Here is a 72089-nt window from a genome sequence, read left to right as displayed (position 1 = left end):
ATCATTTAACATTTCAATCATTAATGCCAGCTTGATGACCGTTAATTATAATGTAGCAGATCTACATTTGATGACCATTAATTATATTTGTCTAAGTTAATGTGAATTGTTCGATCATGGAAGGGCCATCTGGAATCATATAGGATTGTAGGCAGGATCGGCTTCGACCTATTTGAGGCTTTAGGTAAAAAAAATAATAAAATTAGGCTTTACGTTGTTTTAAAAAAAATTTCTCACTCGTTTTTTATTTGGGACCAACAAATATTCAAATTTATGATCGAAAATGGTGGTTTAAATTTTTTAATAAATTAAAATATTAATTTTGAAAAAATATATACATAATTTAATTTTCTCACTTTTAAATATAAAATTATTAATTAAATTTTTATATTTAAATTTTGATAGGCTAATTAAAGAAGTATAAGTTTTGCTATATTAAATATTATTATTAAATATAATTATGTATTTCAAGACGATAATAAATGTATAATTTACTTAGTTGAAAATAAATGTACACAGAATTACTTAAAAATGAAAAAAGTAAAAATAAAAATAAAAATAGATAGAAGTAGGTTTTCAAGAAATGACAGATCTATTAACCCTATCAATAATCGAGCCGGATCTGATGTATCATAGGAAATTTATCTTTTCTATTGATTCCTACAGGTTGGATCAAAAAAAATTCTTAAATCAAGTATTCAACTCCATAGATGAATCGAAAAAGAAATCTTTATTGATTCTACCTCCTCTTTTTTATAAAAAGAATGAATCTTTTTATCGAAGGATCAGAAAAAAACGGCCCGGATCTACTGTGAGAATTATTTGGAAGATCCAAAACGAAAAACAATAGTATTTGCTAGCAACAACATAATAGAAACAGTCAATCAATATAGATTGATCTGAAATCTGATTCAAATCTATGGGTACATAAGAAATGTATTTAATCAAATTTTTTTAATGAATAGATCCGATCACAACTTCTAATTATTTAAATAAAAGATACATAAAACAATCCTTATAAAAAGAAATAAAATTAAGAAAATAAAAATAATGAAATAGGACAATAATAAAAAAAATTATGCTCTCTGTGCTCTAACTCATCATTATGCATGAAACAAAAAATAAATAACTTAGGTATAAAAAAGATAAAACTCAATGTAATCTTTAGATAATAAAGATTGCAAAGATCAAATTAATCATTATCATTTATCAAAAAATTAAATGAGCCTTTTTAGGCATAAATTAAAAGAAAATATAAATTATATTTTTCATCACCTAAATCAAAACAGTTGGAAATGATAAAATAAAAATAAAGAAGAAATCGAACAATTTATGATCATAAATATATCTAAATAAAGTTCAACCTAATATCTATCAAGAAAATGAAAGGATAGAAGTATCTAACTCATTATTATTTACAAATAATAAAATATTTCATTTCGATCCAACACAATACGAATGAATGTATCAACATTTGAATGTAGTAAGGAGCATAATAGCTAGCATCAACCGGATCAACATGATAATATTAGGTGTAATTTTTCTTTCCCAATCTCAATGAGTGAGTAAAGTACAGAAAGGGCGGTTGGAAAAGGAGAAGTGGGGAAATTGAAAAAAAAAAATAGTATTCTTATTTTGCATTGCATGCATAAGATAAGAATTTCTATTTCATTTTCTTATTGATAGAAGGATAAAACATCCCAACCAAAAAGAAATAGAGAAACATAACAAGAGTCACATTGAAAAGAAATAGGTTAAATCTTATAAAATTACATATATAATTAAAATTAAATTTTAAATGTTAAAAAACGAGCTCCACACTATCCATTGAAACCATAATTAATAAGATCGTTGTAAAATCCAAAATTTTATTAGAGAACAAAATTATGTAAATCTTTAATCACATGAGTCATATTATTTTTCATCCTCTTAAATAATATATATTTAATATATTAAAAATAATGACCCCAATATTTATAGAATTATATCATATACATAACTTATTTTTTATTCTATTAAAAAATATATATATAAATATATTAGTATATTAAAAATAAAAGGCTCCAACAAAAATTAGTTCAAGGCATAAAACCGGATTTATAGGCCACGTCTGATGGGAGCTAATGTCACGGACATGGTAGAAGAAACTTGAGAAGTTCATGAGCATGTGACAAAAGACAATTTGCACATCCTCAGTGCCCCCGTCAATCCATCCTTAGGCCAACACGGAGGAAATAAATCATTGGTGACTACTAGCCATTAGTGCAAATGACCAAGACATAGGTTATGCTCGGTCACGTCGAGTTTTGACCCCAAGACCTCATGTGACAACACCCCATGTTTTAATCATCGTACCGCCCCGAGGGGACAAACTGTATGGGTAAACTTTTTATAGTGATCGACACCACCGCCGAAACGATCCCTTATCATAAACCCCCGAAGGGATTTTTAAGTGAACGGTACCACTTAATTGATAAGAGTTTATATAAGGGATGCTCGAACCTGGCACCTCAGTCAAAGAATATAACGTCATAATCAAATCACCTCTGATTCAATTGTGAGAAGTTCATAAGCATAATCCTTGAGAAATTAGATATCATTCACTCATTTCACCTGTTGATCTAGGCCATTTATTATAATTGCCTATATTAATGTTATATTAATGTTGAAGTTTGCCTTTTTGCCAATCTATTATTGTTGACCATCATTATATATTAATTTTCAAAATGAATATATAATTTCCAAAATGAAGATAGTAGAGAGATCATGTAGGTAGACATCTTAATTATCTTTTAATTATTTAACGGTGATTATAAATTAATCATATAATTAATCTTCTTTTACATAATCTGAGGATGACTAAATGAGCATAATTATTTTTTACCAAAAAAAAAATAATAATAGACGCCTACTTGTGGGGAATAATAATCACATGAGTAGAAGTGCCTGTGTCTTAAGAAGATTCCTGTAGCAAGAGATAGATCCATTTAAGAATTGAGTTTGGAGTTGAAAGTTCAAGGATGTATCCAATTTTTTGAATAGATTAATTTTAGGAAAAATTAATATGATCCTATAATTTTTTTTTTAACTACTAGAATAAATCAGTACTTATGAAATTTATTCAAATGACCAACTAAGCTCTTCCTTATTATAGTTAATGGTGTTCACTTGTAAAAAAAAAACAAAAACAAAAACGGTGTCCCCATGTCGACCTAGCTTGAAACTTGAAAGGTCGTTTAATATGTAAATTTAGTTTGTAGTATTGAATGAGAAATGATCCGGTGATAAGGACGGGGATCTTCGTTGACGGAAGGTTAATGGCATGTGGAGGTCAAAGGTCAAGATATTCAACCCTGGGACGCCCGATCGGACGAAGCGGGCCGATCGGCCGGGCGATGCAGGCCGACCGGCCGTGAACCCCCCGAACCGAATGAAGACAACCCGACTGGGGGTCGGGTTTCCGATGCTCAAAGGTAAAAAGGTTTCAAGGCCGAGCGGATGTCCGTTCGGCCGGGGCACCAGGCAACAGAGGCAGGAGCAATCTCATGCTCGGCCGGGAGTCCTCCCGGTCGGGCAAATACCTACAACCGGCGACAGAAGTGATACGTCTGCCGAGCGGCCGATCCGCTCAGCCCTGGAACAGATAGGGAACGCAAGAGGACAAAGGAGACAGGGGATAACATCATCCTCGAGACACCTGCCGTCGACAAGCAGCAGAGTTGGCGGTCGAGCTGTACACAGGATCATACGGCGGAAGCTTCCACCGTCACATCCGGGATATGCTCGGACGATTGCGGAATGGCGCCAGAGGTACTTTTCTGACAGAGACTTGTTAAGGTATGTTTGGGGAAGCGTGCACGCATAAAGAAGCGTGCCCGCGCCTCCCCGGGGTCCTATATAAGGACCCTCAGACGTCGACGAAGGTATGCGCAAATCTTTACTGTAGCCACATTATGCTGCCTCTCTCGTTGCCTGGCTTGAGCGTCGAAGCGCCGTCGCCGGGAAACCCCTCCCGGCTCGGCTTCTTTGCAGATTCGCCGGAGATCTACGCCACCAGTCGGAGACAACGGAGCGTGCCACATCCCCAGCGTCTGTCGACTCAGCGCTCGGACAGGATCAAATTGGCGCCGTCTGTGGGAACACACCTGAATCCGAGCCAAGAAGATGGAAGAAGCTGGACGTCAACTTCTGGTAACGCTCTCTCCCGAGGAGCTCGAAGCACTCGTTCAAGCGCGAGCAGCAAAAATCGTGGAGCGGCAGCAAAAAGCTCAGGCCGAGCGGGCAGCGCAGCAGGCGACATCAGCCTCGGGGGGCCGAGCACCACCCGAAGAAAGGCAGGAGCAGCTCTCAATATGGAGGCAAAATAAGGGATCGACCGTCACCCAGATGGGGGCGGCGCCCGCCCCAATACCTTTTCATCGGGCTCTGTTCCAGACGCCCTCGGAGGTAGCGCAAGCTAATCAAGACAAGGGATCTTCATCGGACGAAGCACCCATCCGGGACGTCAGAAAAGGAAAGGCGCCCCGAACGGATGCGTCGCCTTAGCAGATCAACCGGAAGTTCTCAGAGGCCAATCTTCGCGATCCACTACCGAGGCATTATGTACCCCCTGCGAGCGGGGAGTACAACGGGACAACCGACCCAGACGACCACCTGGGTAAGTTCGACAACACCGCCACTCTGCATCAATACACAGATGGTGTGAAATGCCGAGTGTTCCTCACCACGTTTTCGGGATCGGCGCATCGGTGGTTTCGGAGACTGCCGGACGGATCCATCACAAGTTTTAAGGAATTTCGAATGACGTTCCTCCATCATTTTGCAAGCAGCAGACGCCACCAGAAGACAAGCGTCAATCTGTTTGTCATCAAGCAAGGCGCGAGGGAGCCGCTCCGAGCGTACATCCAGCGCTTCAACTAGGTGCCCATAGACATTCCAACGGTTACCTCGGAAACAATGATGAACGCGTTCACGCAAGGGCTCGTGGACGGTGACTTCTTCCGCTCGCTCATCCGGAAGCCTCCCCGGGACTACGACCACATGCTGCATAAAGCCAACGAATACATCAATGTGGAGGAAGCCCAGGCGACGAGAAGAAAAGAAGCCCTGAGTGACCAATCAACTTCCGCTGAGCGGAAGCAGCCCATCAGTCACCAGCCACCCAGAGGACCGAGAGTCGAAGCCGCCCATCCTCATCAGTACACTCGATCGCACGCCGTCCAGCAAGTCGTGGCTGATTGGCCCAAGCCTAGGGGAAGGTATTGTAGGACCGTTAGATTCGATAGAGGGGGGGTGAATATCGATTCGAAAATATCGAGTATAAGCGCAGCGAAAAAGTAAAGTAGACACAGGGTTTTTTACTTCGTTCGGAGCCTGTGACGACTCCTACTCGAAGGCCCGTACTCCTTGAGTACTTTCGTTGGGCAATTCACTAGCAATTCGGATAATTACAATTTAAGTACAAAAAAGATGCTAATGAAAAGAAAACCAAAGCTGTACCGACAGACAAGGAATTAAAAAGAGCAAGAACGTGTCGTCGGAGCTTTGTGATCGTCGTTGGAGCGCAGAGCAGCAGAGCGAGTAATCTCAGAGTTCTCAGATTTGAAAGATGATTCTGAAGCTCCTGCCTGGGGCTTCTTTTATATGTTGCTCCGGGCGCCTGGATTCCTTCCGGGCGCCTGGAATGTGACGTAGCTGCTCAAACCGAGATGCTCCACGTGGTGACGATTTGGCCTGGATATAATTTGCTTTCCGGGCGCCCGGATCCCCTCCGGGCACCCGGACCACCTTGTTCCAGAAAACTCACTTTTCCTGCAAAACAAAGTTAGTCCAAGGCAATATATATCCTGCAAAATAGATTGTTAGCACATTTATGAGTTAGCACAAATAGTATGACTTAGATTCCGTCTTTCCGAGATCGGAATCTAGTCACCATCTCGACTTAGACATCCGAAATGGATCTAAGCCGGATCGACGCCTAATGTTCCCTTCCCGGGAACGCGTCCTCGCAGTCACTCCCCTCTAGTGACTTACCTCACTTACCTGCCAGACGTCCGGTCAGCCCTTCGACCCGTCTGGACTTCTCGCCAGCTATCCGGTCAGCCCGTCGACTTCCAAGCGTCCGGTCAGCCCGTCGACCTAGCTGGACTTCGTGCCAGACATCCGGTCAGCCCGTCGACCTGTCTGGACTTATCCTGCACACTCGATCAAAGTGTCAGACAACACCAAAACTAACTTAACCTATTTGTCATTCATCAAAACCTAGGTTAGACCGTTAGTGCTAACCGCACCAACAATCTCCCCCTTTTTGATGGAATGACAACCTGGTTAAGTTAGTGAAATGAATAAAACAGGTACATGGTAGTTAGTTTTAGTGTTTTTAATTTGGTTTAGCTAACTTAACCACCTAACCCTCTCCCTTTGGCATTCATTAAAAATAGGCAAGGATAAACAAGCATAGTGTAGAGTTACTGTAAACATTTAAGAAACAGCTAATTTTCTGATTCAAAATTCAAAGATACTGATAAGCGCACAATTTAAAACAAAAAAAAATAGTCAAGTTGACTTGGGGGAGTCAAGTTTAAATTTTAAAAAGTATAAGTTTAAAATTTGATTTTTCAAAACAAAGCAAGAATTAAACAAGTAAAATTTTAGCCAAAATAATTTTGTTAAGGCTAATTTGATAAAAGCTAAGTTTGGAAAGTTTAACTGAATAAGTTTAAATTTGCAATATTCAATTTTTTTTTTTAAATCAGGTTTAAAAATTAGGTGGTATTAAACTTCCAAGTTTTTCAAACACTTAGTTAATTTTAACTTTTTGAAAACTGGTGTTGAAAACTAAGTTAGTTTTAAAATAAATGTCCAAAAGCATTTTTAAACACACAAAATTTTAATTAATTTCTCCCCCTGAACTTGATACTTAAAATAAACAGCTGTCTAACCAATTAGGTACTAACTAACTATCAGAAGATAGTAGCTTTCACTTGGTTAGTCAGATTAAGGTGATTATAAGCAGTCAGTGTTTGACTTGACTGATGATCTTAATCTGATTACTGTCTGACTTGTATTTAACGTCCAGACTTATGCTGATGCACTGAAATAAGCATCTTAAGTCCAGACAGTTGGCCTACGCATCTCACCCCTTTCTATGTTTGTCAAACACAAGCAAGGTAAGCCTAAGGTGTTGGTGAGATGCTCAAAAACTAGTCCTATGAGTACATGCTTTCTAAGGATTCAAACTAGTCTAAGGCCAAAACTATTTTTTTAAAATCTAAAAATGGAAGGTTTTGAAAACAAATAAGTTTAACTTATAATTTGATAAAACATGTTTGAAAATATTTTTGAAAAATCCTAGTCTACCAAGATTGAACATAATCAATGCAAATCTGAAATATCACTAGATAGATCCAAAATATTTTACAGGTAGTGTAGCTATAGAAGTCAGTCATAACTAGAGCTACTGAGATGATGAAGGGGTGGTCCAGATCCCAAGGATCGGAGAAGCGTCATCAGCTCAGTGTGTCGGGTCTCCCCGGCAGCTCGTAACTCAGCAACCTCTCGCCGTATGTCCCGATGAAAACCAGAGTTCTCCTGCTGGAGACTCGCCATAGCTCTCTCTAGTCCGGTCATACAGTCGGCTAGAGTGCGGGGAGCGTGACGTGGTGCACTGTGGTGGTGGATGGGGCTGCCTCCTCTGGGAACAGTGCAAGCATGAACTCGTCCCCCTCTGCATCTGGATCGGGCTGGTGCTGTGCCCCCCTCCGCCAAGACATAGTCCCGTCATCCCTATCTACGTGGATACCCGCTAAGGAGAAGTTCCTAGCTGCTATAACATCGAACTCGGTCATATAGGCAATGTCTCCTCTAGTGACATCAATGTGCAACGAGGACATATATGCTGTCGAATGTGACAGAATGGCATCAGTCACATATCCAGCCGAGTAGATAATGGTGGAGAAGATATGTAGGCTGATGTCAATATCTAACCTATGACTCAGAGCATAGAGTAAAAATGAATGGAATGAGCGCATCACGGCGATGTCTCGAGTAGTCAGTGGTAAAATGCAACAGACTAAGACATTATAAAGAGCGTAGTCCTGGACTCGAAGTTCTACTGACCTAAACTGGGTCACAGTGGGGTCTCGCTCTCCCCCAAAAAAATATGAATAAATCGTATCGAGAGTAATATGTGAGTAGGGATCTCCGAATGGTAGATCCTTGGGAGGATAACACAAGAAAGGACAATCAGACGGACGTAACTCTAAAAACTCTCGGATGGTCGTAGGGGAAAACGTGATATCAGTACCCGCTGCCCTAGTGGTATAGGTGAGATCGTCTACTTTCACTAGGTTATTGCAGAATTCAGCACATAGACTTATGTTTACTGGACTGGTGCATTCCACTAGGTTCCTTAAGTTATAATGGTTCTATAACGGAGGCACACGAATTTAGAAAGAACGATCTATCTATACATTTAGTCCTAATGGCTTTATAAATGGTTGACTCAAACTTAAACCTTAATTCTTCTGTGGGAAACCTAGGGTCAGTGCTAGCATTAGAGGGCCCAACACCAGCATTTGTTCGTTTCCTACTGTATATAAAACAATATTCTAAGAAAGAATTAAAGGACAAATTCAAATAAATTTTCAGATAGGTGAAGAAGATTTACCGAGGAGCCATCGACAAATATAGATCTGACGCCCTCGGTTAAATCGCAACAGCGTCTTCACCGCAAGAAAATTTTGATTTAAAATACTTTCGCACTGAGGTTCGGAGTGAACTTTGGCAAAAGTGAAGGAGTTTGTGGCAAGTGTTGGGGGCGCCTGCTGCCCCCCTATTTATAGGGAGCTCCAGGCGCCCGGAGGGGAATACCAGGGGCGCCCGCCCCTGGTTTTTTTTTTTTTTTTTAATTTTAAAATTAAAGTTTTTAAAATTAAAGTTTTGAAATAATTTTTTTTAAAAAAAAATTAAAATTTTGAAATTAATTTTTTAAGTTTAAAATTAAAGTTTTGAAATTAATTTTTAAGTTTTAAAATTAAAGTTTTGAAATTAATTTTTAAGTTTTAAAATTAAAGTTTTGGAGTTAATTTTTAAGTTTTAAAAAAATTTAAGCCTTATTCATCTCACCCGATCTATATTATCAATCAGGGAATCCTATGATTTTGTGAGATGACATTAGATTTTTAATTATGGAGTTTTGGTTTAACTTGTGTTAGATTTAGATTTAGCTTTGGTCTCCACAAATAGGCAATCTTGGGATAAACTTCTAAGCTTGGTGAGTCACATGGACGTCATTAGAAGTAACCAACCTTTCGAGGTTTTCCGAATAGTCCTATCCACGGAGCTTAGTACTAAATATTGGTCTAACTAGTTAGGATTCATTTAAGGGTAGCTTCGGTCAGTTCCACTTGGCCAAATGCACCAGATCGAAACCATATCTTTCTAGACATGCGATGCCCAAGTTTCCCTAACGTACTATCATCCAAAAATTTCACCAGTACCATGATTCAAGTTAAACTTGGTCTCTAATCCTAATTACCCTGCCGGGTTAGTTTGTTTTATGTTACCCTGTCGGGTAAATTAGTTTTGGAGGTGCCAGCTATTCTGGAGCCTCCCCCTGAATTATTGGCCATTAATTTAAATTTTGGATTTAGGTTTGTGTCGATTCCTTTTATGGTTAACTTGATGATAATTTTGTTGATTTTTAAAGTGTTTAAATTTTGAATTTGATTTAGGTTTGTATTTTGGATTTTGGTTTGGTTTATTCGATTTTATATAATGTATTTTTTTCTTTAGGTATATAATATTGATTAATTCCTATTTGCGTGGTTAAGCACGCTTTCGGAACCCAAGCTAGATTGGTTGATTTGTATTGGGTTATTAATGATTTGAAGGTTTTATTTGAATTCGACTTATATCCTAGTCCGGTTTTATTATAGCATGCTTTTTGATTATTTAGGATTAAGTCTAGATTTTTTGATCTTGTTGTGAATTTTTCTAACATTTATTTTAAATTGTTAATCTCATTTTTTAATGATAAATTCTCCTCCTCAAGTGTTAGATCTTGAGTTGGATTTGTATTTTCTTTTTGTTCCTTGAGGTTTTGATTTTCCTCAAGAAGTGATTTGTTTTCATTTTCTAGTTTAATCAATTTACTATTTAAACATGAAATAATTCTAAAAATTTTTTGGTTTAAATTAAAATCTACCTCATTCGGGCCTTCGGAAACGAGTACGGACTCGTGACTTGTTTGGTTGCACTGCCTTCATCTTCCGACTGCCTTCCTGCTTCACCGGCCATCGCGAGGTGGCTCGATGTTTCGCCTTCTTCCTCCGATTCGTCCGAGGAGTCGCCCCACGCTGCTTTAAGGGCCTTCTTTTGGTTGACTTCGGTTTGTCGAACTTCGCCGCATTCGCTCGTAGTGTCCTTTTGTTGCACCGTAGCAAGTCACGCTCTTTTATTCCGAGGGAGAACCGATCTTTGAAGATCCTTTTTGCTTCTTTCTCCCGGTGAACATTTTCTTACCAAGTTCACTGTGTTCTTCGCCTTCGTAGTCTTGGTCAATCTTCTTCCAATTCAGCTTTCTTTTCTTTTGAACCTGCAAATAAAGGTATACCTTTCTCTCAAGATTAGTTTGTTCATGTAATTCTAATTCACGAAGAGCTCGTCTAATTTTAACTTAGAAAGATTTTTAGAGATTTTGTAGGCATCTACGATTGATGCCCACAAACTATTACGTGGAAAAGCATTTAACGCTGCACCTTATTAAGTCTCTATTTTCCATCCGGTGGCCTATCGCATGAAGCCCGCTGAGGATGTCCTTGATCCTCGCGTGGAGCTGGCCGTTTCACCTTCCCGCATTTTTATATTAAAAATTTTGTTTAAAAGGTGTCTCGCTTTGTTACCTTAAGGCCGCTTCCTCGCACTTCGATCAATTTGTCCCACGCTTTAGCGTTTTGTGTGGACCGACTGCTTAGTTCTTCTCTTGTTAATACGCACTGAGAGTGTTGATCGCTTTATTTTCTTGACGCTTTTTTCTTCAAATCTGTTGATCCAGTATATTCCCAGAGTTGTCCGCTGGAATTTTATAGGGTCTCGTGATGCTCATCCACTGGTCGAAGTCTGTTTTGAGGTAAACCTCCATGCGCTTCTTCCAGTACGGAAAATCGTCCCCGTTGAAGAGTGGAGGTTGTACTGTGCTGAAGCCTTCTTGTTGGGGCATCCTGTACACAAGTAAATAGCCAAACAAAATATCCTAAGACTTGGTCTTGGATTAGTAGTGCGGGAAAAGTAGAAAAATCTAGATTGGTGTTGCACCAATTTAATTAAAAAAAATATTAAAAAAAATAAACCAGTTTGGAATAAAGTGTAAAAGTGAAGACCAAATAAAAGGTTTCACCCCCAGTCTGATTAGTGGTTGCACCAAATCAGAGCGGTACCTGCTCTGATACCACTTGTAGGACCGTTAGATTCGATAGAGGGGGGGGGGGGGTGAATATCGATTCAAAAATATCGAGTATAAGTGCAGCGGAAAAGTAAAGTAGACACAGGGTTTTTTACTTCGTTCGGAGCCTGTGACGACTCCTACTCGAAGGCCCGTACTCCTTGAGTACTTTCGTTGGGCAATTCACTAGCAATTCGGATAATTACAATTTAAGTACAAAAAAGATGCTAATGAAAAGAAAACCAAAGTTGTACCGACAGACAAGGAATTAAAAAGAGCAGGAACGTGTCGTCGGAGCTTTGTGATCGTTGTTGGAGCGCAGAGCAGCAGAGCGAGTAATCTCAGATTTGAAAGATGATTCTGAAGCTCCTGCCTGGGGCTTCTTTTATATGTTGCTTCGGGCGCCTGGATTCCTTCCGGGTGCCTGGAATGTGACGTAGCTGCTCAAACCGAGATGCTCCACGTGGTGACAACTTGGCCTGGATATAATTTGCTTTCCGGGCGCCCGGATCCCCTCCGGGCGCTCGGACCACCTTGTTCCAGAAAACTCACTTTTCCTGTAAAACAAAGTTAATCCAATGCAATATATATCCTGCAAAATAGATTGTTAGCACATTTATGAGTTAGCACAAATAGTATAACTTAGATTCCGTCTTTCCGAGACCGGAATCTAGTCACGATCTCGACTTAGACATCCGAAATGGATCTAAGCCGGATCGACGCCTAATGTTCCCTTCCCGGGAACGCGTCCTCGCAGTCACTCCCCTTTAGTGACTTACCTCACTTACCTGCCAGACGTCCGGTCAGCCCTTCGACCCATCTGGACTTCTCGCCAGCTATCCGGTCAGCCCGTCGACCTAGCTGGACTTCTTGCCAAGCGTCCGGTCAGCCCGTCGACCCGCTTGGACTTCTTGTCAACTATTCGGTCAGCCCGTCGACCTAGCTGGACTTCGTGCCAGACATCCGGTCAGCCCGTCGACCTGTCTGGACTTATCCTGCACACTCGATCAAAGTGTCAGACAACACCAAAACTAACTTAACCTATTTGTCATTCATCAAAACCTAGGTTAGACCGTTAGTGCTAACCGCACCAACAGGTATGAACCCCGATGTTTTGTTCACTCCATCAGTCGGCTACTCACAACACCCGCGACTGTCGGAGCCTCCCCCCCCATCGCTCATCCCGCGCCAAGGAGCTACCATCGCCGATCGCCTTCACCAGACCGGCAACATCGACAACGGAGCCCCGTTCAAAGGATAGAAAGGAGATCCCCCAAGCAGCAGCACCGTCAGTAGCCCGGAGTCCACCATCGGGCGTCACATGAGCGACCAAGACCTTCCGCTCGGGAGGATGAAAATAGGGGCAACGCATCTCGGGGCGAGATCAACATCATCGCCAGAGGCCTCGACCGACAGAGATTCCAATAGAGCCAGAAAGGCGCACACAAGGCAGCTGAGGATCCACGCGGTCGGCTGCAGCCAGGAAAGGGCGAGCGGACCCGAGATTAGCTTCGGGCCTAAGGACCTCGAAGGAGTTGAAGTCCTACACGATAACGCCCTGATCATTCGAGCGGTAATAGCCAACTATACTATTCACCGTATTTTCATTGACACAGGTAGCTCAGTCAATATAATATTCAAGAAGGCCTTCGACCAACTACAAATAGACCGAGTTTAACTACTGCCAATGATGACCCCCCTCTACGGGTTCACTGGGAACGAAGTCTTGCCGGTCGGCCAAGTCCGGTTAGCTATATCGTTGGGCGAGGAGCCGCTCAGAAGGACAAGGGCCACCACCTTCATCGTGGTTGATGCTCCTTCTGCATATAACGTTAGCTTGGGACGACCGGCGCTCAACGAGTTCTGGGCGGTCGTCTCTACCTTCTGCCAGAAGATCAAGTTCCCAGTGAAAGATCAAGTAGGGGAGGTGCGGGGAGACCAACTGGCGACTCGGAGATGCTATGTGGAGATGGTCCGAGCCGAATCCAAGTCCGCTCGGAAAGTGCCGCGAGTCGAGGTAAATACTATAACCGAGAAACCACTTTATTTGGTTTATGAAGAAAAAGAGGAGGTGCAGATTGACTCTTCCCGACCGGAGGTCACCACCTTCATAGCATCCGATCTGGAGGAGAAGCAGAAGGAGAAGTTGATCAAATGCCTACGGCGAAATTGCGACGTCTTCGCTTGGTCGACCCATGAGCTGCCAGGGGTCTCGCCAAGCGTAGCGCAGCATGAACTTCACGTCCGGCCGGACGCTCGGCCGGTGAAGCAAATGAAGAGGGTCTTCAGCGCGGAGCAGAATGTAATAATCCAGGCGAAGGTAGAAAAGCTTCTGGAGGCCGGCCACATAAGGGAAGTACAATTCCCGAGTTGGCTTGCAAATGTGGTTCTGGTCTCCAAGCCGGGCAACAAGTGGAGACTCTGCATCGATTTCCGGGACTTGAACAAGGCATGCCCGAAAGACTTCTACCCCTTGCCCCGGATCGATCAACTGATAGACTCCACGGCCGGGTGTGAGTTGATATACATGCTGGATGCATACCAAGGCTACCATCAAGTGCCGCTCGCCCGAGAAGATCAGGAGAAGGTCAGCTTCGTCACGGCGGACGACACCTACTGCTACAATGTAATGTCGTTCGGGCTGAAGAATGCGGGAGCCACCTACCAGCGTCTAATGAACAAGGTATTTAGGGAGCAGATCGGATGCAACTTGGAAGTGTACGTGGACGGCATACTTATCAAGTCCTTCCGGGCGACCGATCTCTATGCGGATATGGAGGAGATCTTCCAAACATTAAGAAGATACGGAGTCAAGCTTAATCCTCAGAAGTGCCTGTTCGGAGCAAAAGGTGGGCGTTTCCTGGGTTACATTGTGACCGAGCGGGGCATAGAGGCGAACCCCAGCAAGATAAAGACATTACAAGACATGCCGCCTCCCAGAAATCTTCGAGAGGTACAGCGTCTCACCGGTCAGATAACAGCGCTGTCAAGGTTTATCTCTAAGACCGCTGACCGGAGCCTTCCATTCTTCAAGATTTTTCGTAAAGCTACCAAGTTTCAATGGGACGAGGAGTGCGATCGGGCATTCGAGGAACTGAAGACTTACCTGAATTCCTTGCCCGTGTTGGCGAAAGCCGGCCGTAGGTGAGCCATTCCGCATTTATTTATCTTCAACTGAGCATGCTGTGGGCTAAGCATTAGTAAGGCCGAGCGGCGAAGAACAACTAGTGTACTTTTTAAGTCATATCTTAAAGGATGCTGAGTCTCGCTACACCGGTCTCGAGAAGTTGGCTTTTGCCTTGGTCCTTGCCGCTCAGAGGTTGCACCCTTACTTTTTGGCGCACACCATTATTGTGATGACGAACAGCCCGTTGGCAAGGGTACTTCTGAACCCTGAAGCATCCGGACGGCTCATCAAATGGACAACGGAACTTAGCGAATTCAACATCCAATATCAACCCCGTTCGGCGATCAAGGCACAGTCCTTAGCAAATTTTGTGACTGAGGTACAAAAGTTTGAGCTCGAAGCTACATGGAAAATATATGTGGACGGATCGTCCACTCGGCTCGGGAGCGGAATTGGGATCCTGCTACTTTCGCCTCAGGGAGAGCGGATGCATTTGTCTGTCCGGCTGGACTATCGGGCAACAAATAATGAGGCAGAGTACGAAGCCCTCATAGCCGGACTGTAGGCCGCACGACATGTTGGAGCCGGCCGGGTGGTGATTCACTCAGATTCCCAACTAGCCGCTCAACAACTCATGGGTGCCTTCGAGATAAACAATGCAAGACTCAGGTTGTACGCGGAGGCTTTTGAAAAACTCAAGACTAGCTTCACCGAGGTGATGGTCCAGAAAATACCCCGAGCGGAGAACCAGGCGGCAGATGAATTAGCCAAGCTCGCAAGCTCGATATCGCCGGTCGTCATCCAGCAACCAATCGAGCAAGTATCCTTGGTAGCGCACATAGACCGGATGGAATGCCTCACATTCCCGAGCGATTGGAGAACAACCATCATGGAGTTTCTGCGCTCAGGGGCCACGCCGTCCGATCGGGACGAAGCTCGGCTACTAAGGAGGAGAGCCGGCCGGTTTACGCTCATCGGAGATCAACTTTACAAAAAGGCATTCTCCCGACCTCTGCTGAAGTGTGTCAGTTCGGAAGACGCCGAGTACATTCTCCAGGAGGTACACCAAGGATCTTGCGGAGGTCATCCGGGCGGCTGGTCTCTGGCTAGAAAGATCCTGCTGGCCGGATACTTCTGGCCAACTCTGCATGAGGACGCCGCTCGGACCGTCGCAACATGCATTTCTTGTCAGAAGTACCATAGTTGTTCTCATAGGCCGATGGAGGAAATGAAAGCGTCCACAGTGTCCTGCCCGTTCGACCAGTGGGGCATGGACATCGTGGGACCCTTTCCTATGGCGACCAGACAACGAAAGTTCCTATTGGTGGCAGTCGATTACTTCTCCAAGTGGGTGGAGGCTAAGCCATTGGCCAAGATAACCGAGCAGATGGTCAAGAAATTCATCTGGCAACACATCATCTGTCGGTTCGACATTCCGCGTCGGCTCGTGTCGGACAACGGGCGCCAGTTCGTCGGAAAGCAGCTCGAGAAATGGTGCAAGGGATATGGCATTGAGCAGCACTTCACGTCTGTGGTGTATCCCCAAAGGAATGGTCAAGCCGAATTAGCCAACCGGGAGATACTCCGAATTCTTAGGGCTCGGCTCGACCACATGGGAGGAAGCTGGGTGCACGAGCTGCCGGGAGTCCTATGGGCCATCCACACGACCCCTAAGGAGGGAACGAGAGTAACACCGTTCCACCTGGTGTATGGAGGCGAGGCGGTCATCCCAGTCGAAGTCGGCGTAGAGTCCATCCGCATCCAGAACTACGACGAAGATAATTCCGAACGGAGGCAGCTAGAATTGGACTTGATCGACGAGGAGCGAGCCAAAGCGTCCATCCTGCTCATGGCCTACAGGCAGAGGATGAAGCAGAACTACAACCGCCACGTGATTCCCCGAGCATTCTAGGTGGGTGACTTGGTTTGGAAGAAAGTGAAGCCGGTTGGGGACGTAGGCAAGCTGGAGGCTCCCTGGGCAGGACCCTTCAAAGTCGTCGAGAAGCTTCGATCGGGAGCCTACTACTTGGAGGATGAGGATGGACGACGGCTAGAGAGACCATAGAGCGCAAACCACCTCCAGCCCTATCGGGCTGGATGAAAGGTGCACTGATGTAATATATTTCATGAATATTCTGTGTGGATGTATCGTTTGGTTGTAGAAATGAAAGCGATAAGAACAAAGCAAAGGCATGATCATGGTGCACCAAGCGGGTAGCTGCATGATGTCGTAGCCAAGCCCCCGTGCTGTTCGGCCGGGCTTATATTATCCGAGACATATGCTCGATGGCGAAGACCCCGTGTCATTTGGCCGGGCGTATATTATCCGAGCCATATGCTCGATGGCGAAGACCCTGTGTCGTTCGACCGGACGTATATTATCCGAGCCATATGCTTGATGGCGAAGATCTCGTGCCGTTCGGTCGGACGTATATTATCCGAGCCATAGGCTCGATGGCGAAGATCCCGTGCCGTTCGGCCGAGCGTATATTATCTAAGACATATGTTCGATGGCGAAGACCCCGTGTAGTTCGGCCGGGCGTAGATTATCAGACCATAGGCTCGATGGCGAAGACCCCGTGTCGTTCGGTCGGGCGTAGATTATCAGACCATAGGCTCGATGGCGAAGACCCCGTGTCGTTCGGCCGAGCGTAGATTATCCGAGACATAGGCTCATTATTGAAGATCGTCGAGCAGCGACGTTAAATCTTAGAGTCGAACCGGCGACTATAAACCCACCGGCTTGAAGACCGTCGAGCGGCGACGTTAAACTCTAGAGTCGGACCGGCGACTATAAACCCCTGGCTTGAAGACCGTCGAGCTCCGACATTAAACCCTAGAGTCGAACCGGCGACTATAAACCCTCCTACTTGAAGACCGTCGAGCAGCGACGTTAAATCTTAGAGTCGAACCGGCGACTATAAACCCTCCGGCCTGAAGACCATCGAGCAGCGACGTTAAATCTTAGAGTCGAACCGGTGACTATAAACCCTCCGGCCTGAAGACCGTCGAGCAGCGACGTTAAATCTTAGAGTCGAACCGACGACTATAAACCCTCCGGCCTGAAGACCGTCGAGCGGCGACGTTAAACTCTAGAGTCGGACCGGCGACTATAAATCCACTGACTTGAAGACCATCGAGCGACGGCGTTAAACTCTAGATTCGGACCGACGACTATAAACCCCTCGGCTTGAAGATCGTCGAGCGGCGACGTTAAACTCTAGAGTCGGGCCGGCGACTATAAACCCACCGGCTTGAAGACCGTCGAGTGGCGACGTTAAACTTTAGAGTCGGACCGGCGACTATAAACCCCCCCGGCTTGAAAACCGTCGAGCAGCGACGTTAAATCTTAGAGTCGATCCGGCGACTATCAACCCTCCGGCCGGAAGACCGTCGAGCAGCGACGTTAAACCTTGGAGTCGAACCGGCGACTATAAACCCTCCGACAGGAAAAAGATAATAAAAAGGTCGACCTGTGAGTCGGGAGGCCGATCGGCCAAGTTACCAAAGGTACTTCGTGAACATCTAGCGGGGATTCCATTTAAAGAAGTGGGGGTGTTCAGGCGAGCGACCTAGTTACAGAGAATACTTCGTGAAAAATTCCTTTAGAAAGCAAGGCAGGACGAGAAACGATTAACGAGAAGAAAAAGGGGGAGGCGCGAACGACAGTAGTTCGCGCTCCGATCGGAAGACACAAGTATTGACAAAAAAAAAAGAGTAAGCTAATAAAAAGACGACATATCTTCATTAAAATTCGGGTCTTTAGAGCCGATCGGAAGGGTTACAAAAAACACTACTCAAGGAAATCATAAACGCTCCTCGCTCCAGGGGCTCGAAGATGGACTCCGGAACAACTTCCAGCAGGCCGACCATGTCTCGAGGAGGAATAGAGGTATCCTCAGGGAGATGGCCCTTGGCCTTCAGGTAGACAGTTGTCGCCCAGATGGCCTCTTCGAAGGACAGAACTAGCCGATCGCTAAACTTGTCACCAAATGCGTCCGATCGAAGGTAGTTCTGTTTCAACACCTTGAAGCGGTCAGGTTCTCCGTCCTGGTATTCCTTTAGCGCCTCTCGGGAGGCGTTGAGAGCTCCTTGGAGATCTTTCTTATCTGCTTGAAGTTTAGCTTCAGTGGCAGATCGACTCTCTTGCTCAGCAGATAGCAGGTCGGTCAATTCTGTAACGCGCTGCTCCAGCGCTCGGACCTGCACCTTCATCGCGTCCAGATCAGCAACGACCCTATTTTTTCTGTTGGTGGCCACAGTGATCTGGTGGTCATAGGACTTGACTTGGACTTCGAGTCCAGCTACCCTGGTTTCCAGGCCGGAAGACTTGTGCTGCTCGGTCGCTAGCAGTTTTTCTGTCTTGGTCAGCTCGGACCTAAGCGTAGCATACGAGGGCCCCTCAGCCGGCGCCCCTCCAGAAATTTAGAGTTTCTTCAACTCCTCCTCCAGTTCGGCTAGACGATTGCTGACCGCAATGTTCTCCACCCATTGCTGCGTTCGGATGGGATAATGTCAGGAACCTGGTGAAGTTGTCATAATAGCGTGTTAAGAAACATACCCCGGTGGCTTGCTGCATATGACTGTCCGCTAGCTGACCGGGAGTCATCAGGGCAACTCGAGCCCTCGCATCTTCCCACGTCTTGGCAAGCGACCCTCGGATGATAACTTGATGCTCGGGAGCAGTGGGGCCGATCCGCCGCCAAAAGGAACTCCTCAGTAGGAAGATGGAGGACGAACTTGATCACTCGACGACCGCTCGGATCGGATTGGGAAGAGACGGCTCGGCCGGATGACTCGCCGAGCGGCGCAGAAATAATGTCCGAGCGTCGGAGCCGAAGGCGAACCCGGGGCAAAGAACTAACGGGTTGCGCCCCAATTGAAGCTGCTGGCTGGTCGAGCTGGGAGGGAGTCCGATCATACGAGATGGCCTCATGTGCGGTGGGTAGCGGGTTGATTGCCTCTAAGGGGGCGTCGATTGGCCCAATCACCGGCTCTGCATGCGCAATGACCGTCCGGCGTCGCTTGCGTATTATCAATGGGGAATCGCCTGTCGGCCGCTCCGCGTCCTCTGACGTAGGTTGCTGACCGACCGAAGAGATAGCATCCCCGGCCGCACCAGTTGCAGGGACCTGAGCGGCAGACTCTCGGGCCTCAGTTGGAGTTCCTCCGCTTTCGCCCTCATGTGAGTCGACCGGCTCGATGCCTCGATCGACCATCTCCTTGGCCACCACCGCTTCCATTTCAGCAGCTTTCAACTTCAGCCGATCAGCAACCTTGGCGCGCCACATGATGTCAGCTGTATAAAAGAAGAATAAATCAGTTAGACCAAAAGGAAAAAGGACAAGGAAAGTGCTTACCCATGCTGCTCGGAAGCTTCGTTCGGATCGGGCTCAAGCCGAATATGTACAACACCCCCTCGTGAAGTAGCTTGTTGATGTTGAACCTCTGGCCGGCTAATAGATTGGCTATATGAAGATAATCCGCCTGGCTCTTGTATCTACCGAGGTCCGGCGGGCTCGACACAGTGGTTTGCCATTGGGTGCGAAAGGATGACAGTTCGGGAAAGCGAAGGTAAAAATAACTTTCCTTCCAGTGCTTGTTCGAGGTCGGCATCTTATCGAAGAAGACGAGGCCGATCCGTGATTAGAAGAGGAAAGTACCCCACTTGGACTGTTTGGGATAGTAGAAGTAATGGAAAATTTTGGGGACTTAGGGAATGCCGTGTAGCTTGAAAAGGATTACTACGCCGCACAACAACCTAAAAGAGTTGGGGACAAGTTGGCCGAGCGAGATGCGGAAATAATTACAAACCTCACGGATAAAGGGATGTAGAGGGAAGCGCAGACCGGCCACAAATTGGTCACGAAAGAACCAAACGGTGTCGGTCGGCGGATTGTGGGGCCGATAAGAAGAGGTGGCCAAAGCTAGTCTATGGTCAGGAGGAAGTTCGAATTCGTTAAGGAAGCGTCCGGCGTTAGTCTTGTCAAATCGGCTTACCATGGTCATATACCATAGGTCGGGAGAGGGGTCCGAAGGCTGCGAGGTGCTAGCCATCGCCGGAACAGTACCAAGAAGAAAGGACCGAGGAAAGAAGAATGACAAGGTTGACGAAGGAGATCGAAACTATATTGAACGGATGCAAAGACCACCAGAAGGGAGAAAATGGAAGAAAGTAGAGATGGGAGAAGGCTTACTGGGAACAAAGCGTGAAGGAGGAGGTCGAAAGTTCGTCGGAGCGCCGAGACAAGCGAGCGTTGGGAAGCTGGGCACGAGAGGAAGCACCAAAAGCACGAAGGCAGGAACGATGGAAGGAAAATCTACGTTAGCGCTTCATAAACCTCGGGCTCAGTCCACCACAACCGTCCGATCCAGGTCATCGAAACAAACGTTAGCATCGGACCGTCAGATTTGAACTGACGCCTGGCCAATCGAAGCTGATGCCCTCACCGTACGATGACGACAGACTTGCCAAGTGGCGATCAGCGATTGGGCGACATTTAATGAGCACCATTACTCGCGCGTGGGCAGCTTAATGAGGATTGGCACGAATTATGAGGAGACCCGACGACTCTGACCAGTGACCACCCCCAAAACAGTAGTGCAACTAGCAGCGAATGGAAACTAGAACTACAAGGCATAGTCATCAACTCGCCGATCGGCCAAGCGAAGATATACTTCCGGGAGTGGCAAAGCGGTGTTACTCCAGCCGACCGGGAGTCCAGTCAGTCGGACTTAGCGCCTCCTTCGACTAGACTTGAAGGGGAGGCATGTGATCCGGTGATAAGGACGGGGGATCCTCGTTGGCGAAAGGTCAACGACACGTGGAGGTCAAAGGTCAAGAGATTCAACCCTGGGACGGTTGACCGGACGAAGCGGGCCGACCGACCGGGCGATGCAGGTCGACCGGCCGTGAACCCCTCGAACCGAATGAAGACAACCCGACTGGGGGTCGGGTTTCCGATGCTCAAAGGTAAAAAGGTTTCAAGGCCGAGCGGATGTCCGTTCGGCCGAGGCACCAGGCAACAGAGGCAGGAGCAATCTCATCCGAGCATACGGCCGGGAGTCCTCCCGGTCGGGCAAATACCTACAATCGGCGACAGAAGTGATACGCCTGCCGAGTGGCCGACCCACTCGGCCCTGGAACAGACAGGGAACGCAAGAGGACAAAGGAGACAGGAGATAACATCATCCTCAAGACACTTGCCGCCGACAAGCAGCAGAGTTGGCGGCCGAGCCGTACACAGGATCATACGGCGGAAGCTTCCATCGTCACATCCGGGATATGCTCGGACGATTGCGGAATGACGCCAGAGGTACTTTTCTGACAGAGACTTGTTAAGGTATGTTTGGGGAAGCGTGCACGCATAAAGAAGCGTGCCCACGCCTCCCCGGGGTCCTATATAAGGACCCCCAGACGTCGACGAAGGTATGCACAAATCTTTACTGTAGCCACATTATGCTGCCTCTCTCGTTGCCTGACTTGAGCGTCGGAGGGCCGTCGCCGGGAAACCCCTCCCGACTCGGCTTCTTTGCAGGTTCGCCGGAGATCTACGCCACCAGTCGGAGATAGCGGAGCATGCTACGCCCCCAGCGTCCATCGACTCAGCGCTCAGACAGAATCAAGAAAGAAATTACTGATTTGGTATCTTAAATGATATCTTCTACAATTTGATATGTAAATTTAGTTTGTTTAATATATGCATGTCTTGACAGAGTTACGTGATATATTTAAGTGGAGGATTACGACAATATGATAAATTATAATAATACTAAATGCGAATAATGGCACGATTCTAAGGGTGCGTTTGGTTCGGGGTTATTCTTGATAACCTTGGTTATCCATTCAAGGTTATCAACAAAAACCTTGTTTGGTTTAGGTATTCGATGATTCCTAAGTAATGTTCCATTCCCGACACGTCAGCAAAAGGGTCATGCAGCCCAGAATCGGAAAACCTCATAAAACTAAGGTTTTTCTTGATTCCGGGGTTAACGAATTTTTTTTACCAAAAATACCCTCCGATAAGAAAAAACATGAAAAAAAGAGAAAAAATATAAAAAAATATTAAAAAATGTAAAAAAAAATAAAGAATGTTTTAAAAAAGTTAAAATTTTAAAATATTTTTTTTTTAAAAAATTTAAAAATATAAATTTTAAAATAAAAATTTAAAATTAAAAAAATTTAAAAATGTTAAAAAAATTTAAAAACATTTTTTTTTAATTTTTTTTAAAAAATTTAAATTTTTTTTAAAAAAATAAAAAATTTAAATTTTTTTTAAAAATTTAAAAATTTTTAAAAAATTTAAAAATAAATAAATAAATAAATAAATAAATAATATTAAAAAATGTAAAAAAAATAAAAAATATAAATAATATAAAAATATAAAAACATTAAAAAAATAAAAAAACACATAAAAAAGTAAAAAAATATACAGGAAAAAAAAGTAAAAAAAATTTAAAAATAAATAAATAAATAATAATAATAATATTATGTATAGTTGGTTTTGTAATTGAGGGTAATACGGTAAAATATTAAACTAGGATATTCATTAAAACCTTCAAACAAACAAATTTTTGTTATATTACCTAGGTTGAACCAAACAACATTTGGTTATGTTTTATTCCCCATAACCTTGGTTATGTGATTACCTGATAATCACATAACCAAGATCATATACGATGATTTGAATTAAACACACCCTAACAGTGGTCGTGGACATAATCACAATCCTGAATATGTTCCTTGTTGGAATTGCTTACTATTGAAGTGGACAATTTAATTTATTTTTCTATAAACACGTTCTGTTACAAAAATAGTTTTACAGGGAGTTTTTTTTTTTTTTAGAATATCATGCCACTAAATTAAATAAAAAATATTTATAATGAATTAATTTTATAATTTTTTTATCGACTATTAACATAAATTAATAATTTTTTTAAAAACATTTTATTAGATTAATATTTTTAGATCAATTATTTATTAAAAAAATATTTATTAATTTATTACAATTAGGACTCCAGGCTCTGACATGATTCATCCGTGCCCCCTTAATTAATTTAAGCTATGTTTTCAAATTGATGATTAATAATTTTGACAAAAAAATAAATATATTTTATAACAAATTAAGGCGAAAAGAAATATAATAAAGATGTTTTTAAAAAAATGATAAAGCACCTGCTGTGAGACAACTGTCACAACACTGGCATCGTCCACAAAGTGTAGGGTTTTCCCCTCTTTTGAACTCAGAGATTTCCCTCCCCATCGAACAGATCCATCTGCTTTCTTCTCTTCTTCCCCCAATCGATGCGATATGGGCGTGAAGAACTTGTGGGACATCTTGGAATCGTGCAAGAAAATCCTACCGCTTCATCATCTCCAGTGAGTTAGTTCCCCGCCGTCTTCAATCCATTCTCGTTCTCGTGTCCTTACCTGCCGTTGCTGGATTTCTTAAAAAACATTGTTTTACTTTTGATGTGAAGGAACAAGAAGCTGTGTGTGGATCTTTCCTGCTGGCTTGTTCAGTTGCAGAACTCCTGCCGCACTCCGGCGGGCATTAAGGAGAAGGTTTATCTAAAAAACCTCTTCCATCGCCTTAGAGCCCTAGTCGCCCTCAACTGTAGCCTCATTCTAGTTGCAGGTCCTTTGGATTCCCGACATTTTCCTGGTTCTGTATAATTGATTGCTATGCCTTTTCTTTTTTGGCTCTCTCCGGGGTCAGTAGACAGCTTACTCTGCTCATTGTAATGCACAGATGCCACTTCATTTTCTTTAGGGTCTTGCATGAAATTGTTAGAAATTGGTTTTCATGACTAATTGGTTGATCAGGGATATGAACGACTATTTCGTGATAGATCATCATGAACTAGTATATTGAATGGATTGTGATGTGGCTAGTGCACCCCCTTTGGGTTCCGACTTGTAGAGCTAAAATCCCACTTGCTTTGCCTTTTGCTATGCCCACCGAACCAGTCAACGAGTTAAAGGGCGCCGACGATGATCGGCGCGATGCCTCCAACGCTCAAGTTAGTCTTGAACTGAGGCAATGTGAGAGAGTATGCACATGTGTAGGTAAGCGTATCCGATTCTCCCAACCACCTATCCTTTAAGACTCAACTTTCCAGGTGTCAATGTGAGCTTCTACTTAGGCCTACTGATGGCTCGAATGATGGAGCTCTGAATGCTTGTCATCGCTGGACCGTCCACTGCAGGCCCTATCGAATGACGAAGTTTTGTATGCTGGTCATCGCTCTACCGTCTGCCGCAGGCCTTGTCGATTGCCACCTGGCCGTGCCCAGTGGCGGTTACTGACAGTCACCACTATGTCAGCTACGATTGTCAGAAATGATCGGAGGAGATAGATTGCCCGTCTTGGAGGGGTTTGGCTCTGTGGGGATGTTCTAGTTGAGGATGTTCCCATAATGCATCGCCTCTGTAGGGATGTTCCCATGGCACCTACTGGAGTGAGGGGATGTTCGCATAGCACATATGGGAGTGAGAGGTGTTCTCAGTCAGGGATGTTTTTATAGTTTGCACTGGAGTGAGAGGATGTTTTCAGTCGAGATGTTCTTGTAGACGGGTTTGGCTTTGTGGGGATGTACTTGTTTGGGAAGTTCCCAGATCATGTACTAGAGTGAAGGGATGTTCCCACAGCCCGCATTAGAGTGAGGGGATGTTCCCGATCAAGGATGTTCCCGTAACATGTATTGGAGTAAGGGATGTTCCCATAGCTTGCATTGGAGTGAGGGGATGTTCCTAGTTGAAGATGTTCCTGTAGCATATACCAGGGAGGAGATGTTCTCAGTAGTAGATGTTCACATAGCTTGTACTAGAGTGAGTGGATGTTCCCATAAGTCGTCGGCTTGCCCAAGCATAATTATAATATACCCAGTATATCAGATTGAAAATTAATATCCAAAACTATTCTAATAATAGAGGGTTAGTCTGTGCACAAATGCTAACTCTGGTATGTATCAATGTCAATTCTTGGGAGATCATTACGGAGTGTAAAATCGACTAAAAAATTAAAATAATTTTTCGAGATTGAGTTGCAAACTGAACTATGAAAATTTATCAACTAGAAATTAATTAATTCATTTATCCAAATTAAATACCCCCAAAATTAGCTCTTACTGTGATTAAGATCGCATCATGTAAGTGTAAAAATGGGTGCCTTGGATTCCATGTCAAGTTAATGCATCTAGATTGTGGACTCGGAATTCTCTATGCCACGGTATCCACGGTTGAGTTCTTGGCATCATTCACCTGTTTCTTGAAGCCTTAGCATGCATGCTTGTACATGGTGGTCATTAGCCTCGGTGTGTGTTTTACGTGATAGCTAAAGCCTTAGTGCTCATGCCAATACAAGTGATTGTTTGGCTTTGATGCACACGCTTGATGTGATTATCAAAGCCTCCATGCTCGTGCCGGTACACAATGGTCGTTTGGCCTCAGTGCATGTGCCTGATGATGCAATTGAAGCCTTAGGACTCATGCCTATTCGTGGTGACCAATGACCTTGATATGCATCTATATGCGACATTTAAAAACCTTAGTTCTCACGCTTATATGTTATAGTCATTGGCCTTAGTGTGTGCGCCACAATTGAGCCTGTATGCTGTTTAGTAAACCTCGATAGGGTAACTAAAATGATACCAATTGTGACAGCTAGTAATCGGACGAAGTGAGAGCAAATGTTTTGACTGTTTGCTAACATAGCCTTGTCCAAAATGCACATTCTAAATGTCTCATCTCCACTCTATTTAGACAGTACTAATAACATTCTTTTACTTTCAGTACTATCTGCATTACAATGTGAATAAACCATCCATGGCTGTGCTGCTACTGATCTGTATTTGCATTTTTAGATGGAGCAATTCCTTCAATGAAACTATCCACTTATAGGAGCCGGTTGGGCTTTCATAAGGTTCTTTCTCTTAGAATCCTCTTTCTTTCTTGCAGAATTAGCTATTCATTATATATTAAAGGTAGGAAATTTGATGCATCAGGTCATGCAAGAGGATGCAAACTCCAATGCAACTTCATCAATTTCTATATGTAGAAACAAGGGTTCAGAATTTTCATGTATGATAAAAGAAGCAAAATTCCTTGGAACAACACTTGGGATACCTTTCTTAGATGGGTAATTCTCTTTCCTTGTTTCTCTTTATTTTTTATAATGATATCTATTTGAAGCCAATATATTAAATATCAAGTGTTGTTGCCCTTAGTGACACGGTCGAGGTTGACCTGTATTAATCTTACAAGGAAGTTCCGGAGACATGAAGTCTCTTGGCATAAGAGAATTCGATGTGAATAGTATTTTCAGCACTATAAACAATGTATCAGTCGATTATATGAACAATATCAGTCGATTGTTGTGAACAATGTATATAGCATTGTAAGTCAACTATGCGAACAATATCAATTTAGCCATAAACACTACATCAATTGACTACATGAACATTATCTATTATAAATATTATTTTCTGCAGTAGTGTTTTTCAGTCCAAAACCCAACAGAACGTGTTTTAGTATAGCTTTGCAATGTTGAATCTTAAATCATGAATTTAGGAATTAAGGGGGTTGTGGTATGATCAATCGACTATTGGGTGTTAGGCCTTTTCCTCTCATGCCTAACATCCGATCCTCCATGACCTATTAAAACTTCACCGTCCATGTCAACTCTATGTTGGACTTCCGATTGCTAAGTGTCGGTTAACCATAACCCACTTAGACTTCTCCACATATGTTATCTCCCTATTGGACTTCCAACTGTCAAGTGTTTCGCCAACCGTGACCTACTTGGACATTTCCACACATGTCAACTCCCTATTAGACTTTCAATTGTCAAGTCTCCGATCAACCGTGATCCAGTTGGACTTCTCCACTATCAAATATCCGGTCAACCTTGACTTGACGTATCGCTTAGCCATCAAACATATTAATCAAACCAAGCTTCATCAACCTTAACCCAAGGTTGATTGCACCAACAATCTCCCCTTTTGCTTGGTGTCTCGCTTAACCATCAAATATTGAAACCCAAACCGAGTTTGATCAACTTTGACCCAAGGTCAATTGCACTAACATTCACAACAATTGCAACTCATTGGCAACACAAACATTTAATTCCACCCAACTGTGACACCAATGACTGTGGTCTCCACTCTCCAAAACCATGATTGTGATGACAACATGGTCTTCTTTGTATTTTCTTAATTGATTTGTTCACGCATCGCTTCTAATTTGTTGTTGTCTTCGATGCCCGACCCCTCCACATTGTTGTCCGTTGTTGCTGATAGCATGGCACTATCTCTTAAGCGTTGAGGCTCCATTATACATTAACTCCTATTCTCCTCCCCCAAATTGATCAAATTTGATGACTTCTCACGCATGAACAACTGAGGGAATAACCATGTTGCACGTGTGGTATAGAGTAATTTACCTTGTGCCGACAAGTTTTGGGGGATCAGAATGCGATCTATCATTCGTGTTGGGTGGCATATCTCAAAATTTGATACCTTGGTGTTGAGACTGTTAATATGGTCCTAGAACTTAATGTGATACCTCAAAATCAGGGAGAGGCTTGCTGCTCACTTTGCAAAGTAATTTTCTACTTATTTCATGAATATTCTTATTGTGAACAAGGCTAGAGGAAGCAGAAGCTCAATGTGCATCGCTCAACATGGAATATTTATGTGTAAGCTAAAACTGTCTTCATATATTTGGACCAATCTAGGAATTGCTGTAAAATACTTTTTCTGCTGTCAGGATGGATGCTTCAGTTCAGACTCTGATATTTTCCTCTTTGGAGCTAGGACAGTATATAGAGATATTTTTCTTGGTAAGCTCGTGATCTAGGGAAAGAAAGTACATTCTCAGTTAAACATCAAAGAAATTTGACACGTGTTCTTTTTTAGCTTTACAAAGTTATCTAAAGTTCCTTCTATGAACTTAGGAGAGACTGGCTATGTAATCTGCTATGAAATGAAAGACATAGAGCAAAAACTTGGATTTGGAAGGAATTCATTGGTAAGTTTTGTTCAGGTTTCTTAATTCTTCATATGATTGATAGGATCATTAGCTAACCTCAGTGTTGTATTTTTGCTGGTTGTTCTTTCTGTGTCAATATGTTGTTGATTAATATTTTCTGAAAGATTAATTAAATATAAAACTTCACTCATAAAACTTACCGCATCATACCAAAGCTAATTTTCTGCTTTATCTTCTGTAATTTAATGTATATGAAATCAAAGGGCAGGTTGGACCCTCATGTTTCAGAGGCCAAACCTCACTGGACAACCATTAGCAGGCCAGAAGTCACTTGACTGTCATTGCCATCAATTCTTGCGACAAATCTGAGTTTAGAATACCCTCTAGTATTTAAAGAAGGATCAGTGTTCATCCTCATGGGAACACTTTACTTTTTTAGAAAATTTTCATCAACGTCCTACTCTCATAGGATTAGAGGCATTAAGTTTTCAAAAAAAGGTCCTATTATTTTATCTTCTAGTTGGTACTATTACTTGAAAAAGATAGGTTGATCAATCAAAGTATGGATGTCCCATCCTGTGCAAATTTGTATGCCAGTAAAATGTGGTGGACACAGCATGCTTAACCTGAGATTCTTCTAGACATCACTTTCCATGCACACTCCTTGGTGTTTGGGGTGTGGCACTTTTACCTTTAGCATTCTTGCTGAATATGAATGGAATCTATTAGCCGTTGGTCTTATAAATACAGAGCTATATTCCTCCTGGGCCAAGGATTTTTATATACTTATATCAAGAGATAAAAGTTAACTATAAGAATAACACTCATGTTTATATATACACACACACGCTTGAATGAATAATCTAAAAATTTGGTCATTGTCAAATTGACCAAGAGTTTGTTTTAATGCTTGAGCAATATGTTTGTTGATTATGTCAAGTAGGTAAAAGTTAACCAATACTTAATGTAGGACCCTTTGGCGGCCAACAAGAGGCGGGTGAATTGCCCTGTAAAATAAAACGAACCTGCCTCGAACTTTACAGCTTAATAGAACTAACACTTGTATAAAAAAATTAAGAAACTAATTAAGAAAAAGAGGTATCAAATTTACTTAGTTTGCAATCAGGTGATTGCTAATCCAAGACCTTGAAAAGTGCACTAAGATTCTCCTCTGGGTGGAGTAGCCTCTTACAACGTTGAAGCATACAATTACAAAGTTAAACAAGAAATGAATTGATTACAAGTGTTCTGTTTTAGTTTCTGAGACTAGAGCTGTATTTATAGCCTTGGTCGGGGCGCCTGGAAGGGTTCCAGACACTTGGGGGATACACTTTTATCCCCATCGCAATGGAACGTGCCACATCGTGTTCCGAATAAAAACCTACTCCAGGCACCCCGAAGGATTCCGAGCTCCCAGAATCGGAAAGCCAACATTCTGTTGACTTTTCGTCCTAACCTTCCGCTTCGGTTCTACTTGCATTCGTCCGAGTCTTTTGCTCCGGCTCCGCTTGCTTAGGTGATTTCGACCATCCGGAATAGGGCTCACTAGAATCTATTTTTTGGCCCTTGAACAAACTTCCGCTCCGGTTTCTCATTTCTCGGAAATGTCGCGCGCCTCCTTCTCGTCCGTCTGTGTACTCTTCCGTAGCACCTCATACCTCGGACGCATTGAGCCCATCGGATCTCTCCCATTCCGTCCTTCTTCTTCTCGCTAGCTGCGTCTTTCACTCGACTTCCTGTGCTTCTAAGTTCTTGCACATTTAGACACAGAGGTTAAATACCAACAGGACCTAACTTTACTTGGTTGATCACATCAAAACTACCACGAGGCTCTTACAATTGTTAGGGTCGAAATGTAGCTAGGGGGGGGGTGAATAGCTCGTCGTGCGCTTGTCGTCTTGCTTCTTGGTGATGATAGGCAGCGGAAAATACAAGAAACAAAAATACAACGCTAACACGAAAAATTTACTTGGTATCCACCTCAAGAAGAGGTGACTAATCCAAGGATCCACACACGACACGCACTTTCCACTATGAAAACACTCCTTTACGGTAACTACTGAAGGTGGAGAAGCCTGTACAGGACTCACACACAAAGATACACAAGAAGAACAAAATACAAGCTGATACAATAGTAAACCTTACAAGATTTACACGGTAGAAACCCTAGCTTGCCTTTCTTCTTGCGTGTTGTTGCCTCTTGAACCCTTGGAAGTGCACTAGCACTTGTTTCCAAGAGCCTCCAAGAACTGGCTGTGAGTTGTGGAGAAGATGCTGTGAAGATTGGAGATGAATCGCAGCGCTGTGGAATGAAGCCGTGCGGAGAAGAACGCTTGCCAATGGATATAACCTGCGCTAACTGTCGGATCCCAATCGATTAAATTGCTCTCAATCGATTGGGGAGGCTTTGGATCGATTGGTCGATCGATCCAGAGCGCCTCTGTGCTCTCTTAAACTCGCTTGAATCGATTAGTCGATCGATTCATTAACCCTCGCGATTTTCCAGCGCTCCAATCGATTGCCCGATCGATTGGGAGGCGTTCTGTGCAACGCCGATTCCTTCCCAATCGATTCACGGATCGATTGGGAGGAAGTAATTGTCGCGGAACTCACCCAATCGATCAACCGATCGATTGGGCATGAGTCAATCGATCAGTTGATCGATTGGACTCACTTGTGATTTGCCAAATCACGTCCAACGTCCCTAAAACCAACATCCGGTCAACCAAGACCTGTTGGGACATTATGCGTAGCATCCGGTCACCTTCAACCTGCTAGAACTTCCTCACCAAGTATCCGGTTAATCCCTTTGATCCACTTGAACTTTTCTCCTCGTGCCAAGTATTCGGTCAACCCTTTGACCTACTTGGACTTCTCAATACCAGGTGTCCGGTCAACCTTGATCCACCTGGATTTTCACGTGCCTGACTTCACTCACCAGGACCTTCACTCACTAGGATTTTCATACTGCCTAGCTTCACTCACTAGGTCTTTCACCTGGCTTCACTTACCAGGATTTTTCTTCTGCCTAGCTTCACTCACTAGGTCTTTCACCTGACTTCACTCACCAGGACTTCCCAGTCAAGTATCCAGTCAGTCTTGACCTACTTGACTCTTCTTTACATCTAACTGGTCAACCTTGACCAGAGGAGAATTGTACCAACATTCACCCCAAATGAACGATTGCACCTGCAGTCTCCATGTATTGTTAGTCTCCATGTATTGTCAAACATCGAAACCCAAACATCAAGACTCAAACTGAGTCATCTCAAGCGTAGTCAACCAGGTCAACCTTGACCTAGGGAATATTGCATCAACAATCTCTCCTTTTTTGATGTTTGACAATACCTTTAAGTTAGGCTAATCCCATAGCCTCAACTTCCTTTTCTGCCAAGGTATGAATGAGGGTTTTTTTCATTCTCCCCCTTTCCTAGAGGGCAAACTCCCTCTTTAGGTAATGAATGCCTAACTTAATCCTACATTCTCCCCCTATTGGGACACATAAAAAAAGAACTCTCCCCCTGAAGAGTTACTCACCGTTGTTCACAACTTCACTCGTTATTCACAACACCACAATGAAGGTCTCATTCCCTTCGTCGTATCCAATGCCCACCCTTGAGCAATAACCAATCCAACAAACCAAATGAATGTCCTATACCCTTTATTTGCATTGAATGCTCATCCTTGAGCATACACAAACTAAACAATGAAGATATTCACTCTTCATTGTGTGCAAATGCTCAACTTTGAGCATACACATGTAGGAAGGTTAACCACCTTTCAAGTTTAAGAAAAATTAATTTTCATGTCCTTAAAGCGTAACTCCCCCTAAAAACATGCTTGTAACTTCTGTCATTGCACCAATAATGACTTGGAATCCCTAAAACTTTAGGAAACCTAAAATTAGAAGTTTTGAGGTTAAAAAATTCAATAATGAAACCAAACCTTAATCTAAACTTCTACTTAGTCTTCTTTACCTAATCCATCCTCGTTTTCATCATGAAAACTCCCCCTAAATGTATACAAATGGGTTTTAAGGGGTTAGGAATGGTTACCTCGACTAAAAATGATCTTAAATGCTGAAATTAGGTTTTTCCAGCCGAAATCAGCACTTCAATCGATTGAAATTCGGGTTCGAATCGATTGAACCTGACCCAATCGATCCACTGATCGATTCAATAGGTGTGGATCGATCGGTGTATCGATCCTTTAAGCTTCTGTTCGCGATACCTGCCTTCTCAATTGATCGCCCGATGATTGAGGCACTTCAATCGATCGGGTGATTGATTGAATACCTGACATTTCTAAAAATTGATTTCAGCGAACTTCAGAAACTCCCCAAAAATTCTATAAAATTCTAAAAATCGTAAAAATTCGTGTAGACATTACTCAGGGTATACGTTATCAAGGAAAAATAGTTTTCTATGAAAATATTTTCTATTTTCAAAGATTGACGTAAACTTGAAAAGTTGTAAAATTTAGTATTTTCTTCTAGTTTGTGTCTAACTTTTCAATGATGATTACTATCAAAAGATAGTTTTCACCAAAGTTTTCCAAAATCATTTTAAAATCATTTTCAAAACCAATATCCAACCATGTTCTTTGGGCTCAATGCACTTTCACCAATTGTCTGGTGAAAGTGCCAGTTGACTGCTTATGTGGAGATTCGACCGTTACAACCTAACGGCTCGATACCAGTCAACTGCTCCACACTAGCCGAGCGAACTGAAGCATTCTGTTTGCTCTTAGTCGACTGCCCAGTCGACTACACCAGCTGACTAATGAAACCACCAGTCGACTAGTACCCGAGTATAATCTCTCAGCTCTCGGACCCTCACCCTTACGACTCACTTGACACTTCTTTGCAGCCTTGACCTTATTGCCTTCAAGTCTACTTCCTTTGGCTCTCGTCCCTCGAATGCACCCAAGCCCGCGGCTCATCCCAATGCCATCCTTCGCGAATGCCTCGAAGTCGCTTCCCTCGGCCCTTGTCCTTGCTAACTTGTCCACGGTCCCTCAGATGCTTCATTCTTCACCGGACCCGAAGCCATCAACCTAAGTCATATGTGTATCCTGCAAACCTGCACAACTCAAATACACATATCAAATACAAGGGTGAAGCTAACTTAAACTCTTTGCCCAAACATCAAAACACATGGTCTCACGGACTATTGGGATTGCTCCAACACCAGATGCCTGGGGGATAAACTTTTATCCTCGTCGCAACGGAACGCGCCATATCGTGTTTCGGATAAAAACTTGCTCCGGGCGCTCGAACTATGTTCGAGCGCTCGGAATTAGAAAGTCAACATTTTGTTGACTTTCTGTCCTGGCCTTCCGCTCCGGCTCCGCTCGCATTAGTCCGGGTCTATTGCTCTGGTTCCGCTTGCTTGGGTGATTTCGGTCATCCGGAATAGGATCCACCCGAACTTATTTTCTGGCCCTCGAGCAAACTTTCGCTCCGGCTTCTCATCTCTTGAAAACGCCGCACGTCTCCTTCTTGTCTGTTCGCATACTCTTTCGTATCACCTCGTACCTCGGATGCGCTGAGTCCGTCGGCTCTCTCTCGTGCCGTCCTTTTCGCTAGCTGTGTCTTTTGCTCGACTTCTGCTCATAATGTTGGATATGCCTGATGCGGTGTGTGCTAAAACACGTTTCGTAAGCATGCGCAACGGAAAATAAAACAATAATAATTCCTAAATTATTACATTACACGCACTACACACATACACGGATATAATATGCCAAACATGATCGCATAATTAAATTTTTACGGAAAGTAAATTTACGTTAGGTGTATCTTACGAATGACCTATAACGAGAAGGGCATCAACCGTAGCGACGTTATCAAATCTCGCCTCTATTCGTATCCACGCCGAGCTCTTCAAGATAACTCCTTGAGTACAAGTCTCTTTTTTAGAAGTTACTAGCCACGAGTGAAGAAGATGATCAAGAGGAAGAGGAAGAGAAGCACACAAGGAAGAGATTTCTTCCTTGTGGTCACGGTAGCAAGAGGAAAGGCTTTCCCTTGTTGGCGGTGGTTTTTTAAAATCCTTAAAAGTCAATTAATGATCTCATGTGTATAATCTTTTCTCAACCATATCAATATCTAACCCTCGTTAAGTTAGATTAGAAAGCCCAAATCCAGCCCATTATCCCTTAACCAAAAATTAGCCCATTAACTCCTTGGTTTGGTTCACAACTAAACTAAGTTGGTTCATGACTAATTCATGATTAAACTAAATATGGTCAAACTCTTCTATAAGAGATGTGGCCCATCCGCGATTCCATTGCGACAAATATTTCCATATTTGTCTTATGTATGATCCAACCAAACATTTATCTCTTGATCTAAAAATCTTATTCTTTAACTTGTTTTACATCTTTTAGAGACTCGTTAGTACGTGTGACCCAATAAGTTCCCAGTTTATTTTGGCCGTCCATAATTAACTACTTAATTATAAAATGATCATGAGTGACACCTAGTAGTATATCATAATCCCCAATTAGCCGGAAAATCATAGTTCTAAACCCTTTAGCAGCTACAGTTAGTCGTGCCTCGTTCCTTTCACTCGTCTTATACCTACTTGGTTTAGGACATGGTCTATGTGTCTTATTCTCACTATGCTGAGTACGTCACTTAGCCCAAGTAATACTTCCTCGTTCTATGGATTCAAATTACTCGTACATATGTACAAGAGTCTCGCACTCTTAACATGTAATGCTTTGGCAAAAAACTTTGAGTAATAATCCTAACGAGTGACCATAGAGTATACGTCTCCTCGCAAGGAGCGGTGAATCCTTTGTGGGCTATCTAAACACCTTCGGACACTTCAACTTATACCCAATCATCCCGGGTCCACATCTCAATGAGATGGTTACTTAAGATGTCAAAGTATAAGTCTCCATGACCAAGATGACTTGTATACCTCAAGTCGAAGGAAATTTGTACTCGTGCTAGTAAGAACTTCATAGACATATCTATATATATATGTAGAGAACCATATGAAGTTTTACAGTGAGTCACTCCAATGAACTAGTTACCATAACCAGCATTCACGTTTAACTCTCGACATCCCAAGTGAGAAAATAGCTGCTTGGCCGAACCAAGGAGTATAACCCGTGCTAGTCTTACAGAATTGATGATATCTGAATGCATCAATTCGACGACTAAGGAAATTTCAATATATTCATAATTGCACATGTAGAGATAATCGCCCGTTGCGATCCCATTACAAATTCTCTCATGCTATGAATTATATTGCGTAGATTCAGTAAATGAGTTTAAGACAATCAAACATATAATATGCACTCAAATAGTGAATCTATACTTATCAAATAAATAGAAAAAAATGTAAGGCATTGCCTTAGGACATCCCTCAAATTTTAACACTTCCACTTGGCTTAAAGCCAATAGCCACAATGTCCTAAACCGTAAGCACAGACGTGACTCTCAAACTTGCTTTGTGGTAGAGACTTTGTCAAAGGATCTGCTAGATTGCTTTCGGTGGGAATTTTCTCGAGTTGTATTTCTTTCCTACTAATGATCTCTTTGATCAGATGATAACAACGAAGCACATGATTTGATCGTTGATGAGACCTCGGTTCCTTAGTTCTTCTTAAGTATTTAATAATCATTTTGACAGTCACCCAATGATCCATTCCAGACTGGTATCTACTCGTAACACTTAGAGCATATGATACATCAAGTCTTGTACATAATATAACATACATGATAGATCCTATTACGGACGCATAAGGTATCTTATCTATGCAAATCCTCTTGTCTTATGTGCGTGGACACATAGACTTCAAAAGTTGAATTCCATACCTCATAGGTATGAAACCTTTCTTGGATTCAGACATGCTAAACTGTTTTAGCACTCTGTCCATATATATCGACTGTGAAAGATCAAGCATCCTTTTCGATCTATCTCTATAGATTTTCATTCCGAGGATGTAAGTTGCTTCTCCCATGTCTTTCATGGAGAACGTATTGGACAAGCAAACTTTAACTGACTGTAGAACTGACACATCGTTTCCTATAAGCAATATGTCATCAACATATAATATTAGGAATACAACTACACTCCCACTAACCTTTTAATACACACAAGGCTCATCTGGATTTTGTGAAAAATCAAACTGTTTGATCGCCTCATCAAAATGAATATTCTAACTCCTGGATGTTTGCTTTAGTCCATAAATAGACTGTTGAAGCTTGCATACTTTATTCTTGTTGACAGATGTGAAGCCTTCGGGCTGTGTCATATACACATCCTCGAGTAGATTTCTATTAAGGAAAGCTATTTTCACATCCATCTGCCATATCTTATAATCATGATGAGCTGATATAGATAGAGTATCCGAATAGATCTAAGCATGACCACGGGTGATAAAGTTTCGTCATAGTCAATGTCTTGCGATAGTCTTTCGCCACCAACCTTGCCTTGTAGGTAATAATATTTCCATCCATGTCAGTTTTCTTCTTGAAAACTCATTTGCACCCTATAGGCGTAATGCTTTTAGGTGGGTCCACCAAGTTCCAAACTTAGTTTTTGTACATTGAATTCATTTTCGACTTCATGGCTGTAAGCTACTTGTCCTTTTCTGAACTATTCAGAGCCTCTTCGTAATCCGTAGGTTACTCATCCTTAATAAGTAACACATTATTCGATTGTCTTACAAGAGATCTATATCTCTCAGGAATATTGCATGTCCTACCTGATATACGAGGAGCTTGTGTCATAATTGGTTATAATTCTTGACTAGGCATCTCATTAGTGTTTATTAGAGTCTCTTGAACTTCATTAAGTTCAATTATACTTCCACTTAAGTTAGAGAAATTCTTTCTCTAGAAAGGTAGCATGCCTTGAAACAAATATTTTTTTGTTCCAAGGGGTGATATAATTGGTAACCCTTAGTTTCCTTAGGGTATCCTATAAATAAACACTTATCAGATATAGCGTCCAACTTGTCTGATATAGTCCTCTTCACATAAGCAGGACATCCCATATCTTCAAATAAGATATGAGGGGTTTCTTACTAGTCCATACCTCATATGGAGTAGATGAGATTGCCTTCATCGGGACTCTGTTTAGCAAGTAAATAGTTGTCATGAGTGCATAACCCCAAAAGGTCTTGGGAAGATCTGCACGATCCATCATTGATCTAACCATGTCTAATAAGGTTCGATTACACCTTTCCGATACACCATCATGTTGTGGCGTATTAGGCGGAGTCCATTGAGACAATATATCATTATCCTTTAGATAATCTAGAAACTCTTGGCTTAAATATTCACCACATCGATCGGATCGAAGTATCTTAATATTTTTACCAAATTGTTTCTCTACTTCACTTCTGAATTCTCTAAACTTTTCAAAGGCTTCAGATTTGTGTTTCATTATATACACATACTCATAACGAGAGTGATCATCAATAAAAGTAATGAAGTAGCTATAACCTCTTAATGTATGAGTTGTCATTGGTCCACATACATCAGTATGTACGAGCCCAAGTAACTCATCAACTCGTTCACCCTTTCTAGAAAAAGGTAATTTTGTCATCTTGCCTTTTAAACATGATTCACATGTATCAAATGTATCTAATTCAAATAATTCGAGAACTGCAATCTTTTACAATTTGGACATACGTTTCTTGCTTATATAACCAAAACGACAATGTCACGAGTAAGAGGTTAATTGATTATCTATTCGGGTGTGTTTATTGCTCTTTTCGATATTGAGTATATCACTAGATATATCTAACACGTAGATGCCATTGTATAAAGTTCCAGTGCCATAAAGAACGACATATAAGGTTCTATAACAACAATTGTTACTAAAAGTTAAATGAAAACTTTTTCTATTTAAACAAAAAATAGAAATAATGTTCTTTATTAATGCTGGAACAAAATAACAATTATCTAGTTCTAAGACAAGTCCACTAGGAAGCTTTAACAAGTATGTTCTGATAGCGATTGTAGCAACCTTTGCTCCATTCCCATCTCATTACATATATGTGAGTCACATCCAGTATCCAATATCCAAGTGTCTGAGGAAATAACATAACAATCAATAACGAAAATACCCGAAGAGGATGAGGCATTGGATGTCTTATTTTTCTTCACGGACTCAAGATAGATCTTGCAGTTTCTTCGCTAGTGTCCCATCTTGCCACAATGATGGCATGGGCCCTTTTGTGCTGGTTCTACTGTCTTGGCCTTTTTGCTCTTCCCTTTAGCCTGATGTTTTACCTTCCTCTTAGAACCTTTCTTGGAGGAGTCTACTAACATCACAATTTTCTGTTCACCTTTAACAGAAGACTCCACAGTCTTGAGCATATTTATCATCTTGGGAATGGTCGATTCCAAATTGTTCATCCGATAGTTCATCACAAATTGTGAATGATTCTTCGGTAACTATGTAGAATTAAGTAAATACTTAACTCATGATCCATTGTAAAATCGAGTGATGCTAAACGCTCTATGTAGCCGTTCATCTTTAATACGTATTGTACTGCAGACGAACCCTCTTGCATCTGTAAGCAAAAGAGAAGTTTGGAGACCTTGAACCTTTCAGATCTAACTTGTTCATCAAATAACTCACGAAGATGATAGACAATATCATAAGCATCTAAATGCTCATGCTGTTTCTGTAATTCAGGAGTCATAATGGCTAGTATGATGCAACTAGCAAGTACAAAATCATCCTTATGTTTCTGAAGGGCCAACAGTTGGTCCGCAGTTGCATCGGCATCAAGACTGGTGGGATGAGACTAATCAAGGACATAAGCTAGCTTCTCAGCTTTGAGAATAATTCTCAAATTTCGAAACCAGTCCAAGAAGTTCGGCCTAGTCAGTTTGTTCGAGTCTAAAATCGAACGTAGATTAACAGAAGTCATAATTAAATGATTAACCTAGAAATACAAAAACGAGAATGTATAAGAGACATGATTTTATTTATGTAAACAATTTAAATAAAAGCCCGCTTATTTATCAAATTCAAATATCTTTATTTTGAATTCGGGAGATGGTAGGTTTTCTCCAAGTGGGTTGATGATAAAAATAACTTTGACTTTGGCCAACAAGTCATTCTTAGTTATAGCGGTAGATAACATACTTACCGATTGCATATCACTTATATGCAACTATCACATTATGCTAGCAACTAATTGATCTTCGCATAAACATCGGGTTGTTAGCACATTAACAAATATACATCAAATGCATATCACCCAACTTCACCTCTATTTACATTGATCATGACTTTGACATAACAAATCAACGCTTCAAGTTTAAAACCAACTCGTTAATCATGAGATTGCATCTCTATGGTTTGAACATGTTTAATTTCAAGTTGAGCTTGATTTTGGCCAACAACTCAAATAAGAACTTAAATTCTGGTTCTTACCAACAGAAGGTTTAGGTTTTAATATTGAGTAAGGGATTTATGCCTCATCTACATCATACAAAATTCTATTTACATGACATTACACGCATGACATAAATGATGACATGACACGTCACACGTATGACATAAATGATGACATGACACATCACATGCATGACATAACATTACACATCATACATATGGTAAATCTAATCACATTACACGCATGACAAAATATAATCATATGATAATTAATACATCTACATGATGTATGTTCATGACATAAATTTACATGTTATAATTGAATTTTGGAAATAAAAATATGTTATAAATATGATTTTAATAAATTAAGATTTATCTAATCAAATTAGGAAACTAATTTCCAAATTTAATTAACATATCTCATCTAGAATCTTTCTATCAATCAAGAATCTTTAATTATTTTGGAAACAAAATTTCAAATTAATTTCCTAATCATTTAAAAAATAAATAATTAATATTTCTTAATTTATTATAGAATAATTCAAATCTGGATTTTTTGTGATTTTTCAAATCTTTTCAAATTTGGTATTTCCTCACAATTTAAGAAACTTTTCAAAAATGGAATATTTTAATAAATCTGAAAATTTCAAAAAATATTAATTCTATAATTTAATTTAGAATATCTCAAATCTGGATTTTTTATGATTTTTAAATCTTTCCAAATTTAGTATTTCCTAACAATTTAAGAAACTTTCCAAAAAAGGAATATTTTAATAAATTCGAAAATTCTAGAAAAGATTAATTTTATAATTTAATTTAGAATATCTCAGATCTAGATTTTCTTTTAAAAATTTTAGAAAATTTCAAAAATGATAATTTCTAAATTAACAAAATATTTTAAATTTAATTTTTCGAAATTATATCAGAACTTTTCCAAAAATGGAATTTCCTAACAATTTAAGAAACTTTCCAAAAATAGAAAAACTTAATAATTCTAGAAAAATTTCAAAATTAATTACAACACAAATTACGAACTATAAAACAATTTTACGATCATGTCGAAGCACGATCAGACTCTGATACCACTGTTGGGATATGCTCGATGCGGTATGTGTTAAAACACGTTTCGTAAACATGCGTAGCAAAAAATAAAACAATAATAATTCCTAAATTATTACATCACACGCACTACATACATACAATGATACAATATGCCAAACATGATCGCATAATTAAATTTTTACGGAAAATAAATTTACGTTAGGTGTACCTTGCGGATGACCTATAACGAGAAGGGCATCAATCGTAGTGACGTTATCGAACCTCACCTCTATTCGTATCCACGCCGAGCTCTTCAAGAAAACTCCTTGAGTACAAGCCTTTCCTTGGTTTGGTTCACAACTAAACCAAGTTGGTTCATGACTAATTCATGATTAAACCAAATATGGTCCAACTCTATTATAAGAGATGTGGCCCATTCGCGCTTCCATTACGACAAATATTTCCATATTTGTCTTATGTATGGTCCAACCGAACATTTATCTCTTGATCTAAGAATCTTATTCTTTAACTTGTTTTACGTCTTTTAGAGACTTGTTAGTGCGTGTGACTCAATAGGTTCTCGATTTATCTTGGCCGTCCATAATTAACTACTTAATTATAGACCGATCATGAGTGACACCTAGTAGTATATTATGACCCCCAATTAGTCGGAAAATTATAGTTGATCTTAGAATTAATTCTAAACCCTTCAGTAGCTACAGTTAGTCGTGTCTCGTTCCTTTCACTCGTCTTATACCCACTTAGTTCAGGACATGGTCTATGTGTCTTGTCCCCACTAGGCTGACTACGTCGCACCTAGCCTAAGTAATACTTCCTCGTTCTGCGGATTCAAATTACTCTTACTTGTGTACAAGAGTCTCGTACTCTTAACATATGATGTTTTGGCCAAAGACTTTGAGTAATAATCCTAACGAGTAGCCATAGGGTATACATCTCCTCGCAAGGAGCAGTGAACCCATTCCGGGTCTACACCTCAATGAGATGCTTGCTTAAGATGTTAAAGTATAAGTCTCCATGACAAAGATGACTTGTATACCTCAAGTCGAAGGAAACTTGTATTCGTGCTGCAGTAAGAACTTCACAGACATATCTATATATATATATGTAGAGAACCATATAAAGTTTTACAGCGAGCGAGTTACTCTAATGAACTAGTTATCATATCAGCATCCACGTTTAACTCTCAATATCCTAATATCTCCAGCCAGTGAGAAAAAAGTTGTTTGACCGAACCAAGGAGTATAACCCGTGCTAGTCTTATAGAATTAATGATGTCCGAATGTATCAATTCGACGACTAGGAAAATTTCAATATATTCATAATTGCACATGTAGAGATAATCACTAGTTGCGATCCAATCACAAATTCTCTCATACTATGAATTATATTACGGGCATTCAATAAATGAGTTTAAGACAATCAAACATATAATATGCATTTAAATAGTGAATCCATGGTTTAAAGTGCCGTGCTGAGACGGTCGAAACGGGTGAAACATCTTGTTCCGCTCAACGATCGGCACTGGCATGACCCCGGCACCAGACCCGTGATAGCTACGATGTGTTGCACAACTCCGTGGTCACAGCAGAGGGGTCGCTCGATCCCGCAACATCAGCGGAGGGGTTGCATAACCCTTCTGTTGTTGCCGCGGAGGCATCGTGCAATCTTGTGGTCGCTGCAGAGGGGTCGCACGACCAACGCGGTCACGCCGAAGGAGTCACACAATCCCCGTGGCCATGACTGAGGGGTCGCGTAACCCGCAACAGCATCGAAGTCGTGCGGGCTCCCGAGTGGTGTCAGATTTCAGAATTTTTTTAATTAAACTTAGGTTAATTATTTTAATCTAAAGATGTTTTATTAAACCCTAATAAAATTATCTAATTAATTTTATATTTTATTTATTTTAATTTAAAAATTATAATATTTTTTTTATTGATTTATTTGTCTATTTTCATATCTTTTCCTTTTTTTAAAGATTATTTTTTATATTGTTTATGTTAAATATTTTAGTTTTTAATTAGTATATTTTATATTTAAAAAATATCGAAACTATATCGGCACTGCACGATACGGTACCGAAACCGTATCGTTCCAGTCCAGGACTGAAACCTCGGCACGGGTTGAAATTTTAAACCTTGAGTGAATCTATACTTATCAAATAAATAGAAAAAATCGTAAGGCGATTGCCTTAGGACATCCCTCAAATTCTAATTATTCCTGCACACTTAAATACAGGGGTTAAATATCAACAGGACCTAACTTGGTTGATCATATCAAAACTACCACATGGTACTTACACTTAACTGTGGAAGAAATCCAAGTGGGTCGAGGTCGATGAGATATTTGACAATAGGAAAAGTTCAATAGGTGTTGGCATACGAGAAAGTCCAGCAGATGCTGAAACTGGAAAGTATAATAGGTGTTGACACATGCGAAAGTTCAGTAGGTGCTAACAGTGGTATAAGTTCAACAGATGTAATAGAATAACAAGGAGGCGTAAATGATTTTTTCACCAATTCTAGAAGACATGTCTCAATATAAGCAGCTTACCAAAATAATCACATTGTAATCTTCTGAATATTTAATACATATTGATTGGTTTGGTTGTTTTTGAATTCTTTGCCATGATGTATGTGTTTTAAACGACCAGCAACTAAGTTTTTAATTTTTTTTAATTTTATGTTGTATTTCATATTGCTAGACAAAGACAAGTCAGTTGCTTTATTTTGATTGCTGATCCCTGTTCAAAGTGTTTGACTACTTTATGATCCTCAGATTTCTTTGGCTCTTCTTCTTGGCTGTGATTATTCTCAGGGAATTCATGGCTTTGGTCCGGTGAGTAATATACATTGCCTATTTAAAATTTTCAAATATGATGAATTAATTAAATTCTTTTCTTTTCATCCAGCATGTGCTTTTGGCAAAGTTATGTTCTGCCAACAATCTAACTTTTGCATGCAGGAATCAGCATGCAGGATTGTTAAATCTCTAGGGGATGACTCTGTCTTGCATCAAATTATTTCTGTGGCATTGAATATGGAAAGAAGATGTCAAAGGGGAAAGAAGATTACAAAGAACGACTGCTGTAATGTGAACAAGGAGAATGAACATGGTAACAACAAAAGTCTGGACAGTGAACTTGAGAAATGAATTTTGCTAAATCATATTATCATGAAATTATATTTTACCATTATCAATCTGAGTAGATTTAAAGTTTCATCTTGCAGCATTAAAAAATGTTATTTATTCTAGAACTGAGGTTTTGTTTTTCGTATGGTGCTTATGAAATGATCATTAGAGTGGTTTAATTTATTTTATGGTGTCTATGAAGTTTCAGTTTATCCTATATTCTAGGGCTATCTGTTTTATTTATTCTTGTCCTGAGTGTCCTTCAATTAGGTGCTAATGTGTGGAAAATACCATGATGCTTGCTTCAAATTGTAAATCCAGTCTTTAAGAAATGCTTCATTACGAGGCTATAGTAATAGTCTATCCTACAGTGCTTGTGAATTATACATTAGATGCATTGGGTCATATTGGTGATTCAATTTATTTTCCAGTCCTAGCTTAACATGTAGCACCCACTTTAGTTATACATTTTGTTGTGGTAATGTGGGTTAATGAGTTTTATAAACTTGATGGATGAGCTGCTAATAATTTAAGCTTAAACATTTTAGGCTAGTTCTTTCATCTAAGTGGACCGACATAATATATGTTTTTTAGACTATGTTCAATTGTGGCCCGAAGAGACCTTTAGTTCCAATGTATGCTCATTAACTTGTAAGAAAAAAAAAACTAGACGCTATCAAAGATAAACATGAATCAGTTATAGAAGAAGCATAGCATCCCATATATTCATGATCGAGTCAAGACATCAAGCATTGTAAATTATAATAGTAAATTAATCATATTAATACAAGTTTTAAGTTGAACTTAGGTTTGTGCTTTTATCTTAATATAGAACCTCTAAATTGATAAAGAATTTGACTATGCCAGTTGGTTGTTTACCATTCAATAGCAATTTGGATGTCATTGTTTCTTGAACATCGCATTCTAGAATTGTCAACAATTGTTGAAGATTATACATACTAGAAGGCTAGTGGTAAAAAATGTTGGATCTGAGCCAGTATCTTCTACATACATTTCTAAATATTGGGGGTTTATGAAATTTTGTTTATTTGTCTGGATTGTGGTTCTCTCAGATTGAAAGTCTCATGATTGCTTTTGTTCATTCTTTTGATCTATTTGTTGGATAGTTGTTTTTTAATCATTTTCTCAACTTTGCTTAAATGGCATATGCTTTAATATTTCACCATTTTTATTGGCATTTTTTTGTACGAGTTTTTCTTTTTTTAAACTCACTGTTCAGTTGTCATAGAGAATTGGCAGAACGTGGAACCCGACCACCAATATGTTGAAGTTGTCAATGCTTACCTAAGACCTAAATGTTATCCACCTGATTCAGAAGCCGTGAGAAGGTATATAACTAGCCAGTTGTATGCTTATCTTCTGCATCCTGTAAAGTACTGAAGAAATTTTATACTGTCTTATGTCAATTAATAAAGGGGAGCCTTGGCGCAACGGTAAAGTTGTTGTCATGTGACTTGTAAAAAGCAAGATAAGGCTGCGTACAATGGATCCTTCCCTGGGACTCCGTATGACGGGTGTTTTGTGCACCGGGCTGTCCTTTTTTTTTATGTCAATTAATGTATCGATACCCGATGTTTTTTTGTTGTTGCAGGGTTTGTATAGATATCCCTTTTCAACGCACACAATTCCAGCATTTGTGTGAACAGTATTTCGGCTGGAGCCCTGATCAAACAGGTTGATCCTAGCTTCCTTTTACTACAGCAAAATGATTCCCACAAATGAATCTTCATGCTTGTCCAATGAGCAGACTGCTTTAAACAATCACTGGGCATGGGACATGAATAATCCTTGTACTGGTTTATTATTTTGCAGATCATTATATCCTTCCCAAAATTGCTGAAAGGGATCTTAGGCGGTTTGCTAATCTGCGTTCGACATCATCTGGGTTGGGAGCTAGAATTCCTTTACACGAGGCACCTCTTGAAACAAACTAAACCTTGTTTAAGAAGTAGCTGCTATGTGTGTATACTCACCGTTTGTTTCACATTCACTTTCAAATTCCACAGATGCCAGTTTCTTGCCCTGTATCGGCGATAATAAAGCAGAGAAAAGTGCAAGGACAAGAGTATTATGAGGTTTCTTGGCAACGCAGGGATGGTCTCTGTAACTCCATTATCCCTGCTGATTTGATTATTAGGTAAAGTTGTTCACCTTGTGGGGAGGGTGGGGGTGGGGTGGGCGAGAAAATCATGAATAGAAAGCCCAGAACTGAACTTTAGAATATGGAGAAAACGCAGGGATGGTCTCTGTAACTCCATTGTGAAATGTCTGGTCTATAATGAAAAATACAAATATAACAAATTTCTTGATTACAAATTAATATTTTCAAGCCTTGTCACTTGTCATCCATGATCATTTCTAACTTTTTCCATTAATGATCAGTGCCTGCCCAGAAAAACTTGCAGAATTCATGGGAAGGAAAGCAGAAGTGAAGAAAGAAACGGTAAGGCCGAGAAAGTCATCCAAAGCTACTGCAAATGGGCTCCATGAACCAGCAGCAAATGCCAGAAAGCCAAGGAAGTTGAACAAAGACGCCATTAGTAAAATCAACTTCCAGCTTCAAGGCCTTTTGCTTGACATCGAACGAGAAAGCCGTGCATTACCTGAACCCGTTAATTGCTTCCTGGAAACTAATTCTGAAAATGTAATCCCCGAGCTCATTGACCTCTGCAGCCCTTCCCCATTGCCCTCTTCATTTAAGGCTGCCAAAAGCCTAAAGTCCACTGATTTGCACGTGGATATAATTGACATATGCCAGTCAGAAAATGAAGCATCTTCTCCTGAACACGAGAAGAAGGCAAGAGAGCTTAGGTCTTTTATCAACACTATCAGAAAAGATCTGTATTAGACCATCTGTAATATTGCTTTGCATTCTGCTGTACAAGTTAAGAGTTATTTAGCACTAATTGTTCACCCTGCCCCATACATACACATTCAAACATTCCATAATGTGCCCAGCTATTGAGGCCCAATTGTGTATTGTGTTTGAACTCACTTCATTGTTTAGTTGGTCTATGAGCTCTTCATGGAACATAATCATTTTGTTGGATGTCTCTGAAGGGACCAAAATAACAGCTAAAAGGGAACATACTATTCACTTGAATGTCATTCGTGTAGGATTGAACAGATGCTAGAGAGGGATGGATAACATTTATTGCTTTTTCTAAAATCACGAATTAAAACAAACGCAATGAAAAAGAGAGTAAAAAGAGCAAGCACTAATATAAGTATTTTTTTTATTTGATCTGGAGCTTTTGACGATTCTTACTCCAATATCCGCACTCGTTGAGTACTTTCGTTGGACAATCACTATATGTTTGAAAAGATTACAATAATTTGAGTACAATATAATAAACTAAAATGTATCGAGTATAAGTTTTAGTATTGGTTGTCGAAGTAGCTTTTCATCATCAGAGTCTTTTCGGAGTAGGCATGAGTCCGAAAGTCGAAGCGAGTGATGTTTTAGAACTGTTGGTCGAAGTCCTTTTTATAGGTCATCTCCCAGCGCCCGGACCACCCCTAAGCGCCTGGAATACTGACAATGTGGCTGTGCTTCGACGAAACACAATCTCTAAAATTTCATCTATTTTCGAGTGCCCGGACTAGTCCAGGCGTCTGGAATTGACGTGCCAACCAGTGTTCGCCACCTCAGTCAGTCACTTGCTGTTTCGCCTCCTTGCCCAGAAGCCTGGACCACCTCTGAGGGCTCGGACCAAGTCTGGGTGCCTGGAACCCTTTTTAACCACTTTGCAGTTTAGATTCCCTGTAAAATACGTTAGTCCCATAAATAAAAATTACCTTGCAAAACAGAGTTAGCACATTAAAAATATGATCAATTTATGACTTAGATCCTATCTTCCAAAATCAGGAACTAATCATGGTCTCAACTTAAACTTCCCAAATGGATCTAAACTGGATTATGCCTATAGTCCCACCAGAACTTCTCTTCACTGGATTTTTCTCCTCGAGTGACTTACCTCACTTACCATTTGTAGTCAATTGACTTGCCTTTTAACCTACTAGGTCTTCCCGTTAGTTGTCAGGTCCGCAGACTCAACTGGACTTCGACCAGCTGTCAGGTCCCGTAAACCCAGCTGGACTTCTCGCCAGATATCAAGTCACTCTTTGACCTATCTAGACTTCGTGATAGTTATCAAGTCCTCAGACTTAACTAGGCTTCAGCCTGATATCAGATCCTCTAGATTCATTAATTTGTACACATTTAATAAAAAAATTAGATAAATATAACACTTAATTTTAATTTATTTATCATTTATAAAAATCCACCATGAATACTTACCATACTAACAATCCTCACATTTATATTGGGTCAAATCATACCCAATTCTATATTGGCTATGCACAATTGTAAGCTAAGCTTGTATAGGTGGCGCAATTCTCTATTGGCTATGCACGATTAGGACTGACTACCATTTTTCTTAAAAGCAATTAATCATAATAAAGTTAAAAAATAAACTGAAATATTAGTTCCTTCTGCATATATCAAAATATTAGTTCTATACTTAATATAAACTGAAATGAAATATAAATATAATGGTGCAACAAGAATATCTTTGTCAAAGATAAATTCTATTAATAATTACATATATGTATATACACTATATAGTAAAAAACGCATTAGTATATCTAACATATACAGCATTTAAAGAGTTAAGAGAGTTAAATATATAAAGAGCATTAAATTCAAATATAAAGCCATTAATAATTTTCTATAATATTTACACTTTTGATATGTTCGTTAAAGGTTTTTGGTGGTCCCGAGGATATGATATTGCGGTAGAATATCTAGATTATCACTTAGGTATCCGTACTTTGATGGTATTACGGTAAAATATCTACATTATCACTTAGGTATCCGTAGTTTGATTCTCAACTATAACATATTTATAGGAATTTTCCTCTAAATGAGAGCGCAACTAAAACATGTTGAACTTCTGGGCTGATCGCTGTGTACGTTTCCTAATTTACCCTGGTGACCGATGGAAAACTTTTATGGGACCGGACCGATTATCTCAAAAATTATTAATGAGACTAACTGAAATCATTATTTTTTAAAAAAATAATTTTGATGACAAATTTTTAGTTAATTCGCAATCATAAAATTAAAGTTATTGCACTCAATTGACATATTTTTTTTTTAAACTTGTTCTTTAACAATGAAATATTTCAATTTCATATGCTTTTTGAATACCAATGCAATATTATCAAAATAAATTTTTAATAACTTAGTAATATTGTCGACTACTCTAAGTTTCAAAATAAAATTTTGCAATTATAATCTATGAATAATAGCCTTAAAGTATACCGCAAACTCATGCAATAATGGCTAACTTTATCATCTTTCTATTTTTTTTTCTCATCACGTGGAGATTGAAGTTAATTCTGAACTTGAGGACAAACTTAAATCTTAAAAAGATTATCATTGTAATTTGGTTTTACTCAAATAAATTGAAATTTTAAAATTTCATGAGGATAATAATATTTAACATTTTTTTGCATCAATTATTATTTTTTAAAAAAATGAGACTTCTAATTCTGCAATCTCCAAGATAAATGAACATAAATTTTAAGCATTTTCTTATTTATTCAAAAACGATTGTATTTATTATATATATTAATTAATTTGTAAGCCCACTTGGATCTTCCAAAAGTCAACCTAGGTAAACTTGATGGAGAACACCATGGTGTTTACTTATGATTTTAAAAAAATAATTAAAAAAAATACAAAGTCCCTTTTGAAACTCCATTTCAATCTTCCATTTCCTTTTTATCCTTTACATATACTGAATAGCAGTGGAATAAATACACAAGTGTTATTTGATATAAGCAATTGTACATCCATAGTTCACTGAGCTTTCTTCTTCGTACTTTGCTACTCGAGGATGATTCCTAAGTATCTGAAGAGCACACTCCTTCACAGCTCCAGTTCCCATTCCATGGACGATGAAGAGAACCTGGTACGGTCTGCATGTTGAGATGGCCATCTGAAGACGAAGTGAAGCCTCCTCTACTCGCATGCCGCGTAGGTCCACAGTGTTCTTTGATATCTTCACAGCCGGTCCGAAAGAAGCCTCCTCATTCTTGGTTGTCTGCATTGCAGTTGCTCTATTCCTTGTCTTCAACCACAGTAGCTCATCAGAGTATAATATAAGTGAACAATAATTACAAGTGTGAGTCAAGCTGATTGCACGAATAAGATATTTTGTATCATACATGAATTCACTGTTCATATGAAAGATTTAATGAAATATTGAACACTTTATATGAAAGCCATGTGTTCCAATTTTACAAGTAATAACTGAAGGGAAAAAAAATCCGTTTGTTGGACTTAATCAGTCCAATCCATCATCCTCCACATGGAGGAGGGGGATGTCGGTGTATAGCAAATGCCAATTGGTCCTTTCGGCAGAAATGTTAGGACACGGTGGAGGTGTTGCACTTAGAAAATGCAGAATACAAGAATCTAGTAGCATTCTAAACTTATAAACCATTGGTTTACTATTGATTGTTCCATTTCCTCTTTTGAAACCCCTGACTATGGGAACACATCACAGGATTGGTTAACTGAGGACATGAATTTTTGAGTCTCCGCTCATGCTTATACCATTCTAGCATCGCTCATCCCTTTGACTATTGACAAAGCTATCTTATGCAACAAAAAAGGATTCATCCTTGAGAATGTAAGAAAGTTTGTTGTCAATGGATCAGAATCATGGTTTGTCAACTACTAGCAATTAACGTTTAGGGAACGTACACTACCTTTCCCTAAAAGCTTAATTTGCCCCACCAATGGTGTGCAACCAAGGCCCAATGAGTTTTTTGTATTTTCCCTATAGAGCAAGAATCCATGGTCCACCTAGGTTGAAAATGAGTTCTCCAAATTAGCTCATCAGTGTGTAAATCCAAAGGCTGGAATTTGCAAGGAGAAAGTATGTTGTTGCTCTAAAAAGAGAGGAGAATGCATCAAACAAGCATAAACTTAACCCTGTTATAGACTCGTTCAGACCCTTTGGTTGGATGATGTCCCTTGGGCTCACCCATCCCATCTTAATTTGGACTCTTTGTTTGTTTGGTCAATTAAGGCTGCACTAGTTTGATGCTCTAGTTCATAGACACAACCTTTTATGAGAAAAAAATGATTAACCAGACTGGGTAACGTCGAGCCTGGGGTGACCGGCCCGACCCCACGGAAGTTTCCCACCGGCCATTAGGGTAAATCGGGAAGCGCTCGCAGTGGGCAGCCCAGGAGCCCAACATCGTTTAGTTGCGTGCCCCATTTGGAGGAAAAATTCTTGCAAATTCACCATAGCTGGGGCTCGAACCGCGGGTGCATGGGTGACAACCTGAATGCCCTGCCACTGCACCATAACCTCGGGGGCAACTCATGACCCAACTCATGACAAGTGAGTATGAGCAAAGTGTGTCAATAATGAGCCATATTGTCTCATGTCCACCACATTAGCTTTATTTGTAATGTGCAACCATGAGCATTATGTTTAAGGTTCATTGCAGTGGATCCCACTACTCGTACATTGCACATGACTCTCACCATGTGCAATACACCTGGTGCCCCTACTACACTTTTTTTTTTTCAAAATATAATTTATAAGTACAATTATACTTAAATGGCCCAATCGTCCTCAAAAAACTAGAGGTGAGAATGAGCTCCAACAGCTTTCTTATTCTTCTTCATTTCTCTATGTTTTGAGAACCTTTTTTGAAAAAAATTGTGTATTTTGAAAAATTCCAAGGTGTATGCTAAGAACCAAATAAATATTGGAAAGCCAAAATGTAATAAGTGCAATGGATGAACTTTCTTGCATACCTGTACTCTTCGTTCCACACCAGAATTGTTCACCCGAATCAGTCCACTTTCAACCAATTTCATATCATTCCTCTTAACACGTACCTTCACTTTTCCATACTGGACGGTAGTAATGCCATCTGCTACTGGTGCTTCAACCACAGTGGCTAACTTTCCTCCTAACCCTTTAACATATACTTGATCTCCAATCTGTGGTAGATAACTATTATTCTTTGCACTCTCATATATTGAATCCTCTTCAGGATGGTGTGCTAAAACAACAGAGGCAATAGCTGCTTCTGATTCTCGGAGAAGTGAACTAAACTGATCAAGACTTGCAGTTTGAAGATGATTCTCGAAGTCCTTGATTATGGAATCCATTTGCAACTTAACATTTTTTAGTTCCTGTTGTGCCAATTGAGCTTCCCTTGCCTTTAAAGTGGCCACTCGCTTATCAATATCTTCAGCCTCCGATTGTATCTATACAATTCAATAACAAAAATAAAATAAAGCATGGATTAAAAGAAGCAAAACTAGTGAAAGAAACAGGGATACAATGGCACTTTGTTGTAGTGTCCAACATCATGTTATAATTGAGATGGCAACATAAAAAAGGGAAGTAGGAAAAAAATCTACATGCAAATTCTATACGATTGTATTTGTTGTCTCTACATTTCTGTGCTGTGTTAGATCTGAGAAGTGAAGAAAGGTTGCCCGACTCTTAAGTGAAAGTCAAGATAGTCCTGCAGATACTAAAATCCTATCAAGTTTAGTCTGCAATAAGCTGGAGGTGCAACTATGTAAGAGATATTGCAATTGGATAACCAATGATGGTAATGGAGTTAATTTATGCCTTCCTATATATGGAATGAATGAAGGCTAAGTTCTGAAATCAAGTCATTTACAAACTAAAGGAACGTGCAACGGAATTATTACCATACTTAGCAATTGAAAGAGATCTAGCCTTCAGAAGCATAGGACCAAAGCTTACACAATAGTTAACCCATCATTTGCATGTGCACAACAAAATGGAAAATTCTTGCTGCATTACTCTACAGTTGTACCTCCAAATACAGCTTCTTTACTTCTTCAAGAACAAATTCAGCTTCATTGGCCTGAATCGCTAAGAGCTCTCTTTCTTCCGATAAAGACTGGTAGAGTGAACCTTGTCTTTCCTTTTCTTTATCAGGCTCTAATTTCTTAACCCATTCTTTGGCACGATTTAAGACCTTTTCATCAAAGCCAATAGATTTAGCAATACTCAAAGCATTTGAATTACCAATACTCCCCCACAGAATATGGAAGGTAGGTTGCAAAGTCTCTAAACAAAACTCCATGGCAGCATTCTCAAATCGAGAATCACCAGATTTCAGGTGACTTAAGTCAGCATAATGGGTAGTAACAACAGCTAAGTTTACATTATTGGCGAGGTGAAGGAGTATGCTTGTTGAGAGAGCAACACCTTCTGATGGATCAGTACCACTTCCAATCTCATCAATCAGTACAAGTGAATTTTTTGAAGCAATCTCTATTATTTTGCAGATACGCGATATATGCCCGCTGAAAGTAGACAAATTATGCTCCAAGGACTTCAATTAGAAAATAAGAGTTTCAGAAACATATGGGTTTTGATTGCGGAAATGTAATGGATATCATATCTTCAGAAGTGAAAGAAACTACCTGATGATCACCGATATCAGCAAGAATCTGGTCAAACCATGGCAGTTTTGGCCTATCCTTAGCTGACAAAAAAAAACCTGCTTTTGCCATTAGAGATGCCAATCCCAAGGTTTTCATACTTGCAGTTTTACCTCCAGTATTAGGTCCAGATATCACAACCATTCTAGTAGAACTTTTTATCCTAAAGTCCACAGGGACAGGAGTTTCAAATTCAAGAAATTCTTTAGGGTCCATTGAATTATTCATCCTACCAAACATTTTAGAACTTCCATCTCTTTCTGAAGAAGAATACAAAGATCTAAGGGAAGGTTCAAGAAGCAGAGGATGCTGAATGTTTTTTATATCGACTGCCAATGAATCCCTTGCTATGACTGCTTTGGACTTTTCAAATCCCTGACTAAAGAATGGACGAACACCACCTAACCACAAGGCATGTGCACCTCTAGCAACAGCAAGATCCAATTCTAGAATTTTCTCCATTAGATTACCAATTTTTTTTTCTGCATCAGCTATTTCAGAAGTTAGTAAACAAAGAATAGCCAGTTCCTCTGTTTTCTCTTCATTGAAAAGTCTAACTTCCATGTTGTTAAGCTCAATTGCATCTCTAGGTTCAATAAAGTATGTTGCTCCAGAGCTGCTGGAACTCAGAACAATACCTTCAGGAAGCAGAGACTTGTGTGAAGCCTTGATACCAACACACATTCTAGATCGTCGCTTTGTAACTAGAGGACTGTCAATGCCGCCAGACTGAAAAACCTTGATAGACACTTCTTTTAAAAGTGACTCCAGCTTCTCCATGTTATGCCTTCTCTCAAACCTGATAAATTCCAGTTTCGTGCTAGCTCGATCCAAAACCACAGAAAGTTTACAGTCGATACAAAATCCTATTCGGTTTGTCAATTCTTCTAGAAAATCACAATCTTGCAGTATCTCTAGAAGAGCAGAGTACCTGTTCATTGCAAATTCATTTTCAACTTATGCCCAAACAACAAAAACAAACATTTTGTTAAGAAAATATTTGTCATTAACAATGCTGAAATGAGAGAAAAGTCAAATTTTCACCTGTAATTTCCTTCATAGCATAATTAGACTTCTAGTTGTATTTTATTTGATTTTTTTAGTGTGTTACTGCTATTTTCACTTAATTTAATTATTAATCAACTAGATTATTTTCTACTGTTCCATGAGCTTATTGTCTTAGCTGATTTCTATAAGGAATTGTTCAATACTTTCACTATGTTATTTTTAGGCATACCATAGTGCCAAATCATCAAACAGAAAGTTCACAACTCTTTGTACAAATTAAAGCATATTGTAGCTTAGACCAGAAATAGACGATGTCAAATATCTTGAAGGTCTTGAATTGAAGACATATGATCACATTTGTATATTAGGAATAGAAATTTATGTTTAGGAGTGAGATTCCACCATAGAACAACGGAGCACATTTTTTGAGTCATGTCTTTCATACATCCTGAGTGTAAATTTTCATATCAATTCTCAATTAAATGTTTATCCCTTCTATAATTGTTGATGCAGGAGTATACTGGCCTCTTTCTTGTTGCTCTCACTTGATTAATTTCTCATGGTTAAGCTTCTTTTCCTCGCATTATGTTTTTCTTCCTATTAGTATATCTATGATACCATGCCCTTTCTTTATGTTATGTTTCCCCTCCTATTAGTATACCTATGATACAATACCCTAGAGAAACTTAGGGCTTAATAAAGGAGATCTTGTTAACGAAATCTTTGGAAGAAAAGAAAGAAATTCGGGAAGAATTCAAAACACCATGCAGATTTTACCATCTCTTTCAAAGGTCAACAAGACTTAGGATTGGCAACAGTAGGACGAGGCCAACCTCAACTGGTGGAATCAATGTGTGTGTGAGGGACAAGTAGTATGATGACTTGTGACACTCTCTAGGTCTATATATATATATATATTATTTCTGTTGTGTACTCGTATCCTTGACATGAATGTACATACACAAGCATCCTTGAACAACTAATGGGGGATTGTTTTTACATGAGAATTGTGATTAAGAGGTGTCATCTATTCACCCCCTCCCCCTCTAGCTAGAAATTCCATTGATTCTAAAGAAGATCATTTTAGTGATTATGGAGAGACTTTCGTTGAATGAGTTTATCACTGCTATGAGGTGGTTAAAGATTTTTTAAAGGAAGTAATGAAAAAAATATACTCTTGTCGCTGACCAACACCGGCAAGCAAAGGAACTAGACTAGAGAAGAATGATTTGCTACTTATGCATTTCCTAAAGGGTGCATACCCTATTGAAATGCTAGGAATTTGGACTCTGTACTAGTTTTTAAAATGGCTATGAGATTATTAATATATGGACGAATGGATCAAAACCACGGAGGTGCATTGGATTTTAGTGTTCTTTTTTTTTCCAAGCAAAGAAGGGTGATGCAAAAAAAAGGCATTAATAATTGTCACTTGCATTTAAATTAATAATGAGCATCTGAAAAAGGGATCTTCTGCCCACAAAAGAAGTTAGACAAAGACTAATGATGCTGAGGAAGGTGGCATAAGAATAGAGTGAGGAAGGAGAAGTTGTGACAGAAACAATGGGTAGAGACTCTTCTTGATGGTGATGTATATGTAATGACGGTGTCACATAGGGGGTTTGCACATAGGAGATGTAAGGCACTTTCTGATGAGTGCTACTTGGTAGAGATTATTAATCATAGAAGGTGACTAGGCCGGTTGTAGTGGCAACTGGCCAACACTACCTGCAAAGAGTGAGAACTAGGGAGTAATATTTGATGAGATTGTGTGTTTTTAGAATGGCTTCTCTTGCACTCCTTTCTTAAAGGACATTTCACTTCCTCTCCCCCTTTTAACCACTGCATCTTCTATATATATTTAACTCTTCTCCTTTTTATCCAATCTCCTTAGGGTTTAGGGTTTGTTACTCCATCATATCGCCGCAATTATAATAACATCTAAACACACTTTATTTCTTTCTTAATTGCATATGAGGCAGAGCTACGCCCTACTTCCATTAGTGAATTGGGTGGCATTCTCTGTTACTGAGCAGTAGCAAGGATCATCCATGTTAAATAATGATGTCAAACTTGGCAACAAAAGAGTTTAAACCAAGCAAGAGAGTTTGAACCTGTGACAAATTAGCAAGGAAAAAAGGTAGTGATTGACAAAAATAAGGCAACAATAGTAGGTTTGTTGGTGGCGGAATTATAGTAGATAACAAAGGATTTTACCTAGGCCCAAATCAAATGAAGTTGGATTTCAGATCAATTGGAAATAGTTCGGGCCAGCCAGAGTAAGGCTGAATTTGTTGACAAAGAGGCGAAGAATGGTGGACTGATGAGGGGAGGGGAGACCAACTAAGTTTGTTAGTGGCTTCCTGTCAATTGAAATAAAGGGGGAAAAAAAAGAACAAGGGAATACAAATCTATCTCTATACAGGTAAACAAAATGTGAATAAATTATCAACACACTGTCATTTAATTGATCTTTTTCACATGCTGGTGGTAGTTATGCAGATATGAGAAGTGTTTAAACACTAAAATAGCTACTTGGGAGTTGCGAAGGATTACTATAGGCTACCATAAGTGTCATTATAGGGATAAGTATTATTATGACAATTATGCTAGGTGTTGGCTTTCTATAGAATGGAAAAATAAAAAAAAAAAAAAGCTTCGGCACTGACCAGCATATCAAAGTTCTAAGAACCTAAGGAGACTTAGTCACCTTCCAGAAGACTCAACATCAGCTGATACTTGCCCCAACTGCTCAAATACCCTTTTGGCTGACCGCAGGCTGCCTTCAATGGCACATAACTGCCTGATACCAAGGATCTCTCCACCAACTGCCGACCTGACAATCTCCGAAACATCATCAATCCCAGAGAAGTCTAACTTTCGTGGAAGTAGCGTAGCCGCCGCCGTCTGGTCCAAAAGCTTCTCGCTTTCCTCTCGATCTCGACCGACCGGCAAACTCCCGCTCTGGCAGACGGCACGGCCCGCGCTCGTTGAGGCAAAAGCGGACACTTGCGCGCAAACGGAGCCCCATTCCAGGATTTCCTCCGTTTCCCGCAGTAGATCCTCGGCTATGCGAATTCTATCGGCGTCGCTGGCAAATCCGGCTTCGATTTTGTTCTTCTTGAGTCTATTTGACGCCCAGGAGAGTTTTGATCCATCCTTGAAGGGCTTCAAAACCCTAAGTCTAAGGTCGACGGAGCTTGAAAAATTGAAGGGGCAAAGCAACTCAGACTTGGGAATGTTACAGTTGGGAGAGGCGAATGCAGGGAAATCAGAGGTGAAGAGATTTGGAGGTTTCATGAGGCGGAGGAAGGAATTGAAGGCTTCCATGGGGGAAAAACAAAAAGGAGGAAGTTTTGGATTGGGTCTGGAAGCCGAAAATTGAGGCGACCGTTATCTTATCAATAGGTCGAAGTATGATGCAAATGTTCTATTTACTTCGGATATTTTTTTCATGGTCGATTACTTTTCTACAACTTTTTTACGTATTAGGGCATTTCCAAGATTTTTAAAGATATTTATGAAACTAAAAAAAAATTGAATTAAAAAAAAATAAATCAAGGTGAATATGAGATTTTTATTTTAAGAATAATAGTCTGTTCTTCTCTTTCAAAATTCAAAAAGTGGGTGGGATTGCGATGATGACGAGGGGTCATCAAAAGGGTATGAGGAGACAAAGGTGGCTAGTATAGAGATCAAGGTCAAGATCAAATGTAGTCAAAAGACTTTATGCGGTCGACCAAATTGGATGAGTGAGAACCCTAGTAGGCGTAGCGAGGGTACCGAATGACCATTCTTAGGTAGCGACAACGGGTGTTAAAAAGTAGATGCTAAGTAATGAGTATCCAGTCCTCGCCGATCAGATTTTACGATCAGTTGGACAAAGATAATCACTGACAGTCGGGAAGTAGTGAAGGGGACAAGGCAACAACTCTGAGCGGCACAGCTAAATGGTAATATCCAATCCGAGCGGAGTCTAGTGGGCTAATAGTGGGATCCACTTACATATCTCCTCGTACTCTTTTGGATGTTTGTGCCGCAAACAACAGAACTTGTCCAACATGTAAATCGTACTTTAGAAGCTTACAGTCCATCACATCAGGGATTTACATGTCCAGTTATGGAAATGTGTCAGGGATACTTTTTGAATTGTCTTTTTCCATGACACTTTAGGAAATGTGTATATGCTTTGAGATGCGTACACAGATACTACAATGATACTATAAAAAGGGGTTTCTATCTATAGGTGAAGGTATACGCAACTTCGATATTTCACACGCTCTAGTTACAGTTTTCTACTACTTCATTTGTGGGGATCATTGACTTGATCGTAGGAGGGCCAATGTTGGGAACCCCTTCCCAGCTCGGCACCAACGTCGTTCATGTTGCAGGATCGCGTGAAGTCTTCGCTTTGTCAACCTTTGAGCCACATCCCTAGCTTGTCATCTTCTCCCATTTCGGACAAAATCACATTTGGCGCCGTATGTGAGAATCTACCTGTAGTCAAAATGTGAAAATGAAAGGCACTGGATGACTCACTATCATGATGTTAACTCAAAAAGATTTGAAGATGTTAATACAAGTCCGAGCTGCGAAGATATTGGAACAACAACAGATAGCAACCGATTACCAAGCAAATGACCCCACAACATCGATGACAAGCCAACAAGCTGATCCCAAAGCCCGAGCCGAAAACCCCACCGCTCGCAAGCTTAACAACAAGCCAACTGGCGCCTTTGGAGAAGCGTCAAACGCGTCGATCCCATATCACCGGGTGTTATTCTGCACACCCTCAGAGGAGCAAGGCCGAGCGGAAAGGGCACAAGAGTCTTCTTCAGAGGATGCGCCTGTTTGGGACGGGCGGAAAGGCAAAGCACCCTAGGTTCGATGACTCTCTTAAGCATATCAATAGGCAATTTTCTCAAAAGATCCTGGACGACCAACTGCCACTTCACTACATACCATTGACAATTAGAGAATACACAGGAGTAACCAACCTTGAGGATCACCTGATCAAATTCGACAACATGACCATGCTCCACCAGTATACCGATGGAGTCAAGTGCTGAGTATTCCTCACCACGCTCTCCGGATCAGCATAGAGGTAGTTCAAGCGACTGCTGATCGGATCCATATGTAGTTTTAAAGACTTCCAAATGACATTCTTCCAACACTTTACAAGTAGCCGCTGCTATCAAAAGACGAATGCCAACTTGTTCGCGGTCAAACAAGGGCCCAATGAAGCATTGTGGACCTATATTAAGAGGTTTAACCAAGTGATCATGGAAATCCCATCAGCCAGTCCAGAAATTTTGGTAAGTTGGTCATGGAAGTCCCATCAGCCACTCTAGAAATCTTAGTAAGTTCTTTTTCCCAAATTACAGATGGCGATTCCTTTCGCTCACTCATCCAGAAGTCTCTAAGAGACTTCGATCACTTGCTCGGGTAGGCTAACAAATACATCAACGTCGAGGAGGTCCAGATAGCTTGGAAGAAGGAAGTGATTCCTGAGCCAGCTGTTGTCCTAGAGCGCCGAGCGACCTATATGTTGCGCCCAAAGGATGTCCACATATCTCCACAATGACATGATATTGTCCACTTTAGGCTTAGACTCTCATGGCTTTTCTCTTGGGCTCTACCCAAAAGGTCTCATGCCAATAGAGATATGTTGCATCCTTTTAACCCCATGATCTTTACCAAATCTTTCCAATGTGGAACTTTGATTGAACCCCAACAATCCTCCTCTCAAACAAAGGACCACAATTACTCTCATGGTCCGGGCCTTCCTGCGAGCATCTGGTCACTCTGACCTGCTCTGGGCCTCCCCGTAAGAATCCGCATCCGGTCACCTTGACCTACTTCGGGCCTCCCCGTGAGCATTCGACCACCTTGACCTGCTTCGGGCCTCACTGCGAGCATCCGGTCACCCTAACCTACTCGCCTCCCCGCGAGTATCTAGTCACCTTGACCTGCTCCAGGCCTCCCGCAAGCATCCAGTCATCCTTGTTGGTGCAATCATGCCCTAGAAGTTTCAATGTGTTGACAATTATTTAAGTTTAGGTTAATACGTTGGATCTAACATACAGTGTGAGTTTGCAGGAGAAGTTCTTGCAGGTCGGAAGACAGGATGCAAGGCAAGAGAAGTCCAAGAAGGTCGAGGACCGGATTCTTGGCAGAAGAATCCTTGCAGGTTTGAAGACCGGATGCAAGGCAAGAGAAGTCCAAGAAGGTTGAGGACCGGATTCTTGGCAAAAGAAGTTTCTGCAGGTCATAAAGCTGGATGCATGATCCCTTACGTATCAGAAATCGATTGGAAAATCGATTTAGATACGGCTGTGAGGCAGAATGCCTCTGGATCGATCAGTCGATCAATTGGAAGGAAGCCAATCGATCGACCGATCGATTGGGAAGGCTCTGCGCGAAGCACAGAGTGCTTCTGGATCGATCAGCCGATCGATTGGGGGAATCCAATCGATCGAACGATCGATCCAGGAAGCTTCTGTGTGAAGCACAGAATGCTTCTGGATCAGCCGATTGATTGGGGCAGTCCAATCGATCGAGCGATCGATCCAGGAAGCCTCTGTGCGTAGTACAGATTTCCCTTGGATCGATCAGCCGATCGATTGAGGTTACTCAATCGATCAGGCGATCGATCCACAGAGCTGCGATCTCACGAGCAGTGGTCTGAATCGATTCAAGAATTGCACCGATAGATTCAAACTCAAGTGAAGCAATCTAAGCCGTTGATCGTGACGCGATGGTGTCCAACGGATACTTATGAATCGATCCAAATATGACTCCGATCGATTTACGGCGACGGCTACGTGAGAAACGACTAGTTTTCTCAATGTTTAAAGGCATGAAAGAAAAAGAAAAGAGACAAGAAAACAAAGAAATACTGTTCTATTGCTCTCCAAGGTCTCAACTCTCTCAAGTGCTCAAGATCTTCAAAAGGTGCTCAAGTTCAGAATCTCTCTCTCGCTACTTTCTCAAATCTCACGCAGCGAAGAAGAAGTCTTTTCTAAAGTTTGTAACATTTCTTTTCTTCTTCATTGTGGTGAGTGTGATTCTTTACTTTGGAGAGGGAGGGTTGTAACTGTGTAAGGTTTCTCCACCTTTGGTGTGATTCCGAGAAGGAGGGTTTTTGATAGTGGAAGAGTGTGAGTGGTGTGGATCCTTGGACTAGTCACCTTCTTGGGGAGGTGGATACCAAGTAAATATCCGAGTTAGCATTGCCTTCGAGTTTCCGCTCCGCAAAATCAAGTTGATCAAGAAAACGAAGTGACCCCCCTCTAGCTCAACCGATCCTAACAAGTGGTATCAGAGCATTGGTTTGCTTTTGAGGATTCATCGCCAAGAAAACACAAATTAAAGAGCTACAAGATGTCTTTGAAGGAGGGACATAGCATTTCACGACCATCATTCTATGAAGGCAGTAATTTCGCGTATTGGAAGAGCCGCATGGAACACTATCTTATGACTGAGATTGACATGTGGTTCTCAATCACGAAGGGATTCACGACGCCAACCGAAAATGGAAGAATGCTTGAATCATCAAGGTGGACTGTTGAACAAAAAATGAAGGCTCAAGCAAATGCAAAGGCGATTGTGACTCTCCAATGTGGATTAAGCTCGGAACAACTCAACAAGGTTGGACCTTTCAAGAGTGCCAAGGATTTATGGGATAAGCTCATTGAGCTAAATGAAGGCACCAATGATTCAAGAATTGCAAAGAGAGATCTCTTGATAAACCAACTCCAAAATTTTACAATGAAGGAGGGAGAAACGGTAAGTTCACTACATGGGAGGTTCAAGGAACTCCTAAACGGTCTTCATTCAGTTGGAGAGAGTGTAGAGAACCGAGACCTCATAAGGTATGCTTTAAAATTCTTCCCAAGAAACTCATTATGGTCATCCATGGTGGATGCCTATAAGGTATCAAGGGATTTGTCAATAGTAAAGTTGGATGAATTGTTTTGTGAACTTGAATTACATGAGCAAGTTAACACAAGCCACAAAGAGAAAGGTATAGCTTTAGTTGCAGGTGAAAAGAGCAAAAAGAAGCACAAGGAAAAGAAAAAGGAGAAGAAGGAGTCATCTTCCGAATCTGAACAAAATAGTGATAGTGATAGTGATGAAGAGCTATCATCTAGTGAAATGACAAACTTTGTTTGAAGAATGATGAGACATTCAAGGAAGTTTGACAAAAAGGATGTCAAGAAAATTTTCAATAATGAAAAGAGAAAAGATAAGTCTCTTGTGGATTCTAAGACTAAGAATGATGTTATTTGCTATGAATGCAAGAAAAAGGAGCACTACAAAACAGAGTGTCCAAAGTTGAAGAAGCAAGAGGAAAGATCAAGAAAAAGAAGAAGGCTTTGAAAGCCACATGGGATGACTCATCGTCAAGCTCATCGGAAGAAGATGAAAGGAAGAGCTCAAAGCACATGGCTCTCATGGCCTTAAGCCATGTTGAAGATAGTGAAGATGAAGATAGTCATGGAGAGGATGTGGAGTCTTCAAGTGAGTTATCATCTAGTGATGACGAGGTAATTTCTCCCAAGCTTGATAAGATGTATGCCACCATTGCATGCTTAACCAACGCACTAGCTAAATCAAAAGGGAAGGTTAAGAAATTGCAAAATGACTTGAAATCACTTAAAAATGAAATTGTGTCATGTGAAACTTGCATGTTTCATGAAAATGACAAAAATGATTTTGATGATCTTAAAAAAGAAAATGTATCGTTGAAATTACAAGTTGATGATCTTAGATGTGCTCTAGAAAAATTTACTTCAAGCTCAAAGTATTTAGACATGATTCTAGGAGCTCAAAGGGGTGTGTACAACAAAGCGGGACTAGGTTTTAAATCACAAGATAAGGAAGTTAAATTCATATATCTAATTAGTAGAAATCATGCTTCAAGAGTTAAGTTTGTTCAAGCTTGGATACCCAAGCAATTTGTTATTGATGCTACCGGACCCAAGGTTTGGGTACCAAAACATTTGGTTTATCGTGTTTAAACAGGCATGCGCCAAGGGGGAGCATCCAACACCATGGTTCGTAGATAGTGGATGTTCTAAGCATATGACGGGGGATTCTTTAAAATTCTCATCATTTAGACACAAAAGTAAAGGTACCGTTTCTTTTGATAATAGTGGTGAATTAAAAGTTATAGGAATTGGAGATATTAGAATTTTGAAAAAATTTGTAATAAAAAATGTGTTATTAGTGAAAGGCATGGTCTTTAATTTTTTAAGTGTTAGTCAACTATGTGATTCGGGTTATGGAGTTGAGTTCAACTCATCTCAATGCTTAATCAAGCATAGTGAACTAAACACCAATATTCTCATAGGCCATAGAAGAGAGAATATTTATCAAGTTGAACTATTTGGTGCTACTAATGTGTTTGCTAAGTGTCTCATGTCCAAAGAAGAGGAGACGTGGCTTTGGCACCGGAGACTTGCTCACACCAACATGAAGAATATCAAAAACCTTTCAAAGAAGGAGTTGGTGCAAGGATTGCCAAAGTTGAAGTTTCAAAAAGACAAAATATACGATGCATGTCAAATAGGTAAGCAAACTAAAGCTACTCATAAAGGTAAAAATGTTGTAAGTACCTCAAATGCTTTGGAGCTCATTCACATGGATTTATTTGATAGTAGTAAATATATTTCTTTAAATGGTAGTAGATATTACTTTGTGATTGTGGATGATTACACTAGATATACATGGGTATTTTTCTTGAAACATAAGGACCAAACTCTAGATACCTTGATTGCTTTTTGTAATAGAGTAGAAAATGAAAAGGCTCATAAGATAAACAAGATAAGAAGTGATCATGGAGGTGAGTTTGAAAATGATAGATTCACAACTTTTTGTATAGAAAAAGGATATAGACATGAATTTTCTACCCCTAAGACTCCTCAACAAAACGGAGTTGTTGAGAGGAAAAATAGGGTTTTGCAAGAGGCCGCTCGGAGCATGTTAAATGAATATTCACTTCATAGCTTCCTATGGGCCGAAGCAATTAATACGGCATGTTATGTGCAAAATCGAACATTAATACATAGGTTTCTAGAAAAAACATTTCATGAGTTGTGGTTTGGTAAACCACCTACAATTAAGCATCTTAAAGTGTTTGGGTGTAAGGTCTATATTCTAAACACCAAAGATCACTTGGGAAAGTTTTCCGCTAAGGCGGATGAGGGGATCCTTGTAGGTTACTCAAGTCATAGCAAGGCGTACTGAATTTACAACAAAAGATCAAAATTAGTTGAAGAATCACTAAATGTTGTCTTTGAAGAAAATCCTTCTTTGAACTCTATAAGAACAAACGATGAAGAAATATGTTTTGAGTTAGAGAAGTTAACATTGGATGGAGTAGATCATCAAGGTCAAGAAAGTGATGGTGAGGAGAATGAATCTTTGCCACTTGAACCCGAAATTATAATAAATCAAGAATCAAGACCTACTAGGATTCATGTAAATCATCCCTTAGATCAAGTAGTAGGAGACATCACTCAAGGAGTGAGAACTCGATCTTACTTTAGAAATGAAGGAAGCCAAGTCGCCTTGATATCTCAAATAGAACCAAAAACCATTGATGATGCCTTGTTTGATCCCGATTGGATTTTAGCAATGCAAGATGAACTATCTCAATTTGAGAGAAGTCAAGTTTGGGATTTAGTTCCTAGGCCTACAAACAAATCGATTATTGATACAAAATGGGTCTTTAGAAACAAACTTGATGATAAGGGGATAGTTGTGAGAAACAAAGCTAGATTGGTTGCTAGGGGTTTCAATCAAGTAGAAGGATTAAACTATGATGAAACTTATGCACCCGTAGCAAGATTGAAGTCAATTAGGATGATGTTGGCATTTGTCGCCCACAAGGGGTTCAAATTATACGAAATGAATGTAAAATCAGCATTTTTGAATGGTGTTATAAAAGAAGAAGTATATGTTGAGCAACCACCGGGGTTTGAGAATTTGGAGTATCCAAATCATGTATATAAACTTAAAAAGGCCTTATATGGGCTAAAACAAGCTCCCCGGGCTTGGTATGAACGATTGTCAACATTTCTAGTATCAAAAGGGTTTCATAGAGGAAAAATTGATCCAACTTTATTCTTGAAAAATAGTAGTAATGATATGTTTGTTGCCCAAGTATATGTAGATGACATTATTTGTAGTTCTACAAATAAAGATTATTTAAATGAATTCATTAATCACATGGAGAGTGAATTTGAAATGAGTTTTGTTGGTGAATTGACATTTTTCCTAGGGTTACAAATTAAGCAAATAAAAGAAGGCATTTACATTCATCAATCTAAATACGTCAAAGAGCTCTTTAAGAAATTTGGAATGGAAAATTCAAAGGAAATATCTACTCCCATGGCCACTAGTACTAAATTGGATAAAGATGTTGAGGGGAAAGAAGTTGACTCCAAGGTGTATCGTAGTGCCATAGGGAGTCTTCTCTATCTTACGACTAGTAGACCCGACATACTTTTTGCCGTAGGTATATGTGCACGGTATCAATCTTGCGCTAAGGAGTCACATTTGAGTGCCGTTAAGCGAATTCATCGTTATCTCAAGGGAACTCAAAATGTTGGTCTTTGGTATCCTAGAACCGAAACTTTTGACCTAGTGGACTATACCGATTCTGATTATGCCGGATGCAAATTGGATCGCAAAAGTACGAGTGGTAGTTGTCAATTTCTAGGGTCCTCTTTGGTAAGTTGGTCAAGTAGAAAACAACATTATGTAGTTCTCTCCACAACTGAAGCGGAATATATTGCCATGGGAGAGTGTGTATCACAATTATTGTGGATGACTCATACTGTAGAGGACTATAAACTTACTTATAACAATGTTCAAGTTCTTTGTGATAATGTGAGTACAATCAACTTGACCAAAAGTCCCATTCATCATTCAAGAACGAAACACATAGAGGTTAAACATCATTTTATTCGTGATCATGTCACTCGAGGTGATATCATTTTAAATTATGTTGGATCAAAATCAAACCTAGCCGATATCTTCACTAAACCTCTTCCCGAAGTTGAATTTAGCTTTCTTAGAAGGGAATTGGGAATGTGTTGTATTGATTAAATCACATCCTCCATGATCACTTCATCAGTAGAGTTCTTTAAGATTTATTCACCTTAACATTGCCTCTTACAAGAACATGGATTGTCCTCTTAATATGATTTAGATGGGGTGAGAGGTTAGGGACATTTATCTTGGTCATGATACTTGTTATGATGCATTATTTTGGTCAAGAAAAGTGGTTTTCATATGAAACATTTATTTGTCCAATCATAGGGAAAGCAAGTGTACAAATCATGTGCACGTTGCCCTACGATTATGATTGGAAATTTTTAAAATCACCATAGGCACCATACTTATTTTTGAAACCTTGATAAGACTCACTCGAATCATTGATGTTTTCAACAATTTTTAATTTTGTGTAAATCTTGTCTAGGGAGTGTCGCTTTTTGTCAACCTTTATTTTTCCTTGATAATATGAGACATGAATAGTGTTTACACCAAATTTCGTGATTTTTAGAGGAATATACAATTATTTGTGCATTTCCAAAACTTGGATCTGAAAGGTTTTCAGAAATGCAGAAATATCAGACTTCCCAATCGATCGGTCGATATCGATTGGGAGGTTCACATTTCACTCTAGAGAGCATCTGAATCGATCAATGGATCGATTCAGATCGTTTGTATCGATCAATGGATCGATTACGACACACTTTCGTTTAACTACAGAATGCGTACTCGAATTTTTCCAAAAGGCATCTGAATCGATCAATGGATCGATTCAGACCATTCCAATCGATCAATGGATCGATTGGACAACGTTTTTCGATTTTCACAGAAGGCATTTTAATCGATCAATGGATCAATTCATCCCGTTTGAATCAATCGTTGGATCGATTGAGACGCCTGTTCAAATTCTCACAGAAGCGTCGTGAATCGATCGACAGATCGATTCACTTGTTCTCAATCGATCGGTCAATCGATCGAGAATTTAAAACCCGTCTTAAACCCCTAAATCCACTGGTTCTCGAATCGATCCATCTCTTCCTTTTCTCTCTCTCGACCTTGTCTTGCCCTAGGCGATTTTCCAAGCGATTCTTCCGTCTGCCTCGCTTGTTCACGCCGACGGTTTTCTCCGGCGAAGGGGAGCTCTTCCACTTCTCTTCCAGTTCTGCTCCTTCTCTCTCGACGTACTGGGCAGCCTCTTTTCCTCGTCTCCGCGTCCTCACACAACATGCGGTCTCAAAACCCTAACCCTAAGTAAATTTCTTTGCTCTCTTCTTATTTTTTTTTTGAGTTTTTGCTCCTATATTTGACCTAATCTATATGTGTCTTTGTGCATTGCATTATCCCTCATGCATTGCATTATCTGCATTGCCCTTGCATTTTTGCATATCCTTCCCTGTTGCACTGCCAAACCGTGTGCCATCTCTTGTTTTTTTTATCCCACAGAAAGAAACAAAAGGTTCGTGAATCGGGCGAAGGGTCGTCTGTACCTTCCTCACGTCCTCAACCTCCTACTGATCCGAGATTCCCAAATGCTGCAATTCAACAAGCCTTTAGCAAAACACTTTCAAACTTATAACCCCTAGATCAGTTGATTTGTAATAATATAGGACATCTTGTTTTGATACCTATAATCGGTTCAAGCATTATAAACTTGACTCTTTGTTAACCTGTGAGAGGGATGCCAATGTAGTTCTTGTCTCTGAATTTTATAATAATTTGCACACTTCTGATGGTCTAAATTATCGCACTTGTGTTGCGAAACTGAACTTGGACTTCTCCTATGAGATTCTTCGATCTTTCCTTGACTGTCTACCATCCAACAATGATTTTGTCTTTTATCCCACTCTTTCCGATGAGCTACCTCCACCTTTTGAGCATATCAGCATTGCATCCATGCATCAGTTTCTTTTTGGTCGTCCTCATCCGGATGGACCAAATGCTCAAATCATAAAATTTTCTTCGCTTGAGTTGTCGGCTGAAAACAACGCCTTGTTTAAAGTGATCATCAACTGCCTTTTCCCCATTGTTTCTCGTGCCTTAGCCGCTCTGCGACCTCCTCACATGTTTGCCCTCTATGCCATTCGTCGTTCCCTTGATATCAACATCGCTCTGAACATCTTTCATTGTATCATTCATTTTACCCAGCCTGTGCAGCAGACGATCCATATGCCTTTCGGTCATCTTATCACAGATTGGCTGGAGTCCCAGAAGATAGATGTCTCCCGGGGATGGCTGGAGCACATGATTGTGGCTTATTCTTGGATTTCTTCCCGCTCCTTCATGAAGATGGGCTTAGTTGGTGGTCCAGCGGGAGTTCGATGGCGCGATGGATGTGTTTTTGGTGAGGGACCCAGGGCTCGCCGCAGGGGGGATGCATAGGCATTGGTTCCTGCGGCAGATGATGCTGAGGAGGATATCCCCGAGCCAGCTTCTCCGACATTCGAGGAGACTGTCGACACTCGCCTGGAGGAGATTACCATGGAGGTAGCCGACCTGCGTTCCATGATGGAGACCATGGTCCATCGACAGACTTTGATGTAGGCGACTATGGATACATTAGTGGATTTAGTGAGCTCCTGGGTGACGGGTAATCCGTCTCAGTCTGCTCCCTCCACAGCTCCCGTTCCCCAGGTTGAGGATGCTGCTGGTGTTGACTCTGCGGCGGTTCCTGCTCCAGCTACTACTTCGGCTCCTCCTCCTCCTGCTGCTGATCCCCCTCCTTCGGGCGATGATCTTATCGAGTTTTATGTCTCTTTGTGATATGTTATTGTACGACTTATGGATGGTTGTTATGGAGTCCTTATGTGAACTCTCTTTTGGTCATCGACTTATGGAGTCCTTATGTTATGTGAACTCTATTGTACAAATTATCGAGTTTTATGTCTATCCTTTATTTTGTTTCTACAATTCACGTGGTTACATTTTGTTAATATCTGTGTGGTTTAGGGGGAGTACTCCTTGGGTTATTGTGTTTACTTAGTACACATTTTGAGGGGGAGTTCTGTTTTTTTTGATATTTGACAAAGGGGGAGATATATGTTGAAGTTCATGCTAAATAAAATTTAAATTGAAACTCAAGCTTACTGTGTATGCTCATACTTACTGCTTATGATTTTCAGCATTGTTGCAATCATTATTTATCAATTGTACTATTATGGTATATTGGAAATTGGCCTAAACTTAAATAGATTGTCAAATATAAAAAAGGGGGAGATTGTTGGTGCAATCATGCCCTAGAAGTTTCAATGTGTTGACAATTATTTAAGTTTAGGTTAATACGTTGAATCTAACATACAGTGTGAATTTGCAGGAGAAGTTCTTACAGGTCGGAAGACCAGATGCAAGGCAAGAGAAGTCCAAGAAGGTCAAGGACCGGATTCTTGGCAGAAGAATCCTTACAGGTCAGAAGACCGGATGCAAGGCAAGAGAAGTTTAAGAAGGTTGAGGACCAGATTCTTGGCAAAAGAAGTTCCTGCAGGTCATAAAGCTGGATGCATGATCCCTCACGTATCAGAAATCGATTGGAAAATCGATTTAGACACGGCTGTGAGGCAGAATGCCTCTGGATCGATCAGTCGATCGATTGGAAGGAAGCCAATCGATCGACCAATCGATTGGGAAGACTCTGCGCGAAGCACAGAGTGCTTCTGGATCGATCAGCCGATTGATTGGGGAAATCCAATCGATCGAACGATCGATCTAGAAAGCTTCTTTGCGAAGCACAGAATGCTTCTGGATCGATCAGCCGATCGATTGGGGCAATCCAATCGATCGAGCGATCGATCCAGGAAGCCTCTGTGCGTAGCACAGATTTGCCTTGGATCGATCAGCCGATCGATTGAGGTTACTCAATCGATCGGGCGATCGATCCATAGAGCTGCGATCTCACGAGCAGTGGTTCGAATCGATTCAAGAATTGCACCGATCGATTCAAACTCAAGTGAAGCAATCTAAGCCGCTGATCGTGACGCGATGGTGTCCAACGGATACTTATGAATCGATCCAAATATGACTCCGATCGATTCACGGCGACGGCTACATGAGAAATGACTAGTTTTCTCAATGTTTAAAGGCATGAAAGAAAAAGAAAAGAGACAAGAAAACAAAGAAATACTGTTCCATTTCTCTCCAAGGTCTCAACTCTCTCAAGTGCTCAAGATCTTCAAAAGGCGCTCAAGTTCAGAATCTCCCTCTCGCTACTTTCTCAAATCTCACGCATCGAAGTAGAAGCCTTTCTAAAGTCTGTAACATTTCTTTTCTTCTTCATTGTGGTGAGTGTGATTCTTTACTTTTGAGAGGGAGGGTTGTAACTGTGTAATGTTTCTCCACCTTCGGTGTGATTCCGAGAAGGAGGGTTTTTGATAGTGGAAGAGTGTGAGTCGTGTGGATCCTTAGACTAGTCACCTCCTTGGGGAGGTGGATACCAAGTAAATATCCGAGTTAGCATTGCCTTCGAGTTTTCGCTGCGCAAAATCAAGTTGATCAAGAAAACAAAGTGAGCCATTCACCCCCCCTCTAGCTCAACCGATCCTAACAATCCTGACCTGCTCCAAACCTCCCCGCGAGTATTCGGTCACCCTGACCTACTTCGGGCCTCCCTGCGAGCATCTGGTCACCCTGACCTACTTGCTTCTGCACAAGTATCCGATCACCCTGACCTGCTCCAGGCATCCCACGAACATCCGGTCACCCAGACCTACTCCGGGCCCACCCTCAACTTCGTTCAAGGCCACCCCACATGGTATCTAGTTCGTACCATGGCTCTGATACCATTTGTTGTGCCTAAAGGATGCCCACATATCTCCACAATGACATGATATTGTCCACTTTAGGCCTAGGCCCTCATGACTTTGCTCTTGGGCTCTACTCAAAAGGCCTCATGCCAATGGATATATCTTGCATCCTTTTAACGCCATGATCTTTACCAAATCTTTTCAATGTGAGACTTTGATTAAACCCCAACACTATACATACCAACCACCCAAGGGGCCCCGAGCGAGAGTGGCACAGCCACAGTCAGGGCGGTCCAGCATGTGGAAGCCAAGCGGAGGAGTTCATTGAGTCTCAGTTGTTAGAATTTGAGGGATGTCCTAAGGCAATCGCCTTACGATTATTTTCTATTTATTTGATAAGTATAGATTCACTATTTAAGTGCATATTATATGTTTGATTGTCTTAAACTCATTTACTGAATATCCGTAATATAATTCATAGCATGGGAGAATTTGTGATTGGATCGCAACTAGTGATTATCTCTACATATGTAACTATGAATATATTGAAATTTTCCTAGCCGTCGAATTGATGCATTCGAATATCGTCAATTCTGTAAGACTAGCACGGGTTAT

At 40.7% G+C, this 72089-nt stretch overlaps 2 protein-coding genes across 4 annotated transcripts; one reads left to right on the top strand and one right to left on the bottom strand.

The window, feature by feature from the left end:
- Positions 1 to 23760: 23760 nt before the first annotated feature.
- LOC122020701 (single-strand DNA endonuclease 1-like) lies at positions 23761 to 47183 on the top strand. 3 transcript variants are annotated; one of them, XM_042578709.1, is made up of 14 exons: positions 23761 to 23949; positions 24051 to 24208; positions 26436 to 26494; positions 26577 to 26710; positions 28216 to 28267; positions 28339 to 28411; positions 28526 to 28599; positions 43773 to 43832; positions 43959 to 44109; positions 45376 to 45475; positions 45739 to 45821; positions 45960 to 46060; positions 46154 to 46284; positions 46530 to 47183. In XM_042578709.1, exons 1-14 carry the CDS (start codon positions 23882 to 23884, stop codon positions 46993 to 46995), a joined length of 1710 nt encoding a protein of 569 aa, XP_042434643.1. In that variant the 5' UTR covers positions 23761 to 23881; the 3' UTR covers positions 46996 to 47183. The 3 variants fall into 3 exon arrangements, with proteins under 3 accessions (XP_042434643.1, XP_042434641.1, XP_042434644.1); XM_042578707.1 differs by having other exon boundaries at positions 45367 to 45475; XM_042578710.1 differs by having other exon boundaries at positions 23816 to 23953; positions 45367 to 45475.
- Positions 47184 to 49901: 2718 nt separating this feature from the next.
- Positions 49902 to 58068, bottom strand: LOC122019816 (endonuclease MutS2-like). The gene is made up of 5 exons (XM_042577358.1): positions 57389 to 58068; positions 53653 to 54601; positions 53037 to 53561; positions 51994 to 52452; positions 49902 to 50284 (listed from the first exon to the last, which is right to left on the bottom strand). The coding sequence occupies exons 1-5, from the start codon at positions 58006 to 58008 to the stop codon at positions 49982 to 49984; spliced, it is 2856 nt and encodes a 951-aa protein (XP_042433292.1). The 5' UTR covers positions 58009 to 58068; the 3' UTR covers positions 49902 to 49981.
- Positions 58069 to 72089: the final 14021 nt, after the last annotated feature.

The sequence above is a fragment of the Zingiber officinale genome, chromosome 9A (assembly GCF_018446385.1).
Source record: "Zingiber officinale cultivar Zhangliang chromosome 9A, Zo_v1.1, whole genome shotgun sequence".
Taxonomy (NCBI): Eukaryota; Viridiplantae; Streptophyta; class Magnoliopsida; order Zingiberales; family Zingiberaceae; genus Zingiber; species Zingiber officinale.
The sequence above is the reverse complement of the archived record's forward strand: the minus strand, read 5'-3'. Positions and strand labels throughout refer to the sequence as shown.

What these genes read in the sequence shown, in the direction of transcription:
- LOC122020701 (XM_042578707.1), top strand. Translation starts at nt 23,882, where the DNA reads ATGGGCGTGAAGAACTTGTGGGACATCTTGGAATCGTGCAAGAAAATC. An exon ending in TAGCCTCATTCTAGTTGCAG is followed by an intron (nt 24,209 to 26,435) that starts GTCCTTTGGATT and finishes TTGCATTTTTAG; the next exon opens with ATGGAGCAATTCCTTCAATG. An exon ending in TCAACATGGAATATTTATGT is followed by an intron (nt 28,268 to 28,338) that starts GTAAGCTAAAAC and finishes TTCTGCTGTCAG; the next exon opens with GATGGATGCTTCAGTTCAGA.
- LOC122019816 (XM_042577358.1), bottom strand. Translation starts at nt 58,008, where the DNA reads ATGGAAGCCTTCAATTCCTTCCTCCGCCTCATGAAACCTCCAAATCTC. An exon ending in GATGTTGAGTCTTCTGGAAG is followed by an intron (nt 54,602 to 57,388) that starts GTGACTAAGTCT and finishes TGCAATGAACAG; the next exon opens with GTACTCTGCTCTTCTAGAGA. An exon ending in CTGATATCGGTGATCATCAG is followed by an intron (nt 53,562 to 53,652) that starts GTAGTTTCTTTC and finishes TTCTAATTGAAG; the next exon opens with TCCTTGGAGCATAATTTGTC.